Source organism: Lonchura striata, chromosome 9, assembly GCF_050655825.1.
Source record: "Lonchura striata isolate lonStrDom1 chromosome 9, ASM5065582v1, whole genome shotgun sequence".
In the NCBI taxonomy this organism is placed as follows: Eukaryota; Metazoa; Chordata; class Aves; order Passeriformes; family Estrildidae; genus Lonchura; species Lonchura striata.
The window spans coordinates 30,002,797-30,074,011 of NC_140711.1; the positions used below are offsets into that span (position 1 = coordinate 30,002,797).

Below are 71,215 nucleotides of genomic sequence, written 5' to 3' on the forward strand. Positions count from 1 at the left end.
TGGTTCTTTGCAGGCTCCAAAGCTCCCATCCCCTCTCCAGGGGAAGGGATTCATCCTGGGAAAGGGGTGAAGCCACTGGGAACCCCCGGCTCAGGGCTGGGATTCCCTAAAAATCTCACCGGGTGCATTTGGGGCAGGGAATTTCTCCCACTGAGCTGGGAGGAGCAGATATCAGGGAGGAATTCTGCCCTGGGAGGCCCCAGCCCAGGGAAATCGTGGATTCCCAGAGGAATTTTGGATTCCCCATCCCTGGAAGTGTCCAAGGCGGGGTTGGATGGGGCTTGGAGCAGCCTGGGATGGGGGAAAGTGGAACTGGGTGATTTTTGAGGTCGCTCCCAACCCAAACCATTCCATAATTTCATGGTTCTGTGAATAAACACGGAGGAACGTGGCAGCCCAGCCCACAAATCCAGAATTATTCCCATTCCCTGCCCACGGAACTGGGATTTTAAGGTCCCTTCCCAACCCAAACCATTGCAGGGTTTTATGGCTCCCTGTGGGTCCATCAACCCTGTGGGGTTTGTTTTAAATTTCCACAGAATTAAGAGGAATAAAAACCATCAGGAAGCACCGGCAGGGCTGGATTTTAACATCTGCAGTGTCTCACCCTTCTCATGAGACTGAAAATGGAAGAACAGTTTGTAAAAATCCTCTCAGTTAACCCATCTCTATACAATAAAAAATAAAAATATGATGCAACATCCCTGGAGATTTGGGAATCCTGTGAGCTCACCCTCCCCAAAAGCCGTGGGTGAGGAGGGAGGGGGTGCCAGCTGTGCCCGTGGTTTCGGGGCACTTTCGGGGAGCTCTTTCTCTCTCACTTTCAGTTTTCAACCTTGACAGAATTTCTCAGCTCTGGGTGATTTTTCTGCTCCTCTGTCACCTCGTGGCCGTGGGTGCTGTGCTGGGCAGGCAGCAGCACAGCAGGGATGGGCAAAAGCAGGAATTTTGTCCTTGCTGGGTCTGGATTTGCCCCTTCACCTCACCCCGGCTTTGAAAGAAATCTGATCCTGGATGAGCAGCAGCTGATCAGGGAGATTTTATTTTTTAGCATTTCTTTGGTTGCCATATGTGGGAGTCCAGGGCTTCCCTCTGGCTGCCCTGGGACCCTGGCAGGGCTCAGGAACCCCCTGGACAGAGCCCCCAGAGACACTGGCTGTGATCTCTGTCCATGGAAAAGAGTTTTCAATCTTACAGGATGAATTACCAGCTCTGAGTGTTTGATATAAGTAATAATTAAGTGTGGCACGGATGCAAAAGTAAAATTTTAGGATTCTAGATGAGGGGTCCAAAGGGGACAAGCTGGAGGAAATTGGGTGTGCCTTGTCCTTTTTCTCCTTCTTCATGCCCTCCATGTGTCACTGTGGTGTTGGCATTTTTCTGTTGGTTCAGGCTGGGGACACACTGTCCAACGTAGGTGACAGATATTGGCACGTTCTTGTAAATGCAGCCCAGGGAGTTTCTGGTATTTAATGTTTGTCACATCCCACTGAGGGCAGAGCCCCACACGCTGCCCTGCAGGACAGAGCTGGGCAGGGCAGCAGAACATGTGAGAGATAAACAGAATAAACAACCTGGGAACCAGCACAGACCAATTCTGGCTTCTGCTTTGGCAGGGGGCTGACAGACAGAGACTTTTACAATCCCAGAATCATCAATACCTCAGATTTTTACAGATTTCCCAAGTTCTATTAATGATAAACTCTCCAAGAAGTGCCGGGCCAGCAGCTGGGGAAGCCCAGTGAGACAGAGTGAAAATTTAACAGGGTAGAAATCCATTTAGATTTAAGTGAAATGTGCCACTTTAAGCTTGCTTAATATGCTGTTTAGTCTGGTGACTGCAGGCCTAGCAAAACTACCCCAGCTAAAAAGAAAAAATACAAATTTCCACACTAAAAGATAGAAGAAAAACTCCTCAAAACTTAAAACAGACAGCAAAGTGATCCAGGAGTTCTTTCTGTGCTTTCTAACAAAAACCGAGTACAGGTGTAACTAACTGCAAGTGTAATGTGAAATCAGCAGAATGAATATGCATTAACCTATTGTGAAATTCTAGACATATGAAAATTAGTAAAAATAATAAAAAAAGATTGAGAGTTCTCAGGGGTGCTTATGTCCATTAAAAAGCAGTAAGTCCCGACATGAATTAACATAACAATTCCCAACAAATCTTTATTAGAATTGTAGAGTTTAATTTTTCATCCACATTTCACCAGGAGAGGCACAGGATATGATTATCTGCAGGTGCTTTTATTGAGAGCTCTGGGAATCAAAGGTCCAGACCCAAATCTGAACATATTTTATATTCTATCCTTATATAATTTACATATTCATCATTAAATTTGCATTGTTTAGGAACACAAATAATCACAGGATGTGATTATCTGCAGGTGCTTTTATTGAGAGCTCTGGGAATCAGGGGTGCACACCCAAATCTGACACCGACACGGCTTTTGAGCTGAACATATTTTATATTCTGTCGTTATATAACTTACATATTCATTATTAAACTTATATTCTTCTATTGTATACATTGACATGAGTTTCTCGTGATCTTTCTCAGGTCCCTGACCACAGTTTCTCATGATTATTCTTACGATAAAACAGCAATTATATTTAATTACTAAACAATCATCACATCTGACAACTATATCATTTATCATGTGCAGGTGCAGTTCCAGCAAGTTCTTCATGTGCTTCGGGTGCTCATTTTTTCAGGGCCTATTAAGCTTATTTTTCCTTTTAATCCTAAATCCTCATGATTTTAAACCCCTTTTTCTATCAGGGAAGGGACCTTTAGTCCTTCCCATGAAAACAGGGAGGGGAAAAGCTGCAGGGAAGCCACAGGGGGAATGGATTCCCACTGCCAGAGGGCAGGGATAGCTGGGAATTTGGGATGAAATCCTTCCCTGGCAGGGTGAGGAGGGGCTGGGCTGGAATTCCAGAGCAGCTGGGGCTGCCCCTGGGTCCCTGGCAGTGCCCAAGGCCAGGCTGGACCCTGGGGCAGTGGGAGGTGTCCCTGCCATGGGAATGAGGTGAGATCTCCCTTCCAACCCAAACCACTCCATGATTTTGGGGTGATTCCATGATTTTGGGGTGCTGTGGGTGAGTGGCTCCCACCGAGGGCACGGGAATTCCCTGTTTTCCCACATGCCAGGACGTGGGTGGCATCCAGGGCTCCCTCTCCATCCAGGGGCAGCTGCTGGCAGAGCCCTCGTGGCTTCCGTGGCAAAACCCAACTCTGCATTTCATGCAAAATGAAAAGGTTTCACTCTGAATCCCGCGAGCCCTGGGAGCTGCAGAGCTCGGGGGCATTTCCCCAGCTGTGAACAGAAACAAAGCAGAAATAACCCAAAAAGAAACGTTCAATGAACAGACCCCAGCCTGGAGGAGCAACCCTGGCTTTGCCATGCCCAGAGGTGCCTCCCATGCAGCTTTGTGGGAATCCCAAACCCCTAATTCTCCCTTCCCTTCCCTTCCCTTCCCTTCCCTTCCCTTCCCTTCCCTTCCCTTCCCTTCCCTTCCCTTCCCTTCCCTTCCCTTCCCTTCCCTTCCCTTCCCTTCCCTTCCCTTCCCTTCCCTTCCCTTCCCTTCCCTTCCCTTCCCTTCCCTTCCCTTCCCTTCCCTTCCCTTCCCTCCCCTCCCCTCCCCTCCCCTCCCCTCCCCTCCCCTCCCCTCCCCTCCCCTCCCCTCCCCTCCCCTCCCCTGTGTTGGGTTTGGGGATTTTTTAATATCTTTAAGAATGAAAAAAAAAAAAAATCAATCTTAATTTTCAATCAAAGAATGTTTCTATGTTCCAAATTTCCTATCTTTAAGACTTTTTCCTGTCGTTAAGTTTGGGATTGAAGATACTTGATTGGGTCTAGACTCGGGTGTTTGATATTTTTATTTATGTTACAGTCTTACAGCCACTGAGTTCTGTAGCTCTTCGCTAACGAGGTACAAAATGGTTAACAATCTTTCATCTAATTGCTGAATGATACTTAAATTATTTTTATTTTTGACGTACTAACTAATCACTTAAACTCCGCAATGGGGGCTTTTGTGTTTAATTACAAAATGCTATGATGAAAAAGGAAGAAGAAGGCAAAGAAGAAGGAGATTAAGTTCTGGTTTAAAACTTCTATTTTGTTAAATATATTATTATATTCTAGTACTTTAAATGTTAATTTTTCTACTTTTTGATATGACACACTTTTAATTAACTGCACACTTGTAATTTTAGTGTTATCATTCCATTTTGGAAGCTTTTCCACGGCCTCAGGTCAATGCAGAGTTCTCCTGGGGGTCCGGGTCTGGCAGCACAGAAAATCCAAAATTCTCAGCATGCAGAACTCCAGGCATGGGGATCCCATCCATCATCCATCATCCATCATTATCCATCCATCCATCCATCCATCCATCCATCCATCCATCCATCCATCATCCATCATCCAGCATCCAGCATCCATCATCCATCCATCCATCATCCATCCATCATCCATCATCCATCCATCATCCATCATCCATCCATCCATCATCCATCCATCCATCCATCCATCCATCCATCCATCATCCATCATCCATCATCCATCATCCATCCATCATCCATCCATCCATCATCCATCCATCCATCCATCATCCATCCATCCATCCATCCATCCATCCATCCATCCATCATCCATCCATCATCCATCATCCATCCATCATCCATCCATCCATCCATCCATCCATCCATCCATCCATCCATCATCCATCCATCCATCATCCATCATCCATCATCCATCATCCATCCATCATCCATCCATCCATCATCCATCCATCCATCATCCATCATCCATCCATCATCCATCCATCCATCCATCCATCCATCCATCCATCATCCATCCATCATCCATCCATCCATCCATCATCCATCATCCATCCATCATCCATCCATCCATCATCCATCCATCCATCCATCCATCCATCCATCCATCCATCCATCATCCATCCATCCATCCATCCATCATCCATCCATCATCCATCCATCCATCATCCATCATCCATCCATCATCCATCCATCCATCATCCAACCATCCATCATCCATCCATCCATCATCCATCCATCCATCCATCCATCCATCCATCCATCCATCCATCATCCATCCATCCATCCATCTATCCATCCATCCATTATCCATCCATCCATCATCCATCCATCATCCATCCATCCGTCATCCATCCATCCATCCATCCATCCATCCATCCATCCATCCATCATCCATCCATCATCCATCCATCCTTTCATTTTTTTTCTCCTCCACAGCCAAAAGAGGCTTTTCACAACATTTTCCCGCTGGGGAGGAGCTGCTGTGAGGGAAGAGGGAAGCGCTGATCCCACCAAGGGACCGGAAAACCAGATTTGAACTGCTTTGATCCCATTTGACCCGGAAAATTCCCTGTGCTGTGGGCACACGGATGTCCCCGCTCAGCCCTGGAGCAGCAAAGGAGGAAGGGAGCCCTGCACTCGAGGCTTTCCTTTGGTTTATGGGAAGAGGGAAGAGAAACTGGCCGGGGAGAGGCGTGGGACGTGCGGGGAAGCGGGAGGGACGTCAGCTCCAGCCCAGGGACCCCCCGGCCTGGAGGGAGCCTTTGCTGTGGGAAGGGACAATTTGGGAGCTGTGCACCCTCCCCGGCAGGGTGGGAGGCAGCAGGGGTGGCCTGGAGGGGCTGGGGACAGGGGACACACGGAGGGAGCATCCCCCACCCCACAGTGTCCCACGGGAGCCTGCCCTCGTTATCACAGGTTCATTAGTGCTCCTCATTAGCGCTTCTCGTTTGGAGGGTGAGAAGGAAGAGGAAAAGGCCGTGTGTGGGGCTTGGATGGGATCGTGGAACGGGTTGGGTTGGGAGGGACATTGAAATCATCTCGTTCCACCCGTGCCGTGGCAGGGACGCCTTCCTCTGTCCCCAGCCCTGTCCAGCCTGGATTTGGGACCTCCAGGGATGGAAGAGCCACCACATCCACAGAATCCCAGAATCATCCCAGAATCATCCCAGAATCATCCCAGAATCATCCCAGAAACATCCCAGAATCATCCCAGAATCATCCCAGAATCCCAGAATCATCCCAAAATCATCCCAGAATCATCCCAGATTCATCCCAGAATCCCAGAATCATCCCAGAATCCCGGAATCATCCCAGATTCATCCCAGAATCCCAGAATCATCCCAGAATCCCAGAAGAATGAGGTTGGAAGAGACCTCTGAGATCACCAAGTCCAACCCATGCCCTAACACCTCACTAGACTACAGCACCAAGTGCCAAATCCAGTCTTTTTTTAAACACATCCAGAGATGGTGATTCCACCACCTCCTTAGGAAGACAATTCCAGTATTTTATTATTCTTTCAGAGAATTTTTTTTCCTAATATCCAACCTAACCCTTCCCTGCCGTAGCTGAGGCTGGGTCCTCTGGTTCTGCCGGTGCTGCAGGTGGGAGAGACCAACCCCACCTGTCTGAACCTCCCCTCAGGAGCTGTGGTCACCTCTGAGCCTCCTCCAGGCTGAACAACCCCAACTCCCTCAAAAGTTCCTCGTAGGGCTTGTGTTCCCTTCTTCTCCCTGCTCCCACCCTGTGAAAAATGCAGATTTTATGATTGGCTTTTTGCAAATGTTACAATGAATATTATGTATTAATTCTCCTAAGTAGTGCGTTAACTGTAGTTTTAGGTTCCAACATAATGTTAAAATAGAGACTATGGATGTGGGGGGGAGTTTTTTTTTTTTTTTAGGATGAGATACTCACTTCGAGGAACACCTGAATCTTCCAAAGAAAAGGGATTTATGGCTTCTTATCAGAAGAAAATAATTTCTTCAGGCCTTGCTCAGACTCGAAGACGCCAGGGGATTAAAGGAAACAGTTGAGATACAACAGACAGAGTTTCTTGTTTTAAATAAATGTATGCATAACCATAAAGGATGTATAAATATGCAACAAGTTTATTGGTTTAAGGTTATTCCTTTGTTCACAAGGGATGCTTTTCCTGACTTAGTGTCCCAGAGCATCAGATGTCCGTAATTCTTTGCTTTTTATTGTCTTGTAATTGTCCTAACTCTAAACTTTATGACTCTAATTGTATTATTATTTTTTATAACCATTTTATTATTATTAAACTTTTACAATTTTAAAACCCGAGTGATTAAAATCTTAAAATCCAAGTTTTTCACACACCCCACGGCGCTGCCCCTGTGGCCAGGGAGATGCTGCTCAGCACACCCAGGAGCTGCTGGAGAGGAGGAGCCTAAAAAAGGGCAGAAAATCCCAAAAAGGGGGACCCAAACCTGCAGGGAAGCTGCTGGCTCAGAGCTCACCCCAGCTCCCAAGGGTGGTGGAATTCCCACCAGCAGGAGGAGGATTTGGGGTTATTTTTTATTTCATGCAACATTTCAGGTTCTTCAGGCACAGGTTTAGGATCAGACTTAAAAATATTAAGGGGTGTTGTGGTTTGAGACCAGCTGGAGAACAATTCCCAGCCTGGCATCCTGTGGGAGAGGGGTTATGCTTTTTTTTGGGAATCAAAAACCCACTCAGGAGGGTGCAGGAGGCTCCAAGCTGGACCAAGAGCCAGGAACGAAACCCAAAACCCAAAACCTTGCTCAGAAACCACACCGGATCCTTTTCAGAAATATCCTTCAATCCAGCAATTCCAGCATTGCCATCACCCACGGCAGCCCTGGGAGCCAAGGAGACCCAGAGCAGGATTTTCTCCTGGAAAAACCCAAATTCCCCCAGGCCAGGAGGGGAAAACCAGCGGGGGGGTGAGGGGGATAACAAATTCTGTCCAGCAAATCTGAGCAGGGGATGGAATTCCAGCCTTTCCAGAGCTGGGGATGCCAGGGGGGCACCCTGGGGCTTTCTTGATTTTTTTTAAAATTTTTTCCCCTTAAAACTGAGAGCAAACTTTGTGGATTTGGGGTTTTTCGTGCTTTAAATTCAGCTCCTCCCTGAGAGCCAGAGCTGCTTCCCATGGAGGCAGAACATCCACGGAGAGATTTTGGGGTCAGACACCACAAATTTGGGGGTTTTGAGGGAAAACTTTACCTTTAGAGCAGCTCTCCCCACGTGCAGGGAAACCAGCACCCCAATATTTATTTATATTTCTGCATAGATTTAAAAAGAAGGATGAAAAGAGTTGACTTTTTTTTTTTTTTTCCTGGGCTGCAGGAATCGTTCCAGTTGCTAACTTATTATTAAATTAATCCATCCCTACTCCCTAAATTAAACCAACTCCCATCCCAACCCCCAAACCCCTCCAAGGGCTTCTTCCAACCCTGCCCTTTCTGCAAAAAAAAAAAGGGGGGAAAAGTAATTTTCTAAAAGAAAGAAGTGCTTTAATAAAAGCCATTCCTGGCAGGGGATGAAATTTTAATGCAGCTGAGGCCTTTTGCAAACACCCTGAATAAGTCATCAGGCAGAGCCTTGGCTGGGATGGATTTGCCCCCAAGGAAATGAGAATTAAAAGGTAAAAAGCTGCTGGGAGCACCAGGCTGGGACGTAGGAAGGGCTGGCTGGGTCCTTCCAGCTGTAAATCCAATAAAAGAGGGATGGAGACAAATTTATTTTGTCCCAGTGTCCCCTCTCCTACAGGCAGAGAGAGGAATTCCAGACTTAATCCATTTAATTTGCTGCCCATTTTTAAACATAAATTATTCTTTTTATTTCTAAAATTTCATTTAAGTGTTCAGCCCAGACAATAAAATATAAAATATAAAAAACCCACCTGGGGTGTGTGTCTGCTGCTTCCAGCCATCACAAATTCAGGGCTCAGCGTTACAGAAGAATCCATGTGAAACAGAATTAGGAACTTACAAATAAATAACTCTACAAAACCCCTCTCTTCTCTCAGTTTCATGTCATCAGCAAGGCAAAAAAAAAAAAAAAAAGAAAAAAAGGGGTTTTTTTACACATTTAGTTGGGGGATCCACCAGCAAATCCACCCCTTTGGCAAGAAACAGACGTGTCATAGGAAACAATGGTGGTAATTTTTATTTTACAGCTTTATACAGAAAACTTCCAACTCTCTGCACCCCAGCGAGTGTTAATAGCACACCTAAAAATGAATGTCAGGTAGCCAACATTCCCCAAAATGCTGAGAACTGAGGAAAATGTACAGGTTACTGAAAGCTACGACGTCACTACGAGGCAGGCATGGATTTTTTTGTTGACTTGTATAGCACCGTCAAGAACAGGTTCTTTATTTCAAAACTACAGTGAGGAATAAAAAAGTAGTCAATGGTAAAATATCATCCAACCCCAAAAAAAAAGTCTCTAAAACGACCAAAAATAAAGTTAAGCTACCCTCTCTTCTCGCCCATGATTTATAATGTTATAAGTACTGTACAATTCTCTTTGTTTCTGTAATAATAATAATAACATCATTATTATTATTAAAATGCCTGATAATATTTAGTGGCACGAGTAAAAAAAAAAAAAAAATAAATTAAGAAGCAGAGGCCAATCACCAGACAGAAAGCTTGGGACATGGTCAATGAGCAACATTGGAATTCTGGACTCTGGAATTCCCTGGAGAGGACAGAGGCAGGAGGGATTCACTTGGTTGGCATCTTCTCTGCCAGGTGCTTCTGCTGGCTCTCGGCGTGCCTGGGGACAGCAAGGGGCTGTTATTCCCTGTTTTCCAAAAAAAAAAGAGCTGGAAAATCCAACCCCCCCCTGCTCCAGCACCCAGCTGGGAATTGCGTTTTCCCAGGGAAAACCACCACGTTTTTGTGGATCTGTTCCTGGCAGGAGGGTGGGTGAAGCCCTTTGGGTTTGGTTTGGGATTTCGGGGATTTTTCCCTCCCTTCCCACAGGGATGGGCAGCACTTTTCCCCCAAATCACAGAGGGGATCCCCTCCAAAGCCCCCAGGTAACACAGCCAGTGCCCCAGCACCCCCAAAATTGGAAACTGGGGGCAGGAGGAGAGCCCAGGAGCTGGGTGGCACCGGCCCAGCTCCAGCTCCCATCCCAAACCTCCCCTCCCCGCTGGTATTTCATTTTTCCCAACCCCAAATGTTTCCCTTTGGAATCCCAGGCCTGGTGTGCTGACACTGCCCGGGGCCTCTCTTCTTCCCCAGCTCCTTCCATCCCCACTCTTGGCATTTCTGAATGGAATATTCAGAATATTTGGGAGCATTTGATATTCCTGGAGCCCATCCCTAATGATCCCAAAGGAAAACGCCTGCTGGGCCTTGCTGCCAGGGGACGGAGCCCTTGCGGGAGCCTGCAAAGCTTTTTGGTTTATCTTCTATTATTATTATTTAAATTAATGTTATTTGATACTATGTAATAGGTAATATCTAATTACTATTAGATATAATACAACTATATTAAATATATTATATATAACATAATATAAACTATATATTATATATAATATTGTATATATATCTATTATAATATTATTATGTAGAAAATATATACTATTATATATTATATATATTATTATAATATATATTATATACAATAAATACGTAATATATATACTATATACAATATTATAATATATATTTTATATAATACAACTATATTTTATATATTATATATAACATTATATAAACTACATTATATTATATATAATATTGCATATATAATTTTATATAATATAATATAATAATATGATGTATAAAATATATACTATTATATATAAAATCTATTATATATAATAGATATATTGTAACATATATATTGTAATTACTATTATATTATAATTACTATAATATACAACTATATTATATATAATATATAATATAATATAAACTACATTATATTATATATATTGTTTATATAATTATATATATTACAATATAATGTATAAAACATGTACTATTATATATATAATATTTATTATATTGTTATATTATTATGCTATAAAATATGATTAAATATATTATATTATTACGAGATACAATATTATAAAATATATATTTCTTAAACTTTTTATTATTTTATATATTACACAATGTTATATATTATTATATTATAAATATTTCTAACGTTTATATTATCTTATATTTATATTGAAATACGTATTAAAGGAATATTTATATTAATGAAATATTAATGTTTAATCGATTCCATAGCTTTCCCCCTTGTCCAGCCCTCCTGATGGCAAAGACAGATCCCTGCCCAGCCTGGCCTGGGACACTTCCATGGAAAATCCACCCCGGGGAACAATTCCTTCCCAAAATCCCAAAATCCCAAAATCCCGGCGGGGGGAGCAGCCCGGAGCACCTGGTGAGGTCCTCGATGTCCACGAGCATGGCGTCCTGCTCCGTGTGCAGCTCGTCCCGCACCAGCAGCAGCTGCACCAGCTCCTCGTTCAGGCCTGCGCCGGAGGGATGGCCCAGGGGTGTGCTGGGGACGGGCCCCAAAAACACAGCCCGGATTGACCCCCCAAAATCCACACCCCGGATTGACCCCAAAAACACAGCCCGGATTGACCCCCAAAAACACAGCCCGGACGGGCCCCAAAAACACAGCCCGGACGGGCCCCCAAAATCCACACCCTGCTGGGGACTGACCCCCAAAACCCACACCCTGCTGGGGACGGGCCCCCAAAACACAGCCCGGACGGGCCCCAAAAACACAGCCCGGATGGGCCCCCAAAAACACAGCCCGGATTGGCCCCCAAAAACACAGCCCGGACGGGCCCCCAAAACCGCACCCTGGATTGGCCCCAAAACCACACCCCGGACGGGCCCCCAAAAACACACCCCGGACTGGCCCCCAAAATCCACACCCCGGACTGGCCCCCAAAAACACAGCCCGGACTGACCCCCAAAAACACACCCCGGATTGACCCACAAAAACACACCCTGGATTGGCCCCCAAAACCCACACCCTGCTGGGGACTGTCCCCCAAAAACACACCCCGGACTGGCCCCCAAAACACAGCCCGGATTGACCCCCAAAATCCACACCCTGGATTGACCCCAAAAACACACCCCGGATTGACCCCCAAAAACACACCCTGGATTGACCCCCAAAAACACACCCTGGATTGACCCCCAAAACACAGCCCGGATTGACCCCCAAAAACACACCCTGGATTGACCCCCAAAAACACACCCTGGATTGACCCCCAAAACACAGCCCGGATTGACCCCCAAAATCCACACCCTGCTGGGGACTGCCCCCAAAACCCACACCCCGGATTGGCCCCCAAAATCCACACCCCTCTGGGGGTAGTCCCCCAAAATCCACACCCCACTGAGGATTGCCCCCCAAAATCCACAAATCCCTGCAGCCATGGGGATTGTCCCCCAAAATCCACAAATCCCTGCAGCCATGGAGATCCCAGCTGACAGCCCTTCCCATGGGGAATATTTCTATTTATCCCAGAGAATGGTCCTTAATTAAAGCAGGCAGAGCCGCGGGTAATGAAGCAATTAGCGCTTACTCTCTATCTGGGAGTGCAGGTCATTGACGATCACCTGGAGCTGCCCGATGGTCATGTCCCTCAGGTCCGTGGGCTTTAAACTTCTCTTCATCAGGCATTCGCTTATATGAGGCATATGTGGCAGCTGGAAAGAAATATTCAATGTTTTACCGCTTTCTTCCAGTATTTTGCCTTTTCCTAACAATATTTTACTGTTTTCTTCCCATTGTTTCTAGTTCTGAGCCGTTTGTCCCCTCAGTTTTGCATCCCCCCCTCACAAATGACGACTCCACCAAATGGAGTCCGGCCAGCAAGACAAAAGTGGGCCTAAGGCTCCTGGAGGAGCAGGAGCAGGAATATCAGAGGGAACTGGCTCCCAGTGGAGCAGGAATATTTTATGGAATTGGCTCCCAGTGGAGCAAGAATATCTGACAGAACTGGCTCCCAGTGGAACAGGAGCAGGAATATCTGATGGAATTGGCTCCCAGTGGAACAGGAATACCTGATGGAATTGGCTCCTGGTGGAGCAGGAGCAGGAATATCTGAGGGAATTGGCTCCCAGTGGAGCAGGAATATTTTATGGAATTATCTTCTAGTGATGGAGGAGCAGGAATATCTGAGGGAATTGTCTCCTAGTGATGGAGGAGCAGGAATATCTGAGGGAATTGTCTCCTAGTGATGGAGGAGAAGGAATATCTGAGGGAATTGGCTTCTAGTGATGGAGGAGCAGGAATATTTGAGGGAATTGGGTCCCCGTGGAGCAAGAATATCTTATGGAATTTGCTCCCAGTGGAGCAGGAATATCTGATGGAATTGGGTCCCAGTGGAGCAGGAATATTTGATGGAATTGCTCCCAGTGGAGCAGGAGCAGGAATATCTGAGGGAATTGGCTCCCAGTGGAGCAGGAGCAGGAATACCTGATGGAATTGGCTCCAAGTGCAGCAGGAATACCTGATGGAATTGGCTCCAAGTGCAGCAGGAATACCTGATGGAACTGGCTCCTGGTGGAGCAGGAGCAGGAATACCTGATGGAATTGGGAGTGAGGGTGGTGGTGACAGCCCTGGACTGGGACAGGAGCACTCCAGATGGGATGAACAGGCCCAGCTCAGAGCATGAACACCTCAGGGCATCACCAGCCTCCAGCACCTCGTTCCCTGCTCCCACTTCTCCTTCCAGCCCCTTCTCCAGCCCTCCTCTGCCCATCTCCCACCCCGCTGGGCCAGCAGAGCTGCGGCTGCCCAGGGCTCCCCCCCGGCCCCACTCACGAGATCCGCTACCGGCGACTTCTTCCTGTTCTGCTTCTCCACCTCCACCTGCATCTTGGCCATGGGCTTTGCCATCGCCAAGGCCATCTTGGCTTCAGCCTGGAGCTTCTTCTGCCTGCTGAGGAAATCCATGTCATCCAGGGACTCCGACTCCTCCTCCGTCGTGTCTCTGTCCGAGTAGGACGAGCTCTGCTTGCTCTGGGGAAGCAAAGAAGCCACAGCAAAGTTTGACCTATTTTTGTGCTTTTTTTTTTTTTCCCCCTACAGAAGCTGTGAAAGGCGTGGATTTATTTTTTATCTTAATCCACGGGATTATCTTCAAGAATCAGAGTGATTCCCAGCTTGGCCTCCTTGGCTTTACAGGGAAAGAGGAGCCCAGCAGATCAGAAGGTGTGGAGAGGTTAAACTGGAGGTGAAACACTCGGGGCTGTGGTGGTGGATCCAAAAAGGAACGTTGGATCCATGAAGGAAAGGAAAGGAAAACAGGAAAGGAAAATAATGAGAAAGGAAAATGGGAAAGGAAAATAATGGGAAATGGGAGAGGAAAGGAAAATGGGAGAGGAAAGGGAAAGGGAAGGAAAATGGGAACAGAAAGGAAAATGGGAAAGGAAATGGGAAAGGAAAATGGGAAAGGAAAGGAAAATGGGAAAGGAAAGGAAAATGGGAAAGGAAAATGGGAAAGGAAAATGGGAGAGGAAAGGAAAATGGGAGAGGAAAGGGAAAGGGAAGGAAAATGGGAACAGAAAGGAAAATGGGAAAGGAAATGGGAAAGGAAAATGGGAAAGGAAAATGGGAAAGGAAAATGGGGGAGGAAAGGAAAATGGGAGAGGAAAGGAAAATGGGAAAGGAAAGGAAAATGGGAAAGGAAAATGGGAAAGGAAAATGGGAAAGGAAAATGGGGGAGGAAAGGAAAATGGGAGAGGAAAGGAAAATGGGAAAGGAAAGGAAAATGGGAGAGGAAAGGGAAAGGGAAGGAAAATGGGAACGGAAAGGAAAATGGGAAAGGAAATGGGAAAGGAAAGGCAAAAGGGAAAAGCCTTCACATGAAGGCATCAACTCCCCAGCAGCAGGGGAGGTTTCTCGTGTGTCCCTCAGCATCTCGGGCTGCCCCGGGGCTGCAGCCTGAGCAGGACCGTTCCCCAGGGACTCCCGGGGCTGTCCTGCTGCGGCTGAGGCGCCAGACCCACCATGGGTGACAAGGGTGTGTCCAGGCTGGTCTCTGTCCTGCTGTCATCGCCGTCGCTGTCCTTGTCGCTGCCGCTGTCGTTGACGAAGCAGATCTGCAGGTTCATGCCGCTCTGCAGGCTGGGGGAGCACGGCCACAGGTGACACGGCCACCCCGGGCTGCGAGGGCCACCAGCCCCGCAGGGCCACCAGCCCAGCAGGGCCACCAGCCCCGCAGGGCCACCAGCCCCGCAGGGCCACCAGTCCAGCAGGGCCACCAGCCCCACAGGGCCACCAGTCCAGCAGGGCCACCAGGGCCACCAGCCCTACAGGGCCACAAGCCCAGCGGGGCCACCAGCCCCGCAGGGCCACCAGCCCAGCAGAGCCACCAGCCCCGCAGGGCCACCAGCCCAGCGAGGCCACCAGCCCAGCGGGGCCACCAGCCCAGCAGAGCCACCAGCCCCACAGGGCCACCAGCCCAGCGGGGCCACCAGCCCAGCAGGGCCACCAGCCCAGCGGGGCCACCAGCCCAGCGGGGCCACCAGCCCCACAGGGCCACCAGCCCAGCAGAGCCACCAGCCCAGCGGGGCCACCAGCCCCACAGGGCCACCAGCCCAGCGGGGCCACCAGCCCAGCGGGGCCACCAGCCCCACAGGGCCACCAACCCAGCAGAGCCACCAGGGCCACCAGCCCCGCAGGGCCACCAGCCCCACAGGGCCACCAGCCCAGCAGGGCCACCAGCCCCACAGGGCCACCAGCCTCACAGGGCCACCAGCCCAGCACGCCACTGGGAGCCCTGTGCCACATACATTCAGGGCTTTACCACCATCTGCTGATAAACTGCAGAATTACCCCCACGCTGCAGCAGTTTTGGGTTTTTTTGGTTTTTTTTTTTTTTGGTTGGTTTTTTGGTTTTTGGGGTTTTTTTTTTTGTTTGTTTTTTTTGGGGTTTTTTGGGGTTTTTTTGTGTTTTTTGCGTTTTTTTTTATGGTAGTTATTTCGGAATGCCACTGTTCTTTTTGATTATTCGGACGAAATAAAATCTATAAAATGCAACAAAAAGATATGGAACGTGCCACCATTAAAAAAAACACCACAAAAATGAATTACAAATAAAGAACAAAAAAAAAATAGACAAGTATAAATATATAAATAGCATATATAATAATATATCTTATTAAATATTTTGTCAGTGGTGGAAATGATTTATTCACTGTTTGTTTCCAAGACACTCCTGTAGCGCTGGAGTTTATTCTGGTGTTTTCCAAATCCCCCTGCTCCACTGCTGGACTGGGATTGATTAACCCCACCCACATTCCCCTCCCCGGGAATGATTTTCTCTGGAAGCAGGATCAGGGAATCCTGCAGGATGAGAGAAGGGAAAAGCCCAGGTGAGAGATCCCAATCCATCCCCAAAGCCCAGGTGAGAGACCCCAATCCATCCCCACCTGCTGGAGATGGAGAATTCCCCAAATCCTGTTATTCCTCATTCCCAGTGTGCTGGGAGCTTGTGCTGCTCCTTAGGAACAGCAAACTCCTACTTTCCATTTATTTCTGTGGGGGTTTTACTTACCATTAGCCCAAAATAAATAGGATTAATCATTGTTTGTTAATGAACAAGTGAAGGTGGTGGCTGCCCCTGGATTCCTGGAATTGTTCCAGGCCAGGTTGGACAGGGTTTGGGATAGTGGGAGCTGTCCCTGCCCATGGACAGAGAACTGGATGAGCTTTAAGGTCCCTTCCAACCCCAGCATCCCATGATCCTACTCTGCAACTCCACACAAAAACATGGGAATAACGTCCTGCAAATGTTCCTGCGGGTCCTGGAACAGGGAATACTTTTCCTGGCTTATAAATATTAACAAGCACCAAATCCTTCAGGCACAGCTGGCAGTTTCTGGGGGCACAGCTGCCAAACCCTGATGAGCTGCATTAATTAGAGCCCTGCTCTAATTACCAGACAGCAGCTCCTGGTTCAGCTGTAACTACACACAGCAAAGCTGTTTTCCCTTTCAAATGATCTGCAGCTCAATTTAATTCCACAACTGCACCTCTCCCCTGGAACAGCAGGATTCCTCCTGCATTTCTGCCTCCCTAAACCTTCTTTCTCCCATTCCATGGCAACAGGTAGAGCTTCACTCCCAGCATGGGAGGTGTTTGAAGCTTCCCCAGTGTTGTGGGTTTCAGCTGAACACAAAAAGGACTTTCTGGAGTGCATTTGACGCAGAAACCTTAAAAATCCAAGGGAGGAATCCATGTGCAGCTCCAGGGATGGAGCCATGTCCGGAGCAGAGCTGGTGGATGTGGAGGGGAGGCAGGAAGCCACATCAAAGCTTCTTTTGTCCATCCTCCAGTGCTTCCCGAGCATTAATCACTTTTCCAATCATTGGTCACAATTCCACAATCATGGGGGTTGGAATTCCCAAATGGTTTGGGTTGGAAGGGACCTTAAAGCTCATCCAGTGCCACCCTGCCACGGCAGGGACACCTCCCAGTGTCCCAGGTGCTCCCAGTGTCCAGGGGCAGCCACAGCTTCTCCAGGCACCCTCTTCCAAATCCTAAATGAAAACCTGAAGGAAACCTAACTCAGAAAACTTCACCTCGTTTCCTTTATCCCCTCAACATCCAAACACCTTTTTGTGGCAAGCACATTTCTCTCCCTCTCAGGATTTTTCACAGAGGTACACAAAAAGAAGAAAGAGAAAACAATTTCTATTTCTGCTCCTTGTTTTTCCCATGTGGAATGTGTGTGGAGAATTGTTTACCTGGGGTGATGCTTGGTTGGATTCTGGTGAGGATTGTTTGAGCCTGGGGGCCAATCCAACCCACCTGGGGCTGGGCTCTCAGAGAGGGTCACGAGTTGTGTGAGAGTCAGAGAAAGCAGTATGTAGTTTTAGTATCCTCCTTTTATATAGTATATTGATGTATTTTAGCATAGTTATAATAAAGAAATCATTCAGCCTTCTGAATTGAGTCAGACATCAGAATTCCTTCCCATTGTGTTTGCCTGCATTTACAACACGTTTCTACCCAGCACTAAATGAGAATTTCCCCATCCCTTACAAGTGTTCACATAACATGCAGGACCCACACCTGGGTGTTGTTCTGAGCATGGAAAATTCGGGAATAGGGCTAAAGGGCAGTGTGAGGGGTGGTCCCGGGATGTCCATGCAGAGCTCTGCCCCGTGCCAGGACGTGGGCTCGGCTTACCGGGAGGACAGGCTGGGCTTGCCGCTCTTGCTGCAGCTCGTGTAGAGCCCGGGGCCATCGTCGAAGAAACTGCCCAGAGCCAACTTCTGCCTGATGGACTCACGCTCGTTCTTCTGGGCCTGCAGGGAGGGACGGGGTGAGCCCATGGGAGGGACACGGGGTCTGGGGAGGGACACAAGATCGGGGTAGGGACACAGGGATTGGGGTCTGGGGAGGGACACAGGATCAGGAGAGGGACATGGGGTCTGGAGAAGAACATGGGGATCTGGGGAGGGACACGGGGATTGGGGTCTGGGGAGGGACACAAGATCGGGGTAGGGACACGGGGTCTGGGGTCTGGGGAGGGACGGGGTGAGCCCATGGGAGGGACACAGGGATTGGGGGAGGGACACGGGGATTGGGGAGGGACACGGGGTCTGGGGAGGGACACAGGGTGAGCCCATGGGAGGGACACGGGGATCTGGGGAGGGACACAGGGATTGGGGTCTGGGGAGGGACAGGAAGGGATGAAGCTCTGGGAAGGGACAGGGAAAGATGAAAATATGGGAAGGGATGAAGCTCTGGGAAGGGACAGGGAAAGATGAAAATATGGGAAGACATGAAGCTCTGGGAAGGGCCAGGGAAGGATGGAGGTCTGGGAAGAGACAAGGAGGGCTGAAGATCTGGAGAGGGACACAGGGATCAGGCTCTGGGAAAGGACAGGGAAGGATGAAGCTCTGGGAAGGGACAGGAAAGGATAAAGCTCTGGGAAGGGACACAGGGATCAGGATCTGGGAAGGGACAGGGAGGAATGAGGTCTGGGAAGGGACACATGGAAGGATGAAACTCTGGGAAGGGACAGGGAGGGATGAAGATCTGGGAAGGACACATGGAAGGCTGAAGCTCTGGGAAGGGACAGGAAGGGATGAGCTCTGGGAAGGACACATGGAAGGCTGAAGCTCTGGGAAGGGACAGGGAGGGATGAAGATCTGGGAAGGACACATGGAAGGCTGAAGCTCTGGGAAGGACAGGGAGGGATGAAGCTCTGGGAAGGACACATGGAAGGCTGAAGCTCTGGGAAGGACAGGGAGGGACGAGCTGTGCCCAGCCCAGGGCACAGGAAGGGGACTTGTCCCAGCAGCCCCACCACCAAGCTCAGCACGTCCAGCACCTCCCAAGCATTCCACACGTGGCTCAGCCACAGAGCACGTCCCACTGGGAATCCCCAGCTGCACCTCTCTCCACGTGGAACCAGCCTGGTCTGCCTTGGAGAGGACCTTAAAGGTCCTCTGACTGCGCCCCAAACTCGCTGACAGATAAATCCTGGTACATTCCCCAGGATCTGTTCCTACATCCACACCCAGCCACCTCCATCAGCCTCCTCCTCTTCCCTGAGCAACTTCCAGCCCCACAAAAATCCTGCCAGAGGGCTCAGGGATGGAATTTGAACCATTGTCATCAAATTACCCCTGGGTTTTAAACTGTAATTACATTTTATATATAAATATAAGCCCAAACACCACTAAAAAATCTAAATCTACATAAATATATGTACGGGAGTTTTAAAATAGCAATCAACAAAATTATTTGCAATGAATCCCTGATCAATAACTGTGCAATCAATGTGCAATAAATGCAAATCTCAGCTCCGGATTCAAAATCTCCCCCAGAGTGTGTCACTAATGGGTCACGTGCCAACACTGACAACAAATTCAGGAAGTTATTGATGGAAGGAACACTTGGAAAGCCTCAAACATCTAATTATAAAATAACACTTAATACCCAACCCAGGAAACACAACAAAAAGAAACAGAGCAGGCAAGGCTGGGCTGCTTCCACGGGGTTAATTTATGGAATTGTGCTTCTTATATCCCACCTCAGGAAAAAATAAAGCACCTTTTTGTACAAGGAAGTGTGACAAAATGCAAATTACTCACCTAAAATAACAAATGATTTAATTCCAGCTCCAACGCTGATTATACACATCATTACCCTGCCCATTAAATTGTCAATCCCTCACCAAAATAATTCATTTATAACCTAACTCCTTTTATTTCAAATCCTGAAAATAACAAAAATAACTCCCACGACACCGAGTCTTTGGGCTGAGCTCCAGGTTCCTGAAGTTTCACCCAGACCATTGTTTTTAGGTTTCAATAATCAATACTTCAATCACATGGAGACAGATTTAGGATTAAAAATAGCCAGCCCTGCTGGGGAGGGCAGAGCAGGGGAAAAAAAAAATAAGGAGAAATGAGTGGAAATAAATTTTTAATGAACTGAAAGCAGAAGGAGGGAGGTTGGTGCCCATCTCAGGGTGCCCTTGGCTGTGCCACTGCACCAACATTCCAGCAAGTCCTGGACATTTCCCCTTTCCCAGCTCAGAGGATCCTCTCCCACATCTTCCCGTCTAAATCGGATTTTTCCTTGTGCTCCAACCAAAATCCAGCCCCCAGCACATCCCCACCCCCACTCCAGCTGGGTCTTCTCCCTCCTCAGAGCGTCCCCACCTCCTCCACGGGCACCAAAACTGCTCCTTTTCCATTAAAATCCAGGGAGATGGGACATTCTCCTCCTTTCTGATGGATCTGCCTCTCCAGATGTGTTTTAATTTTGCTCTTTCCCACTGCCCCCAAGCTGACATCTGTACATTCCATCAACATGCAATTTGTTTTCTCCACCAGGTCATTAATGAGGATTCTCAGTAACTCTGCTCCCAGGACTGAGCTGGGAATATCCCATTTTCCAAGCCAGGCCCAGGCTAAAGACCATAAAGAAATCCAGAATCCTATGTGCTGTTATAAAATGGGGAGCTGTTAGTAAGAAATAAAATATACCTGAGGGAACTGGACTTTAGGCTTTGGATAAATTACCTGACAGCTGCACTCGAAATCCAGAGCTGGGTATGAAAAAATATAAATGGAGAAGGGGAAGAGCAAGGTGGGTTTTGACTATCAAATATTCTGACTTGGTACAGAAGGAATAATGGGTCAAATCCTCAAAATGCACAGGTAATTCCAAGGAAAACACAACCCCGTGGTATTGTGTAGTTTATGAAATGTGTCTTTTGGCACTGACCCAAAAAATAAAAGTATTTCTGCTCTGTGCAGAGCTGAGCCCAATTCGGTTCTCACAACGATTTTAAACAAAAAGCTGCTTTTGGCTTTTAAGGGGAAAACAAAACATTCCGGGGTGGATTTTTGGATGTTTTCCTTCTTCCCCTCCACCTTCCCTGTGGGCAGGGCAGCAGTGCTGGAGCCTGGACTGGGAGCACAGCTCAGGTTTGGCTGGGGCTGCTCCAGGGAAAGGGCAACCAGATCCTGGAATGGTCTGGGATGGAAGAGACCTCAGAGCTCATCCCACTCCCACGGCAGGGAATCCATCCAACCTGGCCTTGGGCACTGCCAGGGATCAGCTGCTCTGGGATTCCATTCCAGACAGGAATTCCCAATTCCCAATGTCCCACCCATCCCTGCCCCCTGGCACTGGAGCCATTCCCTGTTCCTGTCCCAGTCAGGAATTCCCAATTCCCAATGTCCCACCCATCCCTGCCCCCTGGCACTGGGAGCCATTCCCTGTTCCTGTCCCTCCATCCTTGTCCCCATCCCCTCTCCAGCTCTCCTGGAGCCCCTCCAGGCCCTGGCAGGGCTCTGGGCTCTCCCTGGAGCTTCTCCTCTCCATGTTGAACATTCCCAGCTCTCCCAGCCTGGCTCCAGAGGGGCTCCAGTCCTTGGAGCAGCTCCATGATCTCCTCCAGCCTCCCTCCAGCAGCTCCAGGTCCTGCCCTGCCAGGACCCGTCCCCATCCCTGCCCTGCCAGGACCCATCCCTGTCCTGCCAGGACCCAGCCCTGGCACAGCCCTGCAGGAGAGGGGAGCAGGAGGGGGAGGGAATCTCTTCCCACCCATCCTCAGGCAACAAACACTTTGGGAACACTGGGACACCAGCAGGGACACTGGGACACAAACAGGGACACTGGGACACAAACAGGAACACTGGGACACCAGCAGGGACACTGGGACACAAACAGGAACACTGGGACACCAGCAGGGACACTGGGACACAAACAGGAACACTGGGACACCAGCAGGGACACTGGGACACAAACAGGGACACTGGGGCACAAACAGGGACACTGGGACACGAACAGGGACACTGGGACACCAGCAGGGACACTGGGACACAGACAGGGACACTGGGACACCAGCAGGGACACTGGGACAGCCAGCAGGGACACTGGGACACAAACTCCAGGGACACTGGGACAGCCAGCAGGGACACTGGGACACCAGCAGGGACACTGGGACACAAACAGGGACACTGAGACACAAACAGGGACACTGGGACACAAACAGGGACACTGGGACACCAGCAGGAACACTGGGACAGCCAGCAGGAACACTGGGACACCAGCAGGAACACTGGGACATGAACAGGGACACTGGGACACAAACAGGGACACTGGGACACAAACTCCAGGGACACTGGGACACCCAGCAGGGACACTGGGACACCCAGCAGGGACACTGGGACACGAACAGGGACACTGGGACACCCAGCAGGGACACTGGGACACCAGCAGGGACACTGGGACACAAACAGGGACACTGGGACACTCGGCCAGGCCACCAGGGCTATTTTGGCCAGGCTCTGTCCTTCCCAGCCCGGCCCAGGACTATATTTAAAGTCCCGGAGCCGTAGGCAGAGTCTCATTTTATCTCTGCACTGCACGAGGGCTATTCTGGGATTTACAAACAACGCAGGAGCACACAAAATGTGGTTTTATCTCCTGGTTTCTTCCTGGGGTCAATGCCCACCCAAGTCAAACTTTTTGAGCCACGTTAAAAACACCTTAAATAAAAAAAAACCCGGGGGTTTCCAGGAACCTTTGGAAGTTCCTTTGGAACCTTGTCCTGCTGTTTTATCCTCAGGAGCTGAGGCCAGAGGGAAGGAGGAAGGTTTGAACACTTCACAGACCCCGGCAGCGTTCCCGGCCTGCTGGCACCCACAGGCTCCTTTCTGTCCCTTCTTTGTCCCTTTTACCTTTTTGTAGCTGCCCTCCGCGGGCGGCGGGGCTGCTTTCCTGAGGATGTCACCCATTCCATCACCCCGCTCCCGGCTCATCTGCCCCGCTCCCGGTGGCACATCTCAGTCCTGCCCCGGGCACCGAGGTTCGGGATGCTCCTCCAGCCCCTGGGCTCTCCCAGAGAAAGGCAGGGAGCCCCAGGGAGAGGAGAGGAGCCGCGGCCGCCTCCAGCCACTGCCAGCGCCGGATAAAAATAACCCCGAGCTCCAGCGGCTGCACAAGGGCAGGAAAAACGCCGGTGTCTGGTGTCAAAGTGCCAGCCTGGCCCTGCTGCCCGGCCCGGGGCAAGGGGCTGCCTCCCTCCCTCCCTCCCTCCCTCCTTCCTTCCCTTCCCTCCCTTCCTTCCCCCTTTCCCTTTCCTTTCCTTTCCTTTCCTTTCCTTTCCTTTCCTTTCCTTTCCTTTCCTTTCCTTTCCTTTCCTTTCCTTTCCTTTCCTTTCCTTTCCTTTCCTTTCCTTTCCTTTCCTTTCCTTTCCTTTCCTTTCCTTTCCTTTCCTTTCCTTCCCTTCCCTTCCCTTCCCTTCCCTTCCCTTCCCTTCCCTTCCCTTCCCTTCCCTTCCCTTCCCTTCCCTTCCCTTCCCTTCCCTTCCCTTCCCTTCCCTTCCCTTCCCTTCCCTCCTCTCCTTCCTGGGGCTTTTTCCCCAGGGAAGTTATCCCAGTGAATTCCCAGGGTCCATCACAGGGATTCACATCCCACAGATGGGAGCTGCCAGCTGGAATTTTTACTCCACGTAAAACCCACTAGTAAGGACCCCATGGAACTGTTCCCCACATAATTCGGTTTTTTCCAGGTGCAAAAAAATCCGAAATTTGTTGGGATGAAGCAACAGAGGCACCCAGCCTAACCCCACTCCCCATCCTGTGGGTGTGGAGAGCCTGGGGATCCCCAAAAATTCCATCCCTGGCTCCTGGGGGACTCAGCCTGCAGACCTGGAGCTTCCCAAGGGCACCACGATGCCCTGGCACACAAATCCCGCTCTGTCCCCGCTGAGATCCCATCCCAGACCCAGGAAAGTCTGCCTGGATCAGCTGCAGGGAGAGCAGAGCTCATGCTCAGGGAATTCCCAAAAGGAACCCTTAGGAAGAGGAAATTATGCCACAGTTACCCCCCAAAACCTGGCACAGCAGCAAGAAAATTCCTGATTTTTGGTGCAACACAACTATAGAGAAATAATCTTCATTTCCCTACGATGTTTAATGAGATATCCAAGCCATGCTGGCATCATTCCAGCCCAAATGCAAATTCCAGGTACATTCCCAGCTCCAACAACACCCAAGTGATGCAGCCCAGCATGAATCTACTCTGAATTTTCAGGGCAAAAGCAGCAGTAATAAATGTTTGATTCCATTCTTGTCCCCAACTTTGCGACTGTAATTCCCAAATGAAACAAAGTCATTCTCTGGGCATTTCCTTATTTTCAGTTCCCGTCCGCCGCCAACTCATTGTGTCCTTTCCTGCAGCTGCTAAATCCACTTCCTCTCCCAGCTGAGGACGGATCCTGACACAATAAATCCCAAATAAATAAAAAAACCACGGCACGGGCCCGGGGGAAGGATGTGGTGGCCAGGAGCAGGGGCTGGGATTTGTCACCTCAGGGCTGTGACAATCCTGCTCCATCCCCCCGTGTCCCCTCCCCTGCAAAGTGACCCCAAAGCCACCCCAAAGGGGAGGAAGTGACACAACGCTAAACACAGAAATAGGAATAAATATACTCCAGCCTTGCCAGCCACAGGTTTGAGGATATTTTAGGATATTCCATCCCCTATGGCAGCTCCCAGGCCAGCTCGCCCCTGCCCTGCCCTCCGGGCATTCCCTGAGCTGATCCCACTGAGCTGATGCCAACCTCCAGGGAAAACCTGCAGGAGCTGAGAAAGCCCAAACCTGGCCCAGCAGCACAGCTGGGCACCCCTGGAGCCACAGCTGGGGCACATCTGGGGCCTTCCTCAGTGCCAGAACTGCTCCCCTGGGATGGGCTGGGAAAGGCTGATTTAAATCTGGGATATCAACAGGGATTTCGGGATTCTCTCGGCACAGGGGCCAAACTCTTTGGTGTTCAGCCCCTTCCCCATGGGCTGAAGCCACAGCCAGCATTGTCCCTCTGCTGGGAACATCCCAAAAAAGGGCTCCACGTGCCCCAGGGATGCGGGGGAAGAGCCTGGTTTCCCTTTTCCAGCAGCAAGGGAAAGCTCAGAGCAGCAAACTCCGGAGCAGCTCAGATTCTGGGGGGTCCCTGGCACGGGAGCACACGGAGCCAGCTCTGCCAGGAACGCCGGGATGGGCACGCAAGGCTTGGAATCATCCCTGAGTGAGGCCAGGAAATGGTGCTTGCAACACGCCTCCATGGCTCCAGGACAGTAAAACAGCAAAATTCCCTTTTCCTGGAGATAAAAGCATTGCTGGAGTCAGGGAAATCCCCCTGGGGCTGGGGTGTGCTGAGGGACAGGAATTCCCCCCTCCTTCCTGCTGGGATCAGCTCCCAAACACCAAGGGAGGAGAGGAGCCCCTGGATTCCCAGCAGAGTTCAAGGAATGCCCTCCAAGGTGCCCAAAATCATGGGCACGGAGCACTCAGGGACCGGGGTAAATTCCAGCACCTTGGAATGTCAAGTTGCCAGAACTATCAGGGAGATATTCTTTACAAGAGGATGGGACAGGAAAAGGGGAATTGGTTTTAACCTGGAAGAGGGCAGGGATGGATGGGATATCGGGAAGGAATTCCTCCCTGGGAGGGTGGGCAGGCCCTGGAATGGATTTCCCAGAGCAGCTGTGGCTGCTCCTCAATCCCTGGAAGTGTCCAAGGCCAGCTTGGATGGGGCTTGGAGGAACCTGGGGTAGTGGGAGGTGTCCCTGCCCATCAGGAGGGGTTTTAAGGCCCTTTCCATTCCAAATTATTCCACGATTCCGTGCCACAAAACCTCGATTTTATTCTGAGTGTTGGAATAAACCTCTCCCACCAGCCCCTTCCCAGCACTCCTGCAAGTATAAAATTCAGGGATGAGCTGCCCCCGAGCTCTCCCTGTGCTGATGCTTCCCTGAGCTTCAGCACATTCCACGAGCTTTTCCAGTGCTTGGCAGAGCCTTTTTTTGGGATCTCTGTCTGAACAAGGCCCCAGAGCTCCCTGACAAAGGCTCTGTGGGACGTGGGGCAGTGGCACAGAGCCCCCTCAGCTGTGCCAGCCTGCAGCACTCTCCATGGGAAGGGGCCAGGCCAGCAGCTCTCCAGCTTCTCCACGCTGGATTTTTATGGAATTTGAGGTTTTCCCCAGGGCCTGTCCCTTGGAGTTATATTTTGCCACCAGAATTTGCACTCACTTTAAAGAAAAAAGGTGATTTTTGGAGCCTCCAAACCCCTCCTGAGATGAAACCAAAGAAACCTGATGAAGTCTCCAATTCTTTTGTGAATTTTGTGGATCTGTTCCGGGGTTCTCTGGGATCCTGGGAGGGGTGGGGGGCATCCAGCCCTGCCTGGTTCATCCCTGGCACTTCCAGCCTGATCCAAAGTGGCACCAGCACCTCCCTGGAACAGGGTTTGCCAGCAGACCCCTCCCAAAAACAGCCAAATAAAGCCAATCCCAACACCCGGACACATCCCTGAAAAACCCACCAGGCTCCACCACCTCAGAGATGATTTCTAAGCTCATAAAAATCTCTTTTCTCCTCGGATCTCTTTTCCTTTTTAATTTTCCTCGCACGTGTGGAGCCTGGAACCATCTCCAGGGCGAGCCTGGTGCCAGCAGATAGCTCAGCCCCTGCCTGGTGCCAGGACATGGAGCCAAATCCCGTTCCCAGGGGAACTGGGAGGCTCCTGCCACGGGCACTGGGTGCCCCTGAATCCTCTGCTTTTAATCAGAAATTCAAAATTCCATGATTTAGATGCACCACCCACTTGTACGGCGACGGTACAAAATGTGATTAAAGCAGGAAGAGGCTGAGGAGCCCAGAGCTGCTCCGTGGCTCTGTCAGGCCCTGCTGAAAATACAGATTTACAAAGCAAACTGAAGGCAGAACAAAACCTGCATTTCTGGGATGAAGCCTGGATTTTCATGCTGGATTTTTATCCCCAGGTGGGCTCAGGAGCTCACAAAACATCCCTGAGCCAAGGTTTTCCTGGTCAGGCTGCAGCAGGAATGATGGAGCCCTAAATAAAATGTTTGATATAGGGAAATTAATTGGAATAAATAAGGAAAGAAGCATAATTAAGAGAAAAATGGGATGGGGAGGGAAGGGAAGGGAAGGGAAGGGAAGGGAAGGGAAGGGAAGGGAAGGGAAGGGAAGGGAAGGGAAGGGAAGAGTGGCAGCATCCAGCCTGATTCCAGGATGCATCCATGGAAAAGATGGCAGATGCTGGGGCACCCAGGCCATGGAAGATCCACCCTAAATTCCAGGAATTCACCTGATTCAGCCACATCCAAACCCCAGGAGAGCCCAGGGCCACCTGCACTTCCCAGCCCAGCACTGCCAGCTCATTTCTGGGGGAAGCAGGGATTTGAGGAATATCCTCCTCTTCCTCAGCAGCTGCCCCATCCCAGCTCCCTCCCCGTCACGGGTTTGGTGGCCCAGGTCAGAATTTTTCTGCTGGAATTCTCCAAAACAAACCCATTTTTCAGTTTTTCCCAAGTGCTGCCTCGTTGCTCTCTTTGATTTATTTTTAGTTTCTTTAACAGCTCCAAAAAAAGGGGTGTGGGGAAGCAGCAGAGGAGATGAAACACTGCCACCCCTCCCCTGGGCAGCCACCAAATCCCAGCACTGCTGGCTTCCAGCGTGATCCCAAACCCGGGATCCGAGTCCACAAAAGGATTAAAACATTAAAACTCTCAAACTCGGCCTTTGGGTTAATGGGGTTGGGAGGGGGCTGGGGTTGCTCTTCATCCCTGCAGCACCCCGGGAAGGTTTGGAAACACACTTTAATTGAAAAGATGATTCCCTATTTTCTTTTTTTCCCTAGGATTTTGCGTGGTTTCTGGTTGGTTTCCCCCCGATATTGATGGGTTTGGAGGAGAGGAGCCAATCCATAAACAAGCAGGGGATGGCAGCAGGGAAAGGTGGCGGATTTTGGCCGGACCTGTGCCGCAGCTCGGCATCATCATCACATCACCATCATCATCATCACCATCATCATCATCACCATCATCATCATCATCCCACCCCCCCGGAGCTTTTCCAGCCGGGAAACAATGCCCAACCTTTAACCCCTGCGTTCCTGAGTATGCTGGGAAAACATCCGCTGCTCCCAAACAATGGCACCATTTATCCCGGCTGTCCAGAGCAACAGGCTCGGAGCTGCAGGGAAAATCAAAAGGCTGGGGGAAAGAAAAAAAACAACAACAACAAAAAAAAACCCAACAAAAAACCCCCAGGATATTTTTATTTCCAAAGAGGTTAAAAATAGAAATTCGCTTCCACAATTGCTAGACTGAAAATATTCCGTAAAAAAAAAAAAAAAATCATTTCAGCTCCTCTCTGTTTTCGTATCTTTTCCCTTCGCGAGATATTTTGCATCTGAGATATTTTGCTGGAAAACACGGCCTGAGGTTGGAAGGAAACACGGGAACGGAGGGAAAACAAGGAAGGGGCGCTGGCTTGGGCAAGGCCCTGCTCGCTGAGGCTCCGGCTCTGGGGATGTTTGGGAATGGGGGTTCTCCAAAGCACCCTCACTGCACCCAGGCAAAGGCATTGCTCAGCCAGAGGGACAGGTGCTGGTGCATTTAATAATCCGACGGTGCCACCGAGCCCCTAAATGAGCCATCGGGCCCCTAAATGAACCACTGAGACCCTAATTGAACCACCGAGCCCCTAAATGAACCACTGAGACCCTAATTGAGCCATCGAGACCCTAAATGAACCATCGAGCCCCTAAATGAACCATCGAGCCCCTAAATGAACCACTGAGACCCTAATTGAGCCATCGAGACCCTAATTGAGCCACCAAGCCTCTAAATGAGCCACCAAGCCCCTAAATGAGCCATCGAGCCCCTAAATGTGCCATCAAAGCCCTAATTGAGCCACCGAGCCCCTAATTGAGCTGCTTCTCGAGCAGGTGCACCCACAGCACCCATCCTCTCACGTATCCTCCCATCCATCCTCTCATCCATCCTCTCATCCATCCTCTCATCCATCCTCTCCCCCATCCTCTCATCCATCCTCTCCCCCATCCTCTCCCCCATCCTCTCCCCCATCCTCTCATCCATCCTCTCCCCCATCCTCTCGCCCATCCTCTCATCCATCCTCTCCCCCATCCTCTCGCCCATCCTCTCATCCATCCTCTCCCCCATCCTCTCCCCCATCCTCTCGCCCATCCTCACTCCAGAGGGAAATGAAGCCCCAAGCCCAGCCCAGCCCCCAAGTTCCCCACCGAGATCCCCGCGATGTTCCGCAGCCCGGGGAGCCCGGGGAGCCCGGGCCGGGGCCGGGGCCGGTCACGACCCCCGCCGTGGCCGGTTCCTGCGGAGCCCGAGCAGCCCGTGAATCGCCGTCCTGCGCTCGCAGAACCGTGGGAAGCGCAGGAAACGCTCCGGAGACACATCCCCGCGCTGCGGCAGCTCCGGCACTGCGACCCCGCGGCTCTCCCGCTTCCCGGGAGCGGTTTTATCCCGGCAGGAAGACAGCGGGATGCAGGCAGGGGGATGTGGGCATCCCCGGCCCCGCTGCGCCCCTCAACATCACATGGAGAGCACAAAAGCTCCGGGGCTGCTCTGCCCGCCGAGCCCCGGGGTGCTCGGAGCGAACCCCGGGATGCTCAGAGCGAACCCCAAGATGCTCGGAGCGAACCCCGAGATGCTCAGAGCGAACCCCAAGATGCTCGGAGCGAACCCCAAGATGCTCGGAGCGAACCCCGGGATGCTCAGAGCGAACCCCGGGGTGCTCGGAGCGATTCCCGGGATGCTCGGAGCGAACCCCGGGGTGCTCGGAGCGAACCCCGGGATGCTCGGAGCGAACCCCGGGATGCTCGGAGCGAACCCCAAGATGCTCGGAGCGAACCCCGGGATGCTCGGAGCGAACCCCAAGATGCTCGGAGCGAACCCCGGGATGCTCAGAGCGAACCCCAAGATGCTCGGAGCGAACCCCGGGATGCTCGGAGCGAACCCCAAGATGCTCGGAGCGATTCCCGGGATGCTCGGAGCGATTCCCGGGATGCTCAGAGCGATTCCCGGGATGCTCAGAGCGAACCCCAAGATGCTCAGAGCGAACCCCGGGATGCTCAGAGCGAACCCCAAGATGCTCAGAGCGAACCCCGGGATGCTCGGAGCGAACCCCAAGATGCTCAGAGCGAACCCCAAGATGCTCAGAGCGAACCCCGGGATGCTCAAAGCGAACCCCGGGGTGCTCGGAGCGAACCCCGGGATGCTCGGAGCGAACCCCGGGATGCTCGGAGCGAACCCCGGGATGCTCGGTGCCAGCCCGAAGCGGCGGCCCCGCGCTGCCGCAGCCCCGGGGGTGGCACAGAGCGGGTCTGGCTCCGGCCGGGGGTGGGCCGGGGCTGTCCGCAGCTGCCCGGGGCCGGGGGCCAGGCCCGCTCGCCCCTTACCTGGTAGGAGCAGTTTTCCTGGTGAACCATCTCGGTGCATCATCCGCCGCCGCCGCCCCGCCGGCAGCGCCCGCAGCCGCCGCGGCCCCGGCGGGGGAGGAGGAGGAGGATGGGGAGGATGGGGAGAAGGCAGCAGGAGGAGGAGGAGGAGGAGGAGGAGGAGGCAGCCCGGGAAGATGGATGCGGCCGCGCTGCTCCGCCTGCGCAGCGGCGGCGCCGGGAGCGCGGCGGGGGCCGGGCCGGGGCCGCTCCGGGCGGGGCTGCCGCGGCCGCGCTCCTCTCCGGGAGGAGGAATAAAAAAACCCTCAAACCCCCCCTGGGCACGGGGAGGCTCCCCCGGCCCCGGCGGGGCTGCGGCAGCCGCGGGTCCGGTTCCCCGGTCCCCCCGGCGGGGATGCGGCAGCCGCGGGTCCGGTCCCCCGGTCCCCCCGGCGGGGATGCAGCGCGGCCCCGGAGCCCCGGAGCGGCCGGCTCTGCAGAACGGCCCCGGCCGCCTCCCTGCGCCGGCCGCCGCGGAAACGGGAGCGGGATTTCCGCGAGAGGCCCTGCCCTACATTCCCGGTTATTTGGACCTCCTGCAGCCGGCAGGGACGGAGTGGAGCTCGGCCCCGGCGCCCACCTGGCCCCGGCCGGGCTTGGGGCAGGGAAAGCCCCGGGACACGGGGGAAAAGCCCAGGCTGGGCTCCAGGGAGAATTCCTGCACTCAAGGGGGGTTAAGCACGGGAAGGGGCTGCCCAGGGCAGCGGTGGAGTCACATCCCTGGGAAGGTTCGAAAAACGAGTGGGTGGGGATGAACCCGAGCCCTGGGGAATGCGGCTCAGTGAGCACTGGGTGATCTTGGGGGGCTTTTCCAAGCACAACACGAACCCAAACATCCTCAGTTACAAGCCTGGAGGGGGAGGACACACCAAATATCATTTTAGGTCCTTGTTTTGTCTGGGCACAGCGGCACTAAAACACCCAGAGAGCGCTGGTGGGGCCACAGGCTGGGCTCACACCATGCCCTGGGCACTCCCAGCCAGGCAGGGAACAGCAGAAATTCCATTTTTCCCTCCTTTCCTTGGCACACAGGGATTTATCCTGCTCCTAGGCCCAGCTGTTCAGGGATTCGCATGACTAAATCCAGGAACACTTGCTCAGGGCAGCTCGGATTTGATTCCCCCACACCAGATGTGCCTCTAAAAAGAAAAAGGCCTTTGTGGGATCATCACCCTGCCCCAGCTTTCCCAGCTTCCCACCAGCACAGACAGGCTGGAGCAGCTGTGGGAGGATGGATGGAGAATCCCTGGAGTCCCTGTGCAGCTGGGGCAGGGATGGAGGCAACCCCCAGACCCTCCCCCCCCAGTGCTCTCTCTCCCCTGCAGCAGTAGAGCTTAAAAAAAAAAAAAAATAAAATAAAGACACTTCATTTAAAAAGAAAAAATTAATATATTCTGCATAAATTTTTAAGAGAGCGTGAAGTCATCCTTGGTTTTTCCTGGATCTGCAGAGGATCCCATTCAAGCAGACATCAAAATAAAAAGTCATCCAAATAAACCATCCCCACTCTGCAATTTTCTGCATAACCTTGGCTTTGTTTGGAGAAGGATCTGTGCAAGCTAAAAGCGGCTCCACGCATTACATAAATTCCATTTATTCTGTGCATCACAAGGAAAACTCCCAGTCCCTCCCCTCAATGGTAGCACACAGGTTCCATTTTCTGTGGGACAAATTCTAAAGCTGGATCCGAAGTGCTTAAAAGGGAATTTCCAGCAGCTCTGGAGGTGAGGTCTGAGCCCACCACGGAGTCACTGCTGGGAACAGAGAAGGTCCAGTGCTGACCCAAAGCTTGGTGCCAACCTCCCCATTCCCAGGGCTGGGGTGGCTCCCCCAGGAATCAAAAATTTCTCCTTTTTGGAAAAAAAAAATGATGCCAGAGAGAGGCACGTTCACCTGCCGCAGCAGGCAGGATCCCCCCAGGACACGGAGCCAGCCACGGGGGTGGAAAAGGCCAGGAATTATCCTCGGGGGTGGAAAAGACCAGGAATTATCCTCGACCCCTGGATTTGCTCCTCTGTGTCTGCTTTACATTCCCTGGCAGGAAGGAAGGAGGTGGCCAGGCAGGTAATGATTAAAGCTGAGAGGATTAAAAGGAGGGAAAGGTTCCTGGCAGCTTTCCAGCTGGGTCAGCTCTGGGATGAGGGATGAGGGATGAGGGATGAGGGATGAGGGATGAGGGATGAGGGATGAGGGATGAGCCCAGGCCGCTGCTTCCCATGGAGCCACAACCCTGTGGGCAGCTCCACGACCTCCAGCAGCCCCTTTCCACTGGGAAAAGCTCCCCAGGGATGCCTCAAAAAGAATGGATTTCTGCTTTGCATTGCTTATCCTCATTTCAGGTGCCTGATGCCACCTGTGAGATGATCCAGACAAGTTTTCCCCCCCAAACCAGCTTTGGGTTAGGAAGGTGTGGCTCGGAAATCCCTGGAGAACATCTCCAGAGGGGCTGACACAGCACTGGGGTGAAACCCTGCCCTCCAAACCCCTCCAGGGCTGGGTTCCCAGTGCAGAGGGGTTGGGAATGTGCCCTGGAGGTGAGGTGGGCACCAGGAACCGGCCAGACCCGATTCCTGGCCTCAGGGCATGGGAATTCAATCCATGGCACAGGCAGCACATGCCAGACACCCAAATTCTTCCCCTGAGACAGCGGAATTCCCTCAATTATTCCTCTGCAGAAGGAGGAAACAGCTGGTATCCCAAACTCTGGGGGAAAAGAGAGAATTTCTGCTTCTGGGCTTGTATTTTTAGGATTTTTTTTCCTTCCACTCTTAAGCTCATAAGAGCCCTCGGCACGTCCCAAACCTCGTCCCAGGGAATTCCCAAGTGTTTTGCTTTTCCTGGCTGCCCCAGCTGCAGGGAAATCATTAACGGGCGGAGGGAGGAGCGCAGGGAGGTTAGCGGCTCTCCCATCCTCATTCCCGCTGGGAAAAAAGCTCCTTCAAAGGGATAAAGGGCCAGGGAAGGCGATCCCTCCCATTCCCGGCGCCGGGAGCCGTGCAGGAGGGAGGGAAGAGCCCGGGCTATTGCTCCTTCCCTCCCTCCTCGTCCAGCCCTTTTCCCGGCGTTTTTGGCATTTCCCACATTTCTTTTTACACGCTCGTGTCGTGCTCTGAGCCCCCCCTCAGCTGCAAGAGCTGCATCCACAAACCCTTGGGATGGGACTGGGAATGGGAATGGGAATGGGAATGGGAAGAAGCAGGAGCAGCAGCGAGGCAGGCCAGACATGGAATTGCTGCTGGAAACACCAGGAATGTTTTCCTGCCCACAGGCGTTCCCTGCGGGGCCTTAGCAGGTAGGAAGGTTTGTTTTCCAGGCTGGTGTTGGCCAACCCACCCGGCTGATACAAAAGCCAGGCTCAATTAGTGATTTTATTTTATTTTATTTTATTTTTTCAAATCCCAACATAAATACGCCGCTGGAGCAGGTGAAAATCAGGGAGGAGTCCAAGAGCTGGGAATGTTTTGTCTCAGTTTTCAGAGAATTGCGGGATCGGGGAATGGGTTTGGTTTGGAAGGAATTTAAAACCCATCCAGCCCCACCCCTGCCATGGGCAGGGACACCTTCCCCTATCCCAGATTGCTCCGAGCCCTGCCTGGCCTTGGGCACTGCCAGGGATGATGAATCCCTGGGAAAATCCACCCCAGCCCCTCCCCACCCTCCCAGCCAAGAATTCCTTCCCCATATCCCATCTAACCCGGGCATTCCCTGTGTCCTATTCCAGCCAGGAATTCCCAATTCCCAATCTCCCACCCAGCCCTGCCCTCTGGCACTGGGAGCCATTCCCTGTTCCTGTCCCTCCATCCTTGTCCCCATCCCCTCTGCAGCTCTCCTGGAGCCCCTCCAGGCCCTGGCAGGGCTCTGAGCTCTCCCTGCAGTTTTCCCTTCTCCAGAGGAACATTCCCAGGGCTCTGAGCTCTGACTGCAGTTTTCCCTTCTCCAGGGGAACATTCCCAGGGCTCTGAGCTCTCCCTGGAGTTTTCCCTTCTCCAGAGGAACATTCCCAGGGCTCTGAGCTCTCCCTGGAGTTCTCCCTTCTCCAGAGGAACATTCCCAGGGCTCTGAGCTCTGACTGCAGTTTTCCCTTCTCCAGGGGAACATTCCCAGGGCTCTGAGCTCTCCCTGGAGTTCTCCCTTCTCCAGGGGAACATTCCCAGGGCTCTGAGCTCTCCCTGGAGTTCTCCCTTCTCCAGAGGAACATTCCCAGGGCTCTGAGCTCTGACTGCAGTTTTCCCTTCTCCAGGGGAACATTCCCAGGGCTCTGAGCTCTCCCTGGAGTTCTCCCTTCTCCAGGGGAACATTCCCAGGGCTCTGAGCTCTCCCTGGAGTTCTCCCTTCTCCAGAGGAACATTCCCAGCTCTCCCAGCCTGGCTCCAGCCCTGGAGCAGCTCCATGGAACCCTCTGGGATGTTGATCCTCAGGGAAAACACCCGTCAGAGGGAGAGACAGGGACAAGGCCCAGGCCAGCCCCAGCACCTCCAGGATGCTCCTGCAGGGCTCCCAAAGGCTTCCCAAGCACAGCAAGCAGGAATTATACCCAGCATCCCGGGATTTCAGCTCTATTTGCTGATGATTTCCTGGGAGTGAGGGATTTAGCTCCTCTTTAAGCCCAGTTAAGCTTTCTCTGGGTTTAAATCCAGCAAGAAAAATAAAGAAAAAAGCGATTATTTTTAATCAGTTAATACCCGACATCTGTTGGAAAGGGGAGTATTTGTTTGGATTACATCCATGGATAATGCTCTGCACTATTCCTTTTTTACTGGAGGAAGATGATGCCCAGGGCTTTTCCCTCATTTTGGACGTGTTTCTCTGTTCCAGGTGGGAATAAACCTCCAGCAGGTTAAAGACCAAATATCCCTCCCTTTTCCAAGCCTTTTTCACATCCCTGGAATTTTCCAAAGTCCTTTACAACCCCACCTGAAGCACCAGAGATGGATTTGGGATAAAAACACACAACCAAACCAGGGTTCTCCCTTCCCTAAAAACCTGGAGCAGAAGGATACAGCAATTCCCTCTCTTGACTGAAACACTTCTCAGAGAACTGCAGGGACTCATTGAAGCCACCCAAGTATTTATAACTCCCCAGTGATATAAAAGCCACCAAACATATGGAAAACAAACAGATTTTTCCATGGAAGCCATCCAGGATGGCTCCACGGTACCACACACGCTTCATTTTCAGTGGGACAACTTCTAAAGCTGGATCAGAAGTGCTTTGAAAGGGAATTTCCAGGAGCTCTGGTGGTGAGGTCCGAGCCCACCAAGGATTCACTGCTGGGAATGGAGCAGGGAAGGATCCAGGGAGAGCTCAGAGCCCTGCCAGGGCCTGGAGGGGCTCCAGGGACAGGACACAGGGAATGGCTCCCACTGCCACAGGTTAAATGGGATACTGGGAAGAAATTCTTCCCTGAGAGGCCCTGGAATGGATTTTCCCAAGGATTGATCATCCCTGGGAGTGTCCAAGAACAGGGCTTGGAGCAGCCTGGGATAGCTGCAGGCGTCCCTGTGGCAGGGATTTGGACTGGATCACCTTGAAATTCCTTCCCACCCAAACCATTCCCTGTCTCCATCAATTTACCTCCAGCACTTCAGGAGTGTGGGGAGACAGCACGGAAAAGCTCCAGCTGCCTCCTTGCAACCTGATTTATTTCTGTTGTTAGGAATCAACAGTTCTTCTGGAAATGCAGCATTCCCAGAGTGCAGGATCTATGGAGAACACCAGCGGGAAAAATCAGGTTTTATCTGAGCATCAATAAATTCACAAATTCCTCACTCCGCAGCACAGTTTGGGAGAGGATTTGTAGCAAATCCCATCGGCTCCAAACGATTTTCCCAGGTTTTGGCTGGCACACACAGGCAGTGCAGACCTGACACTCCAGGAAAACAGAGGGATTGGGCTGGGGGGGATCTGCCTGAGCTGAACCCCAGGGAAACCTCACCCAAACCAGAGCAGGCACAGCTTTTCCCACGGAATTCCCAATCCTGGAGGAGCTCAGAGCATCCCTGCCTGCAGCTGCTGTGCCCCAGCTCATCCCTGTGCCTCTGCCAGGAGCATCCTGGCACTGCCAGCCGGGGCATCCACACCCGGCACGCGATTCCAGGGAATCAACTCCGCCTCCAAATCCCATTTTCTGCTCCAGCCTGGGCTGGACTGGAATTCCCAATTCCAAGTCCAGTCCCAATTTGGGACTGGAATCCCAAAGCCATCTGGAAAAGGCTCCCAGAGTTTCAGCTGTATCTGTAGTAATCCAGAATAAACCAAAATCATTCAAAGGAACACCCTCATCTGATCGCTGATAACAAATTTAGGATTTTCTATCAGCCCTGATCAAATCCATGGGCAGCACATCCAGCCAAATTTCCCCATCCCTCCTCTCCCATATATTTGGTTCATTTTCATTTTTCCAATGTAAATTTGCAATGTTTGGAAAGAGATTTGAAAAATGCAAAATCGTCCCCTCCAGCCCCATTAAATCAGCAGCAGGGAGGGGAATTAATGGATTTTTCCAAGAGGGGAAAAAATGGCCCAACAAGGGATTTTCCCTGAGGATGAAGGACAGGGTGGGACAGCAGGAATTATTTGGAATCCTTGCTGGATTGGAAGCACAAACAGAAACTCCATGTCCCCTCCTCAACACTTAAATTACTGCTCTGGGAAATATTTCTGGATTGGAATACAAAGCCCTTTGAATTGTGGCAAAATCCCTGGAATTGCAGGCTGAGGGAAGCCCAAGCTGATTTAAATCCAGGGGATTCATTAATTAATTAGTCCTGAGCGTGGAATGTCCACTGTGCTGCACCTGCATTCAGCCAACAACAAAAATCAGGTTATTAATTAGAAATAAAGCACTGAGCCAGAGGGCAAAATCTGGGAATGAGGATTATCCCACTGCTATCACTTCCAGCCCATCCATCCTTTTCTATTCCCTTTGTGCTTCCTGGTGGGAGCAGCCGAGAGGCCTCACTTCTTTATGGCTTTATTTTGTAATTTTAATTGCAAAAGGGGTGGCAGAAGCCCAGGACCGGTTCTCGCAGGCTGCAAAAACAAACACAGCACGCTACAAAGTGGACGTGGGATGAAAAATTGTCTTTTTAAATAGAGCCAAACACCAAAAATAGGAATATCCTGAGCCAAACAGGTGCCAGCAGCGGCCTTTAGACGCCTCCTCAAAGAAGGAGTGACTTTGAGGGACAAATCTTCCTCTGAGTCATGGTCAGGACGAAAATAAAAGGGGATTTTTCCCCCAGCTCCTGAGGCTGATGCCCATAACTCCAAAGTTTTTTGGCAGAAATCCACTTTTTTTGAGGGGCCTCCTTAAAACCAGCACCCAAGTGTCCCCAAATCCCCAGAGGTTCCAACCCTGCTGGGATCAGGGATTTTGGGAAGGATGGAGCAAACCCAGTGTGGCTTTTGTGGCTGGATAAATGCAGGGGCAGCACACCAGACTCCCCACACTCAGGATTAATTAATGAATTAACGAATCCCCCGGATTTAAATCAGCTCTGTTCCCTCTGCCTGCATGGCCAGCCTGCAGTTCCAGGGATTTTGCCACGATTTGAAGGTTTCTGATTCCATCCAGAAATGGCTTTTGGCCCCAGACCAGGAACGTAATGGTTGCTAAGGAGAGGATGTGGGATTTCTGTACCTGCTCCCATTTCCATAGAATCCCTCTTCTCCCAGGCTGATCAAAGCCCTGCTCCTGCTTCAGGATCATTTTCCATTTCCAGCCTTTAAAAAGTGGACGTAAAGATGATTTTTGGAGTTTGTCTTCCAAACCTAGGGTCCCTGGGAGAAAGGAAAAAAAAAAGAATCCTCTGGTCTGGAGCTGCCTGGCTCACAAAGGTGATTCTTCCTCAAGGGTTGTCACTGCCAGCTCCAAAAACAATTCCCTGAGGGATGAGAAATCCCATTCCTGCCTGCTCTGGACAGCCACCGAGGGTGCAGCCTCAGTAATTCAAATGAGACGGGGCAGGCACAGCGAGCCTGGAAAAAGGAGGCTGGAAAAAGCTAAAAATAACAGGATAAGCACGGGTGGATCCCAGCTGAGCCTCATTAGTCACGGAGCGAGGGAGCTGCTGGTGGCACAGCAGCACCATATAAGAGCAAGAAAACAACTCTGGTCTCTTAAATCTCCTTTTTTTTTTTCCCCGCTCTTGTTCTACTTCAGGCATTCTTTTCTTGCTCTGGCAGCCTGCAGCTTTTCCTGCTCCCTGAGTTTTCCTGGAATCTTTCCACAGGATGGAGATCCAGGCTGGTTCATTTGAAGGTGTCTGCTGGAATCGGGCCAGTTTTTACAGACAGGCACGTGAGGGGCCATTAGAGGCTGGATTTGGGATTTTTTTGTTTTTTGTTTTTTGGCCATTGACACCATCGGATTGAGCCTTTGAGTTGAGCCATGGAGGTTCCTGGTGGCAGGAATTCCCAGGAAAGGTTTCAGAGGCTTCACTGGGATGAGCACCAAGGTGTGAGCTGCAGTTTTGTTTTGGGATGGAGCCACAGGATGGCAGAGGGATTGGGAAGGAGGGGAGGCTCAGGCTGGGCTGGAGCTGAGCCTGGCTCTGGAAGCACAGCTGGAATTCCAGGAGGAAATGGAGAAAGGGAAGGAAAGGAGATGGTGATGATTTGTGCAGGCTGAGCTGGAGCAGAGCTGGGCAGAGTCCCAGAATAAAGCAGGGATTTATTCAAGGATGTCCTCCATGGATCCACCTTGGGCAGCACCACAGCCCAGCCAGGGCTGCACCCAAATGACCCAAAATGGTCCCAAAATGAACCCTAGATGACCCAAAATGGTCCCAAAACAAACTCCAGATGACCCAAAATGGTCCCAAAATGCACGAGCGCTCCCGGGGGCTCTCCCTGGGATCAGTTCTGCTCCATTGGCACCTCGGAGTTGTCTAATTAGAACTTTACTTTATCAAGTCTTATTTCAGAATCTGAAAAATGCAAAGCTAAACCTGAGGCATCCCTGGCAATGGGAAGACTGGGTGCTGCAGCAGGGAGCTGCAGCTCTGAGGGACCAGAGATCTCCCTGCTGTGCTGGGGAGCACAGGAGTGCTCAGCTTCTCCCAGGAATTCTCCTCTCCACGCTGGCAACAGCAGCACTGGGATACTCCCGGTGCCTTTCCCAAGGGAAGGTTTATTTTCCAGGAAATTGTGGTTTTCCCCAGCAGTTACAAGCTTCCAGATTTCCCTCCACATCCACTCCTGTCACAACCAAAATCCTCTTCTAAAGCTGCAGCTGCTGCCTCTGGCTCCTCGTCCCTGGGATTCCCTCGGGATCAGGGCACGGGGAGCTGCCAGCTTGGATCCAGGCCTCCGTGTGCTCCTGCTCTGCTTTGGTCCTGCACAAACCCAGGGCCACCAAAGCCACTGACGGGGCCTTGGGCAAGGTGAGGGATCCTCCGGCAGCGCCGGCTCCGAGTTCAGAGATCCCAAAGACCCCAGAGTTCCTAAAGGTCCCAGAATTCCCAAATGTCCCAGAGTTCCCAAAGACACCAGAATTCCCAAAGGCATCCATAGTTCCCAAAGTCTCACAGAGCTCCCAAAGTCCCCCAGAGCTCCCAAAGGTCTACAGAGTTCCCAAAGGTCTCCAGGATTCCCAAAGATCCCAGAATTCCCAAAGTCTCCCAGAGTTCCCAAAGGTCTCCAGAGTTCCCAAAGTCCCCCAGAGCTCCCAAAAGCCTCCAAAATTCCCAAAGACCCCAGAATTCCCAGTCTCTCAGAGCTCCCAAAGGTCTCCAGAATTCCCAAAGGCCTCCATGATTCCCAAAGACCCCAGAATTCCCAAAGGCCTCCAGAGTTCCCAAAGGTCTCCCAGAGCTCCCAAAGGTCTCCAGAGCTTCCAAAGGCCTCCAGAATTTCCAAAGACCTCCAGGATTCCCCAAGTCCTCCAGAACTCCTAAAGCCTTCCAGAATTCCCAAAATCTCCCAGAGCTCCCAAAGGTCTCCAGAGGTCCCAAAGGCCTCCATGATTCCCAAACTCACCGGGCACAATATATTCATTTACATGGAACACGGCACATGGGGACAGGTGTGAAAGGAAGGAAACCCTCATCCATGTGATTTTTGGCCAGCCTGGATTGGCATTTCCTGGGAACAGGCACAATTCCTGCAGCCTCTGAGCAGGAGAAGGGCTGGCTGAGCTCTGAGCACCTGTTTAGAGCCATTTCAATATTATTAATATATGGAAATATCAGCCAGTTGGGCCACTTGAGGATGGATTCAGAGGAATTCCAGGAGAACGGGGGGTCACGGCTGTAGCCAAGATTTTCAGGAGCATGCCCTGGTTTCCACCTACTCTGCCCTTCCCAGAAACAGACCCTTGGGAAAGGTGCTGGAGGTGTTTTTCCAGCAGGATTTTTGCTGCTCCCAGCAGCTGCCAGGCCAGCCTAGGGAAGTGCCAAGCTGGGAATGCTCCTCTCAGGAAAAGGCCCAGCTGAAAGTCGCCTTTCTGCTTTTAAACTGAGAAATAATAGATGAGACAGCAGCAGACGAAAGGAAAGAGCAGCTGGAATGAGCCAGGAAAAATGCTACGAGCTTGGATGTTATGCATTCATGCAAATGCAGAGCGCAGAGAATTCCAGATGGAAAAATGATTCCCACAATTATTTTGTTTTCTGCACTCCTCAGAGCAGTGGATGATCAAACACCTGCCAGGCCAAGCAGCCAGAGAAGAGGATGACCCCAGTATGGAATGCTGCCATTTCCCCAAATCCCTCTTTAATAAATCCAATATAGGAATTACACGGAATAAAAAGTTTGGATTCAATTTTTAATAACTCACTAAAAGCATTTGGGTTCCCCAGGGGCCACACACAGCAGCAGCTTTTGTGTGCATAAAGAACCCAGCACTTTAATAGAGTTCTCTTTTATTTTTTAACATTGCCTCTGCCATAGAGGGGATTAAATCTCGGCCTGGCACTTCTCTTTCCTTGGAAATCCTATTTCCTCTCAGATTTCCCAGAGAACAGCAGGAATAAACGGCCCTGGGTGTGATTTTCTCATTAAAGGAGATCTATAGATCACCGAGCTGCACTCCCAGATGGGGGCTATAAATAAAATCTCCCACTCTGCTGATGCAAACGGCTCCCCAGGGAAAGATGAGGTGCCCCAAAATGATCCCAGGGCTTGGAAAAAGCTGGAAAACCTCCAGGGAAAGAGGGGTTATGGAGCACCTCACGTGAAAGGATAATTGGAAGAGGGAAAATCATTTCCCACCGAGTCTTGTGGGTGCTCTGCTGGAGCAGGATTGATTTCAGAGCCAGGGCTGGAAGAGAGATTTTTCAATCTTTTTAGTTCTGACCGAAAAAATTCCTGCACAAAAGCAGAATTAGTTGGGATTGAGGAGCCTGAACACACCCAATTCTGGTTCTCCTCAGCCCCCTCAGCAATGTTGCTGTGCCCAGGACTGTGGAAATGTTTGGAGATATAATTATTCCCACGGGAATTCCTGGATCACAGTGGCCAGCCTTGGAAAACATTGAACTGAGCATGAGCAGATGATGGGATTATTTCAAACAGCATCCCTTTTATAAAATAAAATTAAATTAATACCTACAGTGAGACACTGGGAGAAGCTGGGAAATCACATTTCCTCCCAGAGAGGATTACACCCAACTTTGGTGAATTACACTGGGATTTTATATATCCTTTCAGGAGGTTTTCTCCTCAAAAAAGTCCATTTTCCCCACTAAATCTGACGCTCCCTTAAAGCTCTTTTGGGCTGCAGCACATCCTGAGGAGATGGGACACAAATTTATGTCAGTGATATTAATTTTCCTGGGTTTTTTTTTGCTGTTAGGAGTAGGAGTAATGATGCTTTGAGCAGTTTCTTCAGAGTTTCTGCACAAATTTTATAAAACGATCAAGCGCTGCACCTGCTTTTCCAACCAGTTAAATCCAAACCACCTTAAATCCAGGCAGAGAGGAAGAAGGAAATAAATCACAATTCCTGCAGTTCTTATCACTGCTGAGGCAACAAACTCTGCGAGGGCGTGGGGGACATTTGGAACATTATTTAGAATATTTGAACCAATCTTTAAATATTTAAATCATTTTGAAGGATTAGAACCTCCCTGAGGTCCCTGGCGTTTTGGGGTCAGCACAATCCTGGTTTTCCAGCACTCCTCAGCAGATCTTCAGCGTGGTTGGGGTTAAATAAACCCCTTTTCCTCTGGTTTTTAAATATCCTCTGCCTACGGTTTCTCCCTCCACATGCACCTGGATTTTCCACAATTCTGGTGTTCCAGACACCCCATCCCACACCCACCCTCTCCATCCACAGGGAAAATAACAGGTTTTGCACAGCACAGGGCAGTTGTGAGAACTAAACCCCCCCCGCCTTGCATTTATCCCACTTAATAAGCAAGGAATATTTGCCTAAGTACATAATTATTATCCTGGGAAATCAAAATTCCTGCTGCCTGCTGCTATTCCAACCTGAGACACTTGGGTTCAAGTGGGAATTTGAAGAATTAGGGGAGGAGTGCAAGGCTCCAGAATCTCTATTTTTTACAAAAATAAAAAACCACTGTTCTGAGGTATTCAAAATTTTGCCTGGCCTAAAGGCTCACTCCTCTCCTTGGAAATCTTTTGGATTTCCTACTTGTGATTCCCAACCACCAAAAATACTCATTTACAATAAATTTTGCTGGTTTTACACAGCTGGATCGCAACAACGATCCCTTCGCATCACATTAAAGGGAGATTTACTGCTGCCTGCACCACAATTAGTGCTGGAAAAATCCCATTTTTCCAGCTTTTCCACATCCCACAGGAAACATTCACTCACCAACCGACCGGGCTCCATCACCTGGAGGAATTCACATTATGGCAGCACTGGGAAAAAGGAGAATCACCCATCCAGGCAGAATCCATAGGCTGTTCCCTCCTGTGTTTGCCACTTCCTCGGAGGAAAGGCTCAGCAGCGGCGATGGGAATCGAGTTTTCCCTCAGGAATTTTGATCCTGGGAGTTTTGCCTGGCCTGGTTGAGGAAGCAGCAGAAGCCCATCCCTCCAATGTCTGGCATTCCCAGCGAGCAGCTGGAAAACACCTCTGGATGTTTTCCCAGGGAATGGCACTGCTCGCTTGGGCAGGACCAGGAATGGCCCAGCCAACCTTTGAGCTGGGTGGAAGTGGCCAAAGTGCAGCAGGGATGGAGAATTCCTGCAGCTCATCCCAGCCCAGCACAATCACACTTTGGCCACTCTCAGAAGGGTTTCTTCTTTTTCCATGTCAAAGCCTCACAACAAATTCATTGTCCTGGAGAAGCTCCCTGATGATGGAGTTCCCTTTTCCAGGTGCCTGGGGAGGAGTTTGGTGCTCAGGTCCAGCAGGGACAGGAGCTGCCAGGTGGACAGGGAAGGTCTGGCTGAGCAGTGACAGCAATGCAATTTCCTGCAAGCAGAAGTTGCCACACTGACAGCTCCTGGCTGGAGAAATTCCTTCCAGGAGCTCATCCCTGGCTCTTCCCTGCTCCCATCCCAGACAACACCACATCCCTGGGGAGGAGGGAGCTCACACTTCAGTCAAGCAGTGAAAAATCATTTTCAGTGAGAACCAGCCCACTGCCAACCTCCAAGCCAATATTTGCTCCCTGAGCGTCTGGGCCAGCGCTCCAAGGTGGATCAAGGCTTTACACCAAAGGTCTGGCCTGGATCCCAGCCCACATTCCCAAAAATCCTGCTCCACCAATACTCCCACGTGGCTTGAACAAGCACCTGTTGGCTCCATCCCTCTTGCCAAGCTGGTCCAGACATTCCTCCTCCATTCTGGCTGCCCTGATCCATGAAAATCAGATTTCTGCCCATGGCCAATTAGGAAATTATTTTGAGATTTTAGCTCATGCTTTGAATTAGTTTCACATTTTCAGAGTGACACGGGCAAGAAGGAGATATTCACATGGTCCATGCTAAATTCCATCCTGCAGCTTCTGGAATATCCTGGGTTAACCCTGAAGTCTTTCCACGGAATCATTAAGATTGGGAAAGCCCTCAAAGACCATGAAATCCCAAAATGAATCCACCACCATTGTCTTCAGTGTTAAACCACGTCCCCAGGTGCCACTTCCAGAGTTTTGGAACACCTCCAGGAGGTTCCCAGCTGATTTTGAACGCATCCCTGAGGCTTTTCCACCCTCCCCAGGGGGAGTTGAGGACTCTGGGTGCTCCCTGCTGCCTTCCAGGGTGGCTCCGTCACTGATGGGACAGCTGGGAGGGAAGCAGGAGCACCATGCCCACCTCCAGAGGCTCAGCACAGCCTGGAGGACACAAATGCAACTTCCTGAAACTCTGGAAATGCAGGAGTCCAAGTGTCTGGAGATGTGTGGTTCCTCAGGGACGGGCTAACCACCATCCATCGGCCTCAGCACAGGCAGGAACGTTCCAAGGGTGAAAAGATAAAATAAGAGATTCCAGCACATCCTTCCCCAGCCTGAAAGCTGCTGCAGGAATCCTGGAAGCTGCAGGGATGAGCTTTTAGCAGCACTAAGCCTTGTGGGCAGCAAAATTCCGTGGGCAATTCCATCCCTCCCTGCCCAGCCCGTCAGCGCCGAGTCTGCCTGAGCCGCGTTCCCTCCTGCCAGCGTTCCTCTAATTGATTCCGGAATTTGCAGATCTTCTTCCAGGCCAATCCGTCCTATTGATTGCAATTATCCTCGGAGAGGCAGCGGGAGGAAGCTTGAAGCCATCAAGGCTGATTTGGGTTTGATTGGAGCCATTGGAGGCACGGCCAGCGGAGCCTCGGCACCTCCGCGGCTCCTGAGGGCCACCAAGACTCCCTCGGCACTTTGGCACCACTCTGGATGCAGCAGGAGCTGAGGGAAGGGGGAAATGGGGAAAAATGGAGAAATGGAGAAATGGAGAAATGGAAAAATGGAGAAATGGAAAAATGGAGAAATGGAAAAATGGAGAAATGGAGAAATGGAGAAATGGAGAAATGGAGAAATGGAAAAATGGAGAAATGGAGAAATGGAGAAATGGAGAAATGGAGAAATGGAAAAATGGAGAAATGGAGAAATGGAGAAATGGAGAAATGGAGAAATGGAGAAATGGAGAAATGGAGAAATGGAGAAATGGAGAAATGGAGAAATGGAGAAATGGAGAAATGGAGAAATGGAGAAATGGAGAAATGGAGAAATGGAACAATGGAGAAATGGAAAAATGGAGAAATGGAAAAATGGAGAAATGGAAAAATGGAGAAATGGAGAAATGGAGAAATGGAGAAATGGAGAAATGGAAAAATGGAGAAATGGAGAAATGGAGAAATGGAGAAATAATGGAGAAATGGAAAAATGGAGAAATGGAGAAATGGAGAAATGGAGAAATGGAGAAATGGAAAAATGGAGAAATGGAGAAATGGAAAAATGGAGAAATGGAGAAATGGAGAAATGGAGAAATGGAAAAATGGAGAAATGGAAAAATGGAAAAATGGAGAAATGGAGAAATGAAAAAAAAATGGAAAAAAATGGAGAAATGGGGAAATGGAGAAATGGAGAAATGGGAAGGGGTGGCTTCCTGCAGCTGGGTGAGGAGATTGAGCCAAGCATCTCCCTAGCGAATCCCGAGCTCCAAGGGTTTCTCCTCTTAGGTGGAGTCCAGAAAACTCAAGAGTCGCCTGACACAGCCCATCAGGCTTGGGGGGACCTCATCCACTCCATCCAGCTCCAAAACCACCCTTTTTTGGGGGAGAAAGACGGGAATATTCTCCATTTCTAACCAGCATCTGCCCACCTGGCCCACAGGGAGCAGCTCCCCGAGGACATCCCGCCCTTGGATTTGGGATTTCCACCCCACCCCGCCGGGATTCAGCACAGGGGCTGCCAGTGCCAAGCAGAAGTTGCCAAACCCATCCCAAATTTCCTGGCAGGAATTTTCGGGCACCTTCACCCTGTGTGCAGCCTGGGGGAGCAGCCTCGGCCCCCCAGCATCACCCGGGGCTTTAAAATCACCAAGATTCCCTCGCAAGACCCCCAGAGGGTGAAAGTCTTTTTTCTTTTTCCCAGCTGCGAAGAAGAGGTTTGGAATGTGTGAAGCCGAGTTCTCAAGGTTGTTTATTTTTCCTTGTCTAGAATAGTTTCTGTTTGATTGCTGAGGCCCAGCTAGCACTGAAGCCATGGCAGGCTCCTCCCACATCACATACCCAAAATTACGCGTGCCATATTTATAATTTCTGTACCAATACCCAAAATCTACGTTGGATAAGGTGTCCCTATCCTAAACCAACAGAAAAGTGTCACCATCACACCGAGACATGGAGGAGAAGGAGAACGCTCAGGGCACGCTCAGATCCCTCCATCTTGCACTTTTGAATTTCATTCTAAAAAAACCCCAAAATTCCACTTTCCCACCCTGTGCGAATTCCTTTATTATTCATCATGCAAACCCTTTTTGCTTGTAATTTCTCATGAAAGGTCGGCAGCCTCCCTCACATGCCAAAATTGAATTTACGGGTGGATTTTGTTTGCTGCTAAGGGGCTTGAGACATCCGGGGCAGCCAGAGGGATGCTCTGGACTCCGACACCAAGGATGTGAGCAGAGTCCCTCGTTAATTAATTAATAATTAATTAATTAATTAATTAAACCGTTCCTTTAGGGCAGTGCAGCATTTCCAGCCCCTCCTGCCTGGAAATCTCCTCCAGCCATGGAGGGGCTCCCTCAGGAATGGGAATTTCCTCCTCCTGGGAGCCCAGATGGCATTTCCCGTTTGGATTTTGATATTTATTCATTTTTATTTATTTATGCCACAGTTTTAGAAGTTGTGAGAGTTAGGGTATTCTATCTGGACGAGGTAAAAAACGGTCATGCGTTTCTTTTTAAAAAGAAAAAAAATTCTTTTTAAATTGCTTAATTAAGAAATGAGGTTTAAATGATTTTAATCTCTTATCATGTTTTCTAATGTGGGTTTTTAAAATTTAATTACATAATATTACTTTGACGTATGAAAATGATGAAGAAGAAGAAGGTTAAGAAGGACTAGTTTCTGTTTTAAAATTTTTATCTTGCTTTATATATATTATTATATTTTAAAACTTTAAGTTTTCTACTATGTGGTATTACATACTTTTATTTAAACTACGCATTCATAATCTTAGTTTTATTATTTATATATTTATAGAGTTTTCTAGTTATATAGTTTTTATTTATATATTTAATTGTGAAAGTTATTATATTTATATATTTAATAGATATATGTTCATATGTTTTATTTATATATTTAATTGTGGAAGTTATTCTATTTATATGCTTAGTAAATATATATCTATATATTTTATTTATATATGTAATTGTGAAAGTTAATATATTTATATATATAAATAATAATATATAATATATATTAAAAATATATTATATATTTACATGAAATGAATATACATTTATTTATTTAATAAATATAGTTAATAAGTATATATTTCTATTTATTAAATATAAAATAATTTTATTTCTAGATTTAATTTTGGACGTTTTTCCTATGAAATGTAAAAGATTTCATTTGATTTCTAGATTGAATTCCGGACGTTTTCCCTATTAAATGTAGAAGATTTCCTTTGATTTCTAGATTGAATTCTGGCTGTTTTCCCTATTAAATGTAAAATATTTCATTTTATTTCGAGATTGAATTCCGGACGTTTTTCCTATGAAATGTAAAAGATTTCCTTTGATTTCTAGATTGAGCTCTGGCCCTTTTCCCATGTCAGTGTGGCCCAGCCCAGCCCGGGATCAGCAGAGATCCCGGGATCGGGTCGGGATGCTCCAGGGCCAGAGGGGAGGATGGACAGGGAGGGACCCCCGGGAGCAGCAGCTGCCCCCAAGGGTCACCCCTGTCCCCTGGGGTCAGCCCTGCCCTGCTGAACCCCAAGAAAGCCAGGTCCTGACAGCAGAAAAAACATCGTTTTAATAATCTTAATCAATCATCCTAATCAAATCAGCTCAACGCAACATCCGGGGTGCTGGGAGCAGCCTCGGGAACGCTTCCACCCCCAGCTGCTTCCACAGCCACCCCATTCCCTGTGCCACCAGCCCATCCCACTGAAATCCCCATTTTCCTGGGATTTTCCTGGGATTTTCCTGGGATTTTCCTGGGATTTTCCTGGGATTTTCCTGGGATTTTCCTGGGAATTTTCCTGGGCTCTCCAGCACGCAGCAGGAGCAATCCAGACACATTCCCTGGATTCTGCTCTCCTCCCCTCCATCCCCATGTTTATAAACACTGGGGCTTCCAGCAGGGCTTTGTTAGAAACACTGAACCGCAGGGAAAACACAAATAAAACCAAAATAAAAGTGAACTTTTCACTTCATCTGGTTCAGCCTTGAAGGTTTTGGGGACACGCTGGGTGCTGACACGGCCAGGGAGGGACAGGAGGTGACGTGGGGACATCAAATGTCCCTTCCCTCCGGTCCCGGTGGGAAGGAGCAGAGCTGGAACACCTCGTTATGCATGATTATAATTTGTGCCAATGAAATATTGTTGTATTGAATCAAGGGAAATACAATTTGGCGTGTATAATATTTAGTTATTACACAAAGCACACGCCAGCACTGTGAGCTTCCCCCTCATGAATTTGGTTACACCAGAGCTGGGTTTTTTTGGACAATGCCTCATTAACAATTTAACACATGTGGCTGGTCTGGAGATGGGATGGAACACCTGGGAGCTGATCAATCCCAAAGGAGCTGGGAGCTGATCAATACCAAAGGGCCTGGGAGCTGATCAATACCAAAGGACCTGGGAGATGATCAGTCCCAAAGGACCTGGGAGCTGATCAATACTAAAGGAGCTGGGAGCTGATCAATACCAAAGGACCTGGGAGATGATCAGTCCCAAAGGACCTGGGAGCTGATCAATGATAAATGACCTGGGAGCTGATCAATAGATCAATACCACAGGAGCTGGCAGCTGATCATCCTGGTAAAGACCCGAGATTGGGATCTCTGGAAAGGGCTGACACATCTGAATCCACAGTTCTGTAACCATCGGGAAAAATCGTCCACACCTGGACCTGCATTGTTCCATTTGCAGAGAAAAGAATTTATGGGACTCTGGATGGAAAGGAGATTACTGAAATCCTGGATGGATACATGGGATTCTGGATATGTGGAACTCTGGATAGAAGGAAAAGGGGATTGCTGAAATCCTGGATGGATATGTGGAACTCTGGATAGGAAGAAAAGGGGATTGCTGGAATCCTGGATGGATACGTGGGACTCTGGATAGAAGGAAAAGGGGATTGCTGAAATCCTGGATGGATATGTGGGACTCTGGATAGAAGGAAAAGGGGATTGCTGAAATCCTGGATGGATATGTGGGACTCTGGATGGAAAGAAAAGGGGATTGCTGGAATCCTGGATGGATATGTGGGACTCTGGATGGAAAGAAAAGGGGATTGCTGGAATCCTGGATGGATACGTGGGACTCTGGATGGAAAGAAAAGGGGATTGCTGGAATCCTGGATGGATATGTGGGACTCTGGATGGAGAGAAAAGGGGATTGCTGGAATCCTGGCCTCGGGCAGAAGATCTCCTATAAGAACTCCAGGGCCCAGGAGGGTGTCCAGGGAACCTCTGCATCCCTCCTTCCACACACCCAGCACCGACCCCGGCTCAGCGCTGTCCTTTTCTTGTGGCTGGCTCTGAGAGAATTCGGCCCTAAATACATTTTTTATAATTTCATTTTATAATTTGGCTGGACTCATTTTCATTTATAACAACCTCTTCCTCCTCCTCACCCCTGGGAGCCGAGGCAAGGGGAATCCTGGAGCAAAGGTGCCTCCAGGACAGCTGGGGAGCTGAGGGAAAATCTCTCCAGGGCCACAAACTCTGTGAAAATCACATCTGCAGGGTGGCAAAATCCAGCTTGTGAGTGGGAGGAGACCTGGAGCTCGGTGCCACCCCTGGGAGAAGCTCTCCGTGCTCCTCTGGGTGTCCATCCAGGCTATTCCAGGCCTGGAATTGCACAGCAAAGCTCCAAGCCCAGCTCTGCACGGGACAAGTCAGGGCGTGAGGCAGCCTGAATTCCTTCCAGGGCCTGCAGGAGGGAAGGGGAGGATGGAGGAGGAAAACCCTGGCAGGGGCAGAATTCCTTAGGTGACAGCTCACCTGGTTAAGCTCATGCCTGGAGGCAAAGAGTTTCCAGCAGTGCCAGCAGAGCTGATCAGATAATGCTGGAGAAATCAGCTCCCAAACCACAAAAATGAGGTGGTTTTTTTTGTTCTTTTTGGTTTTTTTTTTTCCTTTTTTCTAGGCTGAGTTCCTGCACAAATGACTGTAATTAAAGCTGTTACCTGTCAGTTCCTCAAGGCACTGAGGCTCCAGTGTTCAGGCTTTGGAAAAAAGCATCCCTGCATGGCAGCAGTCCCACTCATCCCTCAGCTTACTCATCCTGCCCAGCACCCACCCAGATTTGTCACCAATTAGTTGTAATTCAAGGATTCAGGGGGAAATCCCCACCTCCCTGAGCGAGGTGACTTCACAGGAAGTTCAGGCATGGAACAACAACAAAAAAAAACCATGGAAAAAAATCATGTGTGCCAGAGGCAAGGCCACGGGCAGGGCTGGAGAGGGATCCAAAGGCTCCTGCAGAGCTTCCAGAGAGGTTTGGTGGATTCCTTTGGAATTCATCCCTCATGGAAGAGCCTCAGCCCTGCCGTGTCCCCAGGGTCTGCAGCGCTCCTTCCTCTCACACCACTGCAGCTCAGAAGTTCTGTGCAATTCCCAAATCACCCTAAATGGTGGGATGAGGTCCCAATTTTCAGGGGTTTCTGTAAGACAGCACCGGCGGCTCCTGCTGGCCGACAGCGAGGCCTTGGGAAGGATCTTTCCCTCGGGAAAGGAGAGCACCCAGAGCCAGCCTGGCACTGCTCCCAGCCCTGAAAAGATGATGTTGCTTGGCCTCTCCCAGCTCTGAGACAGCCTGGTGGTGGCACCAGGCTCCTGCCGGGGACACCAGCCCCACCAGTGGCCAAGGATGCTCCGGGAAAGTTGGGGAATCATGGAATGGTTTGGGATGGAAGGGACCTTAAAACTCATCTCATTCCCTGCCATGGGCAGGGCCCCTCCCACTGTCCCAGGCTGCTCCAAGCCCCGTCCAGCCTGGCCTTGGGCACTGCCAGGGATCCAGGGGCAGCCCCAGCTGCTCTGGGCACCCTGTGCCAGGGCCTCAGGACCCTCACAGGGAACAATTCCTTCCCGAAATCCAATCCAAATCCACCATCCTGCAGCTTAAAGCCTTTCCCCGTGTCCTGTCCCTCCATCCTTGTCCCCAGCCCCTCTCCAGCTCTCCTGGAGCCCCTCAGGCCCTGGCAGGGGCTCTGAGCTCTCCCTGGAGCTTCTCCTCTCCAGAGGAACATTCCCAGGGCTCTGAGCTCTCCCTGGAGCTTCTCCTCTCCAGGGGAACATTCCCAGGGCTCTGAGCTCTCCCTGGAGCTGCTCCTCTCCAGGGGAACATTCCCAGGGCTCTGAGCTCTCCCTGGAGCTTCTCCTCTCCAGGGAACATTCCCAGGGCTCTGAGCTTTCCCTGGAGCTGCTCCTCTCCAGGTGAGCCCCCCCAGCTCCCCCAGCCTGGCTCCAGACCGAGGGGCTCCATCCCCTGGAGCATCTCCGTGGCCTCCTCCGGCCTCTCTGCAGCACCTCCCCATCCTCCCGCTGGCTCCGGCATCCCCGGCAGCATCCCCCGGCCGTGCCCCGGCCGCAAGCCCCGCGCCCCCCGAGCGCTCCGCACTCACCGAGGCGGGGCTGGCCCGCGCCTGCCGCTGCTGCTCCCGGCTCTGCAGCCCGGCCAGGTGCCGCTCCAGCGCCGCCCAGTCCATGGCCGGCGGCTGCGGCTCCCGGGGCGGCCGGGGCTGCCGGCGGGGGCCCGAGCGGGCCGGGGGCCGCGGGCAGCGCCGGGCGGCGGCGGCCGCGGGGCCGCAGCGGCGCCCATGGGCGGCCGGGCAGCGCGGCGGGGACGCCCCGTCCTCCTCCTCCTCCTCCTCCTCCTCCGAGTCCTCCAGCGCCGCCAGGTCCAGGCTGCTGGGGGACGGCGAGGACTTGCCCTCCGAGCACGGCGTGGCTTTGCTGGAGTTGGATTCCGAGCTGGAGCGGCTGCTGCCGGCGTCGCTGCCTAAATCCATGCCATCCTCGCGGGAGTCCTGGCGGAGAGAAGCGCAGCGCGGGCGCGTCAGGGATGCCCGGAGCGCTCTGCCCGCCGGGCACGGGAAACGCCGGCCCGGGGCCGCCCCCGCGCTCCGGAGCCGCCGCCGGCGCGGGGCGGCCCCGGGCGGAGCGGGCGGGCGGAGCGGGGCCGGGCTCCGGCTCCGCCGCTCGGGAGCGGCGGGCAACGCCGGCTGGCGGCGAGGAAACACCGCTCCGACGGGCAGAAAACCCCGCGTTCTTGGGGTTTCCTTCAATTATTCTCGGTTTAGCGTCTTTTTGTTATTTTTTGTTGTTGTTGTTATAACTAGGATATTAGCTAATGTTATTGTATTCGCTATTGTAGCTAATTTTTTTGTTACACAAAAGAATATTGTTATTCTTTATTCCCGCCGTTGTTGGGTCGGGAGGATCCCAAGCGATCCCAAGCATAAATCCAGGCTGGTGAGAGAATGGATCGAAGCAGCCCACAGGGAAGGGGTTTGGGGGTGCTGGTGGGAGAGAAGCTCAGCCCGAGACGGGCACAGGCGCTGGCAGCCCCAAACCCCCGTGCTGGGCTGATCCCACGGCGTGGGCAGCACGGGAGGGGATTCTGCCCCTCTGCCCGCTCAGGTGAGACCCCACCTGCAGAGCTGGGGGCTCCAGCAGGATCCGAAAGTGCTGCAGAGAGGAGCCACGGAGCTGCTGCAGGGCTGGAGCCCCTCTGGAGCCGGGCTGGGAGAGCTGGGAATGTTCCCCTGGAGAAGGGAAAACTCCAGGGAGAGCTCAGAGCACTGCCAGGGCCTGGAGGGGCTCCAGGAGAGCTGGAGAGGGGCTGGGGACAAGGATGGAGGGACAGGAACAGGGAATGGCTCCCAGTGCCATTGATTGGGAGATTGGGAATTGGGAATTCCTGGCTGGGATGAGATCCCCAGAGCAGCCATGACTGCCCCTGGATCCCTGGCAGTGCCCAAGGCCAGGCTGGACATTGGGGTTGGAGCAGCTGGGACAGTGGGAGGTGTCCCTGCCATGGCTGGGGTGGCACTGGGTGGGATTTAAGGTCCTTTCCAACCCAAAGCATTCCATGATTTTATGGCTGGGTTTGGCAAGGGGGTGGCATCGTCTGTGTGGGGCTGTGGGTGACTGCAGGGAGTGACATGGAGTGACATGGAGTGACATGGAGTGACATGGAGTGACATCCAGTGACTTCCAGTGACATCCAGTGACATCCAGTGACATCCTCCCTCCCACGCCCCGAGGGACCGCAGGGACCCGCCACAAATCCCCGCTGCCACCCTCTCCCTTTCTTTCCTTCTTTAAAAGTAATTTAAAGTAACTCGTTAAGAGTCTCCTATAAATAACTGGGCTAAAAAAAACGAATCTAGTTTCTGCATTCTGGGTCACCGGAGCCAAGTTTAACACGCAAATGTTCCCAAATCCACGGCAGGGAGACCTTTTAAGGTGGCTGAAATGGGGAGCATCAATCTCATGGATCAGGAATTTCCACGCGGGGTGTGGGAGATGTGGCAGCAGCAGCTGCCCCCTGCTCCCTGCAATCCCAACGCTCTGGGCATGCAGGAGGGAGTTCAGGCCCAGGGGAGAAGCAGCAGCTCTTAATTGGAATATTGCAACACTCATCGGGGTAGGAGCTGATTTTGGGGCAGGATTTCGTGTGAGAAATATCCTTGAGGTCACCCACGAGAATCAAAACATCTCTGTGTTATCCACGGAACAAATCCAAAATAGGATTCCAGCCTGTCCCAGCACCGGGAGGAAATGACCTCTGCCCCAAGAGCAGCACGGGGGGTTAAAAATTAAAGTTGTGCAGGGTGGGGAGGTGATGCCAAGGCCCGAGGTGGGCACGGCTCCGGGGCAATCCCCCCTCGTGGTTCCCCAGTTGTCAGGAATTCCAAAGGGATGAGAGGGAGAAGGGAACATTTACAGCAGTTAACGCTGGGACTGGGAACTGCTCATCCCGGGGACCTGGGGAGGGGAGGGGAGGGGAGGGGAGGGGAGGGGAGGGGAGGGGAGGGAAGGGAAGGGAAGGGAAGGGAAGGGAAGGGAAGGGAAGGGAAGGGAAGGGAAGGGAAGGGAAGGGAAGGGAAGGGAAGGGAAGGGAAGGGAAGGGAAGGGAAGGGAAGGGAAGGGAAGGGAAGGGAAGGGAAGGGAGGAGGGGTCTCCTGTGCCAGGTCTGACTCCTCATCCTCCTCTTGGGCAGCAGCGAGAAACTGGGAATGGAAAACTGGGAATGGGATTGGGAACTGGGAATGGGAAGCTTGACATGGATGAGTGAGAATGGAAAGATGGGAATGGGGATGGGGATGAGGACTGGGAATGGAAAACTGGGAATGGGGATGAGAATGGGGATTGGAACTGGGAATAAGAATGGGAATGGGAAACTGGGATTGGGAAACTGGGAATGGAAATCTGGGAACAGGGAGCGTGGAGAAGCATCCAGCATCCCAGCAGTCCTGGGAGTACCAAACCCCACCAGCATCATCGGGGACAACCATCGGGAGCAGGGGGCTGGGGCTGAGGGGTGTCGGTGTCCTGGAGCCATCCCCTCTCCTGTGGGGTGGGAATCACGGGCTCCTGGGAAGGTTTGGGCTGGAAAGGAACTTCAAACTCATCTTGTCCCTGTCCCAGCTGCTCCAAGCCCCGTCCAGCCCGGCCTCGGGCACTGCCAGGGATCCAGCCCGGCCTCGGGCACTGCCAGGGATCCAGCCCGGCCTCGGGCACTGCCAGGGATCCAGCCTGGCCTCGGGCACTGCCAGGGATCCAGGGGCAGCCTCGGGCACTGCCAGGGATCCAGGGGCAGCCTTGGGCACTGCCAGGGATCCAGCCCGGCCTCGGGCACTGCCAGGGATCCAGGGGCAGCCTTGGGCACTGCCAGGGATCCAGCCCGGCCTCGGGCACTGCCAGGGATCCAGCCCGGCCTCGGGCACTGCCAGGGATCCAGCCTGGCCTCGGGCACTGCCAGGGATCCAGGGCAGCCTCGGGCACTGCCAGGGATCCAGCCCGGCCTCAGGCACTGCCAGGGATCCAGCCCGGCCTCGGGCACTGCCAGGGATCCAGCCTGGCCTCGGGCACTGCCAGGGATCCAGGGCAGCCCCAGCTGCTCTGGGAATCCCATCCCAGCCCTCCCCACCCTCAGAGGGAGAAATTCCTTCCCAGGATCCCTGAAGCCATTCCCCCTCGCTCTGCCCTGGTTAAAAATCCCTCTCCAGCTTTTCTGTAGGAGACTGCCAGCCCCAAGCAGGGATTTGGAGGATAAAGGGGCCGGGATACACAGAATATCACAGAATTTCTTTGGGATTAACCTTTCCCTTGAGGTGTCTCCTCCGGGTGCTCAACCCGGATTATCCCAATTTTCCCTCCCGAATCCCTCCCTGTTCCCAGCTGATCCCTGCTTCCCTCCCAGGCTGCCTGGCGGCCGAAACTCCAGGAAAATCGGGAACTGCAAAGTGCAGTTTTAAAAATAATCCCAGCAACTGGCAGGAAGGAGCAAAATCCTGGAGATGAATTACACGGGGGAAAAGTTTCGTGGCGGGGTTGGGAGGGGGTGGCATTTGACACGATTTGGGTGGTGCAGCTCTTTATTTGGGGCTGCTTTAACGTCACCACCAGCCTCCAAAGGGATTTTTTTTTTTTTTCCCGAGCCAAGGAGGAGCTGCCAGGCTGCAGTCACTGATGGGGACAATTTGATTTATAGGATTTTCCCTGGGCGAGTTTCTTCCCTTCATCAGCACTGAGAAAAGGACAGGAGCGCTTCCCTCTCCCTGAATTTCCACCTGTGGAACGTGGAATGGCACGAAACGAGTGCCAGGCACTTCCCAATCCCAATTTTCCCATTTTAGTGGGATAAAGCTGCTTCAGCCTTCATTCAAGCCATGCTTTAAGGTGCCAGTCCTTGCAAATCCCTCCCTGCTGCCCTGGCCTCAGACAAATTTGTTTCTTACAAGGTTTAACACATCACACACGTGATTTTTCCAAGATTTTTCCAAGCTTCCCTTTTTTTTCCCTCCCTCTACAGACCGATCCAATAATTTTTAACCTCGTAGTAAACCCTCCTCACTTCTAATTATACACAGGGAACAAATTTCTGCTCGACCTGCTCAGGAAGGAGCTTTTCCAAACACAAATAACATTTCTCTCTTCCACAAACCCTTTTCCAACACCATGGAAAACTTGGGATTTGTAGGAACTTTCAAGGGTGTGAACACAAACCCTTGGAGATGAAAGAATCTCCTTTACATCTCTTTTATTCAGTGCAAAGGAGGGGTTTAATACAAACGAGACTTGTGGCAGAAATACATCACAAAAATCAGATTTTTATTATTTTCCTGGTGTCGGTTCCAAAGGCAGTTTGCTGATTATCATAAGCTTTAAATTTATTTGATTTTTCTATTTTGGTACTGCTGTAACCCCATTCTAAAATGGGCTTCTTGTGTTCACTCCTGCTAAATTGCCAAAGTTTTTGGGTCAGAGAAGGAGGAAAGCAGGGAAATCACAACCACCCTTAAAACACCATAAATGCCTAAATATGGGAATATTTCCAGCTGGGTCTTTATCCCAACAGCCTCGTGTCCCCCCCCCCCAGAGCTCCCAAATTGTGTTTTTACTTTAAAAACGGGTTTGGGGGTTTTGTCCCCACCCAGGTGGGATTTGCCAGGGAAACGCTGCTGGGATAAAAAGATCCCTGGGATAAAGCAGGAAAGGGAAGTTTCCTGTGAACACAGAGGATTTCCCTTTCCTGCACTGAGGTCAGGGAACGTTTCCTTTTCCTGCTGCCAGCCCTCTGTGAGCATTCCTGGCTTTTCTTGGATCGGGGGCAGGAAAACGCTGCCAGAGCTCACCTGGCATGGGGAAGGTGCCCCTGCCCAGGGCATTGGGGCTGGATGAGCTTTGAGGTCCTTCCCACCCCAAACCACGCTGGAATTCTGTGATTTGATGATTCTGGGATAACAAATCCAGCAGAGAGGAATATCCTACAGTTTATCCAGAGGGAAAAGTTGTCTCCTCTCCAGAAATCCCAAAAACATCCTGCAGTCCCTGTGCACTCCCATGACCCCAATCCCTGTTTTTGGGATCAGAAGCACTGGGATGCCCAATCCCTGTTTTTGGGATCAGGAGCACTGGGATGCCCAATCCTTTGGGATCAGAAGCACTGGGATGCCCAATCCCTGTTTTTGGGATCAGGAGCACTGGGATGCCCGATCCTTTGGGATCAGGAGCATTGGGATGCCCAATCCCTGTTTTTGGGATCAGGAGCACTGGGATGCCCAATCCTTTGGGATCAGAAGCACTGGGATGCCCAATCCCTGTTTTTGGGATCAGGAGCACTGGGATGCCCAATCCCTGTTTTTGGGATCAGGAGCACTGGGATGCCCAATCCCTGTTTTTGGGGTCAGGAGCACTGGGATGCCCAATCCCTGTTTTTGGGGTCAGGAGCACTGGGATGCCCAATCCTTTGGGGTCAGGAGCACTGGGATGCCCAATCCTTTGGGGTCAGGAGCACTGGGATGCCCAATCCTTTGGGGTCAGGAGCATTGGGATGCCCAATCCCTGTTTTTGGGATCAGGAGCACTGGGATGCCCGATCCCTGTTTTTGGGATCAGGAGCACTGGGATGCCCAATCCCTGTTTTTGGGATCAGGAGCACTGGGATGCCCAATCCTTTGGGATCAGAAGCACTGGGATGCCCAATCCCTGTTTTTGGGATCAGGAGCACTGGGATGCCCAATCCCTGTTTTTGGGATCAGGAGCACTGGGATGCCCAATCCCTGTTTTTGGGGTCAGGAGCACTGGGATGCCCAATCCTTTGGGGTCAGGAGCACTGGGATGCCAAATCCTTTGGGATCAGGAGCACTGGGATGCCCAATCCCTGTTTTTGGGGTCAGGAGCACTGGGATGCCCAATCCTTTGGGGTCAGGAGCACTGGGATGCCCAATCCCTGTTTTTGGGGTCAGGAGCACTGGGATGCCCAATCCTTTGGGGTCAGGAGCACTGGGATGCCCAATCCCTGTTTTTGGGGTCAGGAGCACTGGGATGACCAATCCTTTGGGATCAGGAGCACTGGGATACCCAATCCTTTGGGGTCAGGAGCACTGGGATGCCCGATCCTTTGGGATCAGGAGCATTGGGATGCCCAATCCCTGTTTTTGGGGTCAGGAGCACTGGGATGCCCGATCCTTTGGGATCAGGAGCACTGGGATGCTCCCCCACCCCAGGTTTTCCAGCCCTGTGCATCCCTGAGATTCCAGCACCAAACCAAACCCCACCCCTGGGATCTGGTGCTTGCTGGGATGCTCCACCCCTGCCAGGGCTTCCTTCACTCCCAGAAACTTTCCCCACATCCTAAAACACCCCCCAAATCCTCCTTGTCTCTTGTCCTCTGGAAAAACTGGAGGATGAAAGAGCTGCTCCTGCCCAGATGGGTTTTCCTCGCTCTGGGCTGAATCCTAAAATCATGGAACGGGTTGGAAAGGATTTTAAAGCTCATCCCATTCCCCTATCCATGGGCAGGGACACTTTCCTCTATCCCAGATTGCTCCCAGCCCTGTCCAAGCTGTGCTGAAACAATTCCAGGGATGGAGCTGCCTCCCCTGCCCTGTCCCAGCAAAATCCTCGGAGGAAACAAAAGGAATTTCCTTATCTGCCCAGCAGCCTCTGGAATTCCTCGTAATCACCAGGGCCAGGGGGAAAAGAAAATGCCCTTTAATACAGTGCTCGGGAAGGCACGTGGGTAAGGAATGCGAGCAGGGAAATAGCTGGAATATTTCAAATGCATGAGTCCACAGAGCCCTGCTGAATCTTAATATTTATGTTGCTTCCTCGAAATGCATTAACTCCCCAACCCCAGCGTGTGCACGGAAGCTTTTGCAGCATTTCCCCCCCAAAATTCCTCCCGATCCTTTGGGCAGAGAGGAATCAGCCCCTAAAGGAGGTCTCAGCTTAATTAAGGGGTGTGTTAATCACCTTGGGGGCCTCCGGAGCCCAACAGAAGCGGGGAGGAGCGAGCTCAGCTCCAGCAGAATCCGGGAGGATTCATCCCACCTGCCTGAAGCCGGGAATGTTTGGAGAAAAACCCAAAATTCAGGAATTTCTCCCAATTTTTTGTTGCATTGTACATTTTCTGGGACTGCAAATTTTTTTTTTTTTTTTTTTTTTTACAACGAATCATTTTTTGTCCAAGTCAGCTGAAGGAGAGGCACAGAAAACGCTTTGGAAAAATAAAGTTTGGCTATTCCAACAATCCGCAATCTCACGGTCACTCCCTGGCAGCAGCGTCTGAGCCCAGCTCAGGGTTGGGTCAGGTTACAGATAATTAATTAATTAATTTATTAATTAATCCCAGCCCAAAGCAGCCAAAGCCCGGAGCGAAGCAGGAGAGGGGACGGTGCAATTCCGGCTGCGAAAGGAATTCCTGCTTCAAAGGGAGGCATCAAATCCCGCAATCCGCTCCATGTCCAGGGAATTTGGAGCCCAAAAAAATGTGGATTGTCGGTTCCCATCGAGGACAATTCTCCTCGGCTGTTTCTGCCCCTCCAGATCCCGTTCCCGTCCCCATCGGATGCGCCTCAGCTTCGCTTTCCCCGGCGGATTCCCAAAATCCTCCATCAGCCCTTCCAAGCACAGCTCAGTAACCAGGCTCAGACTAACTGTTCTGGGTTTAATTTTTGGGTTTTATTCCCAATCTCAGGGCCAAGCCCAAGCTCCCCGCGCTGCCTTCTCCTCCCCAGTTTTCCTCTCTTTTCCCTGCCAGAGGTGCTGGGTGTGCGGGATGCTCCCTGGATGCCCTCAGAGATCCCTGGATGAGTGTTTGTGTTTCCTTGGCTCCCCTCCTGCTCTGGGGGATGAAAAGGTTGGATTTGATGGGCTGGGAGGGCTTTTCCAACCTAAATGCCTCTGGGATTCCTTTTTGTTAATTCTGGGATTCTTTTTTGTTAATGGTTCTGGGATTCTTTTTCCTTCATGATTCTGGGATTCCTTTTTGTTAATGATTCTGGGATTCTTTTCCCTCAATGATTCTGGGATTCCTTTTTGTTCATGACCCTGGGATTCCTTTTTGTTAATGATCCTGGGATTCTTTTCCCTTCATGATCCTGGGATTTCTTTTTGTTAATGATTCTGGGATTCTTTTCCCTTCATGATTCTGGGATTCTTTTTTGTTAATGATTCTGGGATTCTTTTCCCTTCATGATTCTGGGATTCCTTTTTGTTAATGATCCTGGGATTCCTTTCCCTCAATGATTCTGGGATTCTTTTTTGTTAATGATCCTGGGATTCCTTTTTGTTAATGATTCTGGGATTCTTTTCCCTTCATGATTCTGGGATTCTTTTTTGTTAATGATTCTGGGATTCCAAGAGCTGTTTTGGGAAGGCATCACTGACACCCCTGACCCATTTCTGGTGGCCTCCTCGAGCGTCTCCCTGCATTTATCACCCAGACCTGGGGTGCTGCATCCATGGGGCAGCCCCAAAGTCACAGAATCATGGAATTCTTTAGGTTAGAAAAGATCTCCAAGATCATCCAGCCTGAGCCTGATCCCCACCTTGTCCCCAGCCCAGAGCACTGAGTGCCACCTCCAGGAATTCCTTGGACACCTCCAGGGGTGGGGACTCCAAACCTCCCTGGGCAGCCCCTTCTGGTGTTTAACAACTTTTCCACAAGGAAATTCCTGCTGATCCCTGATCCCAGAGCTCCCCATGCCCAGCCTGGGGCCGTTCCCTCTCCTCCTGTCCCTGTTCCCTGGGATGATCCCAAATCCCCCCGGCTGTCCCCTCCTGGCAGGAGCTGTGCAGAGGCACAAGACCCCCCTGATCCCCCTTTTCTCCAGGCTGATTCCCTTTCCCAGCTGCTCCTCCCAGGATTTGCTCTCTGAGGAAGCCAGAGGAGCTGCCCAGGAGCCAGAGAGGCAGCAAAGGGTGGCAGAGGTGCAGCTGCACGGGCACAGATTCCTTGCAGGCACTGCAGAGCTGCTCTCCAAAATAACCGAGTGTGGAACAGCCACCTGGGAGGGGGAATTGCTGCAGAAAGTTTTCCCTCCCCCTCCCTTGGGATGCAGGCTGGGAAAACCATCCCTGTTAGCACCCCAAACGCTCTGCACCATCCAAAAGCTCTTTCCTGGCTTTTCCCTGCTTGGTTTTCCCAGATACATGGATAGCCAGAGATTCCTCATGTGCCTCATCAGGAATGTGGCCACCCAGCCCAGGGAAGTATTTTTATACTCATTTACATTCAAAAAAGAGAAATACAACTTCAAAAAAAAAACCCACCCCAAACTCCTTTATGACACACAAATCCAGGGAAAATAAAATCTGTGAGTGCAGCAAATGGAGCAGCGAGGAACGAGCGCTGCTCCCTGATGAGGAATTGTGCTTCACCCACAACAGATGCAGCTCTTGATATTTGTTTTCTGCATAAATCTACATTTTAGGCTGGAAGCAACTGCTCAGGCTTTGTCTTGCTCTGTTCCATCCCTCACTGCTCTTTTCAGCTCAGTGCCTCACACAAACCGCTCTGGTTTTGTTGGAACTCAAAATGTCCCTCAGACATTTTTGGATGTTCCAGGCCTTGCTCAGAAGCATTTTGGACCCTGGCAGGCAGCTGCAAACAGCTGTGATTTTGGGTTTGAGCCATGGGATGAGCTACCAACTTTGGAGGTGGGACAAGCAGTCACAAAGGGTTAGATGGGATAGTAAAAGTAGTTACAAAACAGAGGGGAAATTTTTTAGTATTGTCCAGGGGGGTTTTACTTTGTACATGGGGCTCAGAAGTTCTAAGATGGAGGAAAGTGGGCTGATCCTGTTCTTCCTCCTTCTTCTTCCTCACCTCCATGTTCTTGGTGATTTTGCTCCATTTAAATCTTCCCAGTGGTTTGGTTTTTTTTTTTTTTTTGCCATTCCAGATGCTTCCCAGAGTCAGAACCAGCAGCTCTTGGCGTGAGTTATGGATTTTAGGTCTGGGAATATCTAAGGTGTTGCTTTTCCCCTGAGAGGGTGCTGGAGTTGAACTTTGCTCTGCCCCCCAAACCAAATCCCTCCCCATCCAGAGTGTCCAACCCCCCAAAAAACCTGGCCCAAGCAGGAATTTTAAATCCAGCCACGATGAGTCTGAAAACCAGGGAATTGCAGGGAAATGAGTCAAAGCTGTGAGGAACAGATCCCAAACATATCCAGAGGACTGGGGCGGTTCCTGGGGTTTTCCCAGGCTCTGTGTCCCAGTCCCCATCCCTAGGGATGGATTGAGGGGCAGCACATCCATGGAGCAGCTCCTTCCCTTCCCTCCCTCCCTCCCAGGGCTGGGAATCCACAGCTGGAGCAGCCCCTGGCACCCAAGGGATCCGGGGAGGGATCCTGGATCCAGGGGTGCTGCAGATCCCAGCGGATCCCGGAATTCCTGCACACAGCTCCTGCTGTCCCTCCCTCCCCCCGGCACCTCCAGCCCTGAGCTGAGGATGCTGAGTCACAATCCCAGCCCAGCATCCCAAATTCCCGGGAAATCCACAGCTCTGCTGGCAGAGTCTCACACAGTAAAACCCTCCTGGAATAATTCCCCATCAAATCCCCCGCCCCACAAATTCCCTTTAGGCTGCTCCAAGGAATTTGTCCCCTGCCCTTGATGCACTTTTTGAGAAACAAAAAGGTAAAATTCATCTAATAAATCAAATTAAAGGTAAAAAGAATTAATTAAGATCCATTAGGATCCCTCCCAAGGATCCAAGATTTGCTGGTGGAGATGTTGCTCCTGCAGAAGAATAAAACCCATGGATATTTTTGTCTGCTGAGCTCAGAACGGAGCCTGGGGTGCACTTTGGGGATGTGGAGAAGGAGCCAAGAGATTTTGCATCATCATCATCATCATCATCCTCATAAATCATCATCATCATTGTCATACTACTACTACTACTACTACTTATTATTATTATTATCATCATCATCATCATCATCTGGGTATCCCTTATTAACTATAAATGTATTAATAGATAAAGATCCAATTAAATATACAAAAAACCAAACAAACATTTTAATAAAAATAAATGCGTTAATAAATATCTTAATAAATAAATAAATAAATAAATAAATAAATGTCTTTTAAAATAAATAAATGTCCAAATAAATAAATGTTTCAATAAGCAACGTCTTTGTGGGCTGCTGAGGTGGGTCCAGGCTGAGCTGGGCTCCAGAATCAGAAACCCCGGAGTTCTTCCCTATCCCTCAGCTCCTTCCCCGGTGCCTATAAAACCCTCCCGGTTCCAGCGAGGCCCAGGAGGGTTTTTTGGGAATTATTTAAAGGATCTGTCCCCAGGCTGTGCCTCAGAGGGGACAGAGGTACAAAGGAGCAGCGGGGCAGAGCTCAGGCTGCAGCAGCCCATCTCAGGTACTCACATCCATCTTCCCCCGCCGGCTCCTTTCAGGGCATTTTGGGAAAATCCCAGGGATTGGGATGTCGGGATGCCGAGCCCCGCTACGGCTGCGCTCCCCCCTGCCCCTTCCCGCTGCCCATTCCTCTGGGATTCGCCCGCGGACTTGGAAAATCCACTTGGAATTCCTCTGGCATCCGCGATTCCAGCTGAACTCCGCGCCCCGCCGACGGAGCCGCTTCCAAAAGAATCTCCCAAAATCCAGACGGTTCCTGGAGTCGCCTTGACCCTCGGGATGGAGCGAGATCTCTTCCCGAGGAAAGCGGGATGCTGCTCTCTCCAAAAAATCCTCCCCTTCACAAGCCTCGACCTTGCCAGGGAAATCCTGTCTGCCTTGAATTATTCATCCTCTTCCCGTGCTGCTCCAGCAGACAATTCCAAGCATTAATATGCCGTGACTTTTTATCCTTTTGGGCTTATTTTCCCACCCGCTTCCAAACTCGCGCCATCCTGGAGGTGCTCAGCAGCATTTTTGGGATTTCCAGGATCAAGTGGGCGTCTCCAGCCCCTCGCACGCCCTTCCCGGTGGGAATGAGCACGGGAACAGCTCGGGGAACAGGGAGAGCAGGGCTGGATCCAGCTCCTGCTGCTGGCAGCACTTCCCAGCCTGCCTGGGCATGGAACGCAGGGGAGGCGTCCAGCTCTGCAAGGAAAAACCCAGAGCAAGGAAAATCCGTGCTGGGAATTCCAGGAAAAACCGTGGGATTATCCTTAAGGAATGCTGGTGGCGACCAGACCAGGCCGGGCTGTGTTCATCCCTGTGCCTCCCACTGGGATTTGTCCCTGGAATTTCGCTCTTTGTGCCAATCCCAGACCAGGTCTGGAAATGGATTAAAGTGTCCAGAGGATCCCTTTTCCTTCCTCATGGAGACCAGTTGGAATCTGGGGTGCCTGAAGCTGTTCCACCGTGGCCAAACCCCAAAATCCGCTCTTTGCCATGGAAAACCCCTTTCCATTGGAAGTGGGATGAGCAATTAGCTCGTCACTAACTCTTCCCTCTGCTTAAATCAGGGCTGGGAAAGTTGGAATTCCTGCCCTGTTAGCTGAATCAATGTCATTCCAGCAGCAGGGAACTCCAGCCAGTGAATTCCCAGCCTCAATTCCTTGTGTTTGTTATCCCTTGGATTATTTTCCATATTTAACGTGGGCTTGTTGCTACCCTGGGATGTGTCTGAGAGGAGAAGGTTGAAGTGTATCCTGAGACATCCCAGCATGGAATTCCCAGGCTCCTGCAGCTTCAGTTTTTCCAAAATAGGAACAGATTCCAACAAAATCCCCTTTTTCATGGATTTTGGAAAGAAGAGAATATAGGATATATTTTCCCTATGGAAAAATAGCTACACTTTGGGATGGGCTGTCCTTGGCTGGAGCAGGAGCCAGCTCTGGGATTGGGAACTCTCAGAATTTAGTGGGATTCAAAAATCCCTGATTCCACCTGGGGGCAAAAAAATTATCCCTAAATCCAGCATTGCTGGGAGCTGCATCCTGATCCACCCGGAGGGTGCCGCGTTCCACCGCAGGGAACTTTAAGGAGATCTTTTAAAAACATGACCAAAATTAACCCAAACAAGGCAAACATTGCGTCTGAGAAGTGTTTATTGATAACAAAATAAAACCAAAATAAAAATTAGTTACTTCACTAAAGAGCGATAGAAAAGACAGATCAAGAAAGAGAAAGATAGAAGGGAGAGAGAAAGAGGAGTCAGAGGGAAAGGAGGGCATTAAAAATAAATAAAAAGGAGCTACTCTACTAAAGAGGAATAGAAAAGATAGAGCAAGGGGGAAGAAGATGGGAGGGAGAAATAGAGAGGAGAGAGAGAAAGGAGGGCATTAAAAACCAAAATGAAAAGGAGTTACCCTACTAAAGTGATAGAAAAGACAGAGCAAGGGGGAAGAAGGTGGGAGGGAGAGAGGGAGAGGAGGAGAAGGCGATACCAGCGGCGGTCGGGGAACGCCGGCCGTGTCCCTGGGCCAGGGCTGTGCTCCTTCAGTGAGGGGACACTCAGGGGGATGGACACTCGAGGTGATGGACACTCAGGGGGATGGACACTCGAGGGGATGGACACTCGGGGGGATGGACACTCGGGAGGATGGACACTCGAGGGAATGAACATTCGGTGAGGGGACACTCGAGGGGATGGACACTCGGGGGGATGGACACTCGGGGGGATGGACACTCAGTGAGGGACATTGGAGGGGATGGACACTCGAGGAGATGGACACTCAGGGAGGTGATGCTCGAGGTGATGGACACTCGGTGAGGGACACTCGAGGCCATGGACACTCGAGGCCATGGACGCTCTGTGAGGGACACTCGAGGCAATGGACGCTCGAGGCAATGGACACTCGAGGCCATGGACGCTCTGTGAGGGACACTCGAGGGGACACAGCAGGGCCCGGACGGGCTGTGGGCAGTGCCCAGGCTCGGAGGCGGGCAGGGTTGGACATGAGCGACTCGGGCAGTGAGCAGGGACAAAGCAGGAGGGACACGGGCAGGAAGGACGGCCATGAGGGAGAGCGGGGACAGCCGTGAGGGAGAGCGGGGACAGGCGTGAGGGAGAGCGGGGACAAACAGACATGAGGGAGAGCCGGGACAGACATGGGGGAGAGCCGGGACAAACAGCCGTGATGGAGAGCCGGGACAGCCGTGAGGGAGAGCGGGGACAAACAGACATGAGGGAGAGCCGGGACAGGCATGAGGGAGAGCCGGGACAGACATGAGAGAGAGCGGGGACAGCCGTGAGGGAAAGCGGGGACAGCCGTGAGGGAAAGCGGGGACAGCCGTGAGGGAAAGCGGGGACAGGCATGAGAGAGAGCCGGGACAGGCATGAGGGAGGTCCGGGACAGACATGAGGGAGAGCCGGGACAGACATGAGAGAGAGCCGGGACAAACATGAGGGAGAGCGGGGACAAACATGAGGGAGAGCTGGGACAGACATGAGGGACAGCCGTGAGGGAGAGCGGGGACAAACAGCCATGGGGGAGAGCCGGGACAGGCATGAGGGAGAGCCGGGACAAACATGAGGGAGAGCCGGGACAAACAGCCATGAGGGAGAGCCGGGACAGACATGAGGGAGAACCGGGACAGGCATGAGGGAGAGCGGGGACAAACAGCCATGAGGGAGAGCCGGGACAGACAAGAGAGAGAGCCGGGAGAGCCGTGAGGGAGAGGCGGGAGAGCCCAAAGGCAGGCTGGACAAAACACGGGCTGGGCCCTGGGTAAAAGGGATAAAACACGGGCCGGGGCCAGGGTAAAAAGCCTAACACTCAACCCCCCCACTCCCCCCTCAAAAAAAAAAAAAAAAAAAAAAGACAAAAGCATACGCTCCAAAAGCCTCAGAGTCGAAAAGCAAAAGGCACAAGATCCCAAAAGCCCAGCCTCACAAAGGCAGTTGGAAAAGCCCCCGCGGGTTGTGACGCAGTTATTTTCTGGCCCGGGCTGCTCCCAAAGCCGGCAGCAGAGCTTTGGTAGGGACCTTTCCCATCTGGTGACAGTGTCCCTGCAGGGGACAGTGTCCCTGGGGTCCCTTGGAGCTATCCGTGGTGTACCCTGCTCTGTCCCTGCAGGGGACAGTGTCCCTGGTGTACCCTGCTCTGTCCCTGCAGGGGACAGTGTCCCCAGGGTCCCTTATGCCTGTCCCTGGTGTACCCTGCTCTGTCCCTGCAGGGGACAGTGTCCCTGGTGTACCCTGCTCTGTCCCTGCAGGGGACAGTGTCCCTGGGGTCCCTTGTGGCTGTCCCTGCAGGGGACAGTGTCCCTGGGGTCCCTTGTGGCTGTCCCTGCAGGGAACAGTGTCCCTGGGGTCCCTTGTGGCTGTCCCTGATGTACCCTTCTCTGTCCCTGCAGGGGACAGTGTCCCCAGGGTCCCTTGTGGCTGTCCCTGGTGTACCCTTTGTCCCTGCAGGGGACAGTGTCCCTGGGGTCCCATGTGGCTGTCTCTGGTGTCCCCTGCTCTGTCCCTGCAGGGGACAGTGTCCCTGGGGTCCCTTGTGGCTGTCCCTGGTGTACCCTGCTCTGTCCCTGCAGGGGACAGTGTCCCTGGTGTCCCCTGCTCTGTCCCTGCAGCGGACACTGTCCCCGTGTCCCCGGTGTCCCCTGCTGCTGCCCGGCCCTGTGGGACATGTGCTGCCAGGTACAGTTTCCCCACAGACGGAGCCTTCCTCCATCTCCTCCTCACCTGTGCAGCCCCTTCCCCACAGGCCTCTGACAGCCAGGGCTGGAAAAATCCAAAATAAATTTGTCCCTCACAAGGGGATTAAAGGGGGCGGTGTGCTCGGGCCATACAAATCTGCTTCTCTTCTCTCAGCTCTTCCCCCCTGCTTTAGCCAGGACCAGTTTGTCGCTGATTCCCCCAGAATTAATTAATTAATTAAATGTTCATTATGTGCTACAACTGCAGGTACAGACAATTCCATGTGTCCCTTAATCCTCCCTTTCCAATATGGGATTAGGGTTTTCCCTAATGGGTTTCTGCTAATTCCTTATGAGATTGGAGCACAAACAAACACATCCCTGATTGCACCTTCCTCTTGCCATTCCCATCCTGTGAACACATCCCTTGGAAGAGGACAGGAAAAGGGGGAATGGCTTCACAATGACAGGATGGGACACTGGGAAGGAATTTCTCCCCGTGGGGCTGGAATGGATTTTCCCAAGGATGCCCCATGCCTGGAAGTGTCCAAGGCCAGGCTGGAGCACCCTGGGATAGTGGGAGGTGTCACAGAAATGTAGAGATCATCCAAGAAAAAATGGGAATGTTTCTAGCAGCAATAAAATTGCAAGAATCTCAAAAATGGGGATTCATTTCCAAGCACCAACCCTTGAAATCCATCCATGAATTTCTCCTTTCCACAGGCTCTATGGATGCTGGGAAAAGGCAGGGAAAATTCCACCTTTTTCCAAGTCAAACCACAAATGAAGCAATTCCAGACCAATATTCCAGCACTTAGTTCCATTCTGCCTTTTAAATTCCAACCTGTCATAATTCACTTTTCCATAGTAAAGCTTGGAAATCTCACCCCCGTGGGAGGGACAGAGAAGTAATTCCCTTAAAGGTTATTCCCTTAAATGACCTGTCCTGACTTTTAAAATTCCCTTCCTTAACAGACTAAAAGGAGCTGTGAAGGTTTCAGCAGCAGCTGTTGGGATGTTCTGCATCCTGACAGGAAATCCAGGCTGACACTTGGAGCAGGAGAATCCCAGGAGAGGCATCCTCAGTGCCCTCCTTTAGGTAAATTTTAATTTTTTCATGCATCAGCACAGCTGGAAAATGGACACAAAGTACTCCCTGCAAGTCTCGCCCGGGGAAAAAAAAATAAAATAAAAAAATATTTATTTTCCATCATTTTTTTCCCATTGAAGTTCCTCAGGGGTGTATTAATCCTCAGGGTATTCGTCCCAGGAAGAGCCACAAGGCAAAAAATTCCTTCAAGCTTAAAGAAAAAAAAAAGGTGGGGAATGTTCAGGAGAGAATTTTTCATTTTCAAGGATTAAATTATGCCCAGCTCAAACAAAAACAAGGAAAATAAATCCCAGAAAAAAGGGAATAAATCCCAGGATTTGGCATTCTAGGTCCATCTGCTGTTGGAAATATGGAAAGATCATCAAGATATTTTGGCTGTAAAATACGTCCAGCAGGGGCAGATTGAGGGAAAACCTCCTGAGCAAAGCTGGAGTGAAAAACACCCAGAGAGAATGGATGAAAGTGCAAAAAATGAGGTGAAAATAATTTAAAAAGGGGAAAAAACCAAAAAAATCAGTGGGGGTGGTGGCACAGAAGGCAAGAATTGGAGGAAAAAGCCCCCAAAAAATGAGATTAAAGGGAAGAAATTGAGCAGACAGGAAAAAAAGGCCTGGGAAAGGTCCACATAGGAACACAGTGACAGGGAAAATACAGAAAAAGGGGGAAAATGCACCAAAAAGTAGAAAAAAATACAGCAAAAAGGGGGAAAAACACACCAAGAAGTTAAAAAAATACAACTTTAAGTTAAAAAACTGAATTTATTTCCCACCTGGGCAGTGGTGGAGCCTGAGCAGGGCAGGATCAGCCTTGTTCCCTTTCTCTGAATCCCTGCTTGGAAAAAAGAGATTCCAGAGCAAGTGAGGCTGTTAATTATTAATTAGCAGGGGAGAATTCAAATTGGAACGAAACCTTGGTTGATTTAAAATAAACCTAAAGCAGAGCTGAGCTGCAGAGGGGGAGGGAGGGCTCGGGAAAAGCTGGGAAGAACTGCTCCAGAGGGATAAATAATTCACAGGGCTTTTCATTTATTCAGCTTTCTTTACTTTCCTAATGTTCCAGAGAGGGAGGGAGGGAGGGAAGGATGGGATGAGTGCTCAGGCTGGAGAGGAGGGAATGTGGAGAGCACAGCAATCCCTGTCTGCAATCCCAGCATTTCAGGACATGTTTCAATCCCTATTTTACATGAAAAATGGGATTTTATATCCATTGATATCCATCAGGTGGCTGAAATCAGCCCTCGGTAAATAATTTACTCCTGGAGCCACAGGGATGTCCCTCTGCTGGTATCTCTGGAATGAGCACTGGGTATTCCCAACCTCCTGCTCCAGGTTCCTGAGTCTGGAATATCATGGAGAGATGGGTTAGCTCCTTGAGTCTGGAATACCATGGAATGCTGAGTCTGGAATATCATGGAGAGATGGGTTAGCTCCCCGAGTCTGGAATACCACGGAATGCTGAGTCTGGAATATCATGGAGAGATGGGTTAGCTCCCTGAGTATGGTATACCATGGAATGCTGAGTCTGGAATATCATGGAGTGATGGGTTAGCTCCAGGTTCCAGAGTCTGGAATATCATGGAGAGATGGGTTAGGAAGGGCTCCAGGCTCTCCCTGCTTTGGAGAGGATTTGGGAGCGCAGGAGCAGAGGGAATGTGGAGAGCCCAGCAGAGCTGCTCCTTCCTCTCTGCTGCAATCCCAGCCTGTCAGCACACATTTCAATCCCTATTTGACAACAAAAGTGGGAATTATCTCCATTTATATCCATGAGGTGGTTGAAATCA

At 51.1% G+C, this 71,215-nt stretch overlaps 1 protein-coding gene across 1 annotated transcript; it reads right to left on the bottom strand.

Moving 5' to 3' along the window:
* Positions 1 to 8,987: 8,987 nt before the first annotated feature.
* Positions 8,988 to 52,886, bottom strand: SCHIP1 (schwannomin interacting protein 1). Its single transcript, XM_077785756.2, has 7 exons — positions 52,383 to 52,886; positions 18,042 to 18,160; positions 14,855 to 14,972; positions 13,668 to 13,865; positions 12,423 to 12,546; positions 11,255 to 11,348; positions 8,988 to 9,625 (listed from the first exon to the last, which is right to left on the bottom strand). Exons 1-7 carry the CDS (start codon positions 52,767 to 52,769, stop codon positions 9,574 to 9,576), a joined length of 1,092 nt encoding a protein of 363 aa, XP_077641882.2. The 5' UTR covers positions 52,770 to 52,886; the 3' UTR covers positions 8,988 to 9,573.
* Between the last annotated feature and the right edge of the window lie 18,329 nt (positions 52,887 to 71,215).

What these genes read in the sequence shown, in the direction of transcription:
- SCHIP1 (XM_077785756.2), bottom strand. Translation starts at nt 52,769, where the DNA reads ATGGATTTAGGCAGCGACGCCGGCAGCAGCCGCTCCAGCTCGGAATCC. An exon ending in CGCGGGCCAGCCCCGCCTCG is followed by an intron (nt 18,161 to 52,382) that starts GTGAGTGCGGAG and finishes CCCTCCCTGCAG; the next exon opens with GCCCAGAAGAACGAGCGTGA. An exon ending in ACACACCCTTGTCACCCATG is followed by an intron (nt 13,866 to 14,854) that starts GTGGGTCTGGCG and finishes TTGCTTCCCCAG; the next exon opens with AGCAAGCAGAGCTCGTCCTA.